Here is a 72,089-nt window from a genome sequence, read left to right on the forward strand (position 1 = left end):
GCTGAGAACGGCATTATCGGCACTGGCCATGTTGGTGGAGTACTCGAAACAGTGCAACAAGGAACACAGGTCTCGCATGGAGGTCCAGTCAATGGTGGTGAAGTGGTGCTGTTCTGCCGAGCGACTCACCCGTGCGCGCGGCAGCTGAAACTCCACTATGGCCTGCTGCTGCTCGCACAGTCTCTCCAGCATGTCCAAGGAGCTCCAACTTGTGGGCACGTCACATATGAGGCGGTGAGTGGGAAGGCCGAAGTTACGCTTCAGCGCTGACAGGCGAGCAGCAGCAGGGTGAGAACGCCGAAAGAGCGCACAGACGGCCCGCACTTTATGCAGCAGTTCTGACATATCGGGGTAAGTTTTAAGGAATCTCTGCACCACCAAATTCAGCACATGCACCAGGCAAGGGATGTGCGTTAAACCGGCTAGTCCAAGAGCTGCTACAAGATTTCGCACATTATCGCACACCACCAGGCCGGGCTTCAGGCTGAATGGCGCAAACCACTCATCGGTCTGTTGTTCAAGGCCCGTCCACAGCTCCTGCGGGGTGTGGGGTTTGTCCCCCAAACAGATACGTTTTAAAACTGCCTGCAGTCGTTTACCCCTGGCTGTGCTGAAGTTGGTGGTGAAGATGTTACGCTGACCGGATGAGGAGCTGGTAGAGGATGAGGAAGCAGAGTAGGAGGAGGAAGCAACAGAAGGCAAACTAAAGCGCCCTGCAATCCTCGGTGGTGGAAGGACATGCGCCAAACTGCTATCCGCCTCAGGCCCAGCCGCCACTGCATTTACCCAGTGTGCTGTTATGGAGATATAATGGCCCTGACCGTGCTTACAAAATGGCTGTATTTCAAATGCCTGATTCAAACCCCTGTATGTAGAGGAGGTATCTCACAGGGCCTGAACTACTGTAGGCCTGAAGTAAATATATCTTTGCACAAAATGGCTGTATTTCAAATCCCACCCTCTGTTTTCTATCACTGAGCCAGTTACTTACCCACTTACAGACGTTTTCTCCCAGTCCGAGCATTCTCATTTTATATACTAACCTTTTTATGTGGTACAGTGTCAAATGCTTTGGAGAAGTCCAGATACACGACATCCATTGATTCACGACTGTCAAGTCTAGAACTTACCTCCTCATAGAAACTGATTAAATTAGTTTGACATGACCGATCCCTCATAAAGCCATGCTGATATGATGTTATTTGCTTGTTTTTATTGAGATTCTCCAAAATAGCATCTCTTAGAAAACAGTTTACCCACAACAGATGGTAAACTTACCGGCCTATAGTTTCCAATCTCTGTTTTTGGACCCTTTTTGAATATTGGCACCACATTTGCTATGCGCCAATCCAGTGAAACATTCCCTGTCAGTATAGAGTCTGCAAATATCAGAAATAAGGGTCTGGCTATGATATTACTTAATTCCCTTAGGATACGGGGTATATGCCATCTGGTCCTGGCGATTTGTCTGTTTTAATATTTTTAAGTCGCTGATGTACTTCTTCCTGGGTCAGACAGGACACTTTTAATGGAGAATTTATTTCAACATTTAGCATGTCATCTGACATTTTATTTTCCTCTCTGCGACTTCCTCCTCATTGCTCTGTAGATGGCCGACACCTTCAGATTTATACTTTTTACCATTTATATAATTTAAAAACATTTTAAGGTTAGTTTTGCTCTCTTTGGCAATTAATCTCTTAGTCTCTAGTTTGGCGGCTTTTATTAGTTTTTTACATATTCTATTTTTTTTTCAGTGCTTCCTCACTACCCTCCTGTTTCAGTGATTTTAACGCTTTCTTTTTGTCATTTATTGCTTTCTTTACAGTTCTATTTATCCACATTGGCTTATTTTTGTTCCCTAACCATTTATTTCTATAAGGTATGTACCTCTTACAATTAGATTTCAGGATGCTTTTAAAAATATCCCATTTTGTGGCGGTATCTTTATTTTTGAGGACTTTGTCCCAGTTAGTTAGGCCTATGGCCTCTCTTAGTTGGCTAAATTTAGCTTTTTTGAAGTTTGGTATTTTTGTTCCTCCCTGTAGAAACGCTCGTTTGAAGGATAATTGGAAGGGTTTTACTTTATGGTCATTATTTCCTAGGTGTCCCCCAACCTCTTGTTCTGTCAGGTCTATTCGTTAATACTAAGTCCAGTATGGCCGTCCCTCTAGTCGGGTCCTGAACCAGTTGGGAGAGGTAATTGTCTTTGGTTATTGCCAAGAACCTGTTTCCTGTATGAGATGTACAGGTTTTAGTTTCCCAGTCTATATCTGGGTAGTTGACGTCCCCCATAATAACCACCTCATTATGATTTGCCGCCTCGTCTATCTCATTTAGTAGTAGATTTTCTGTGGACTCTGGTATATTAGGTGGTTTATAGTAAACTCCTATTAGTAATTTATTATTATTTTTGCCTCCATGTATCTCTACCCACAGTGACTCCACATGTTCATGTCCCTCACTTATATCTTCACGGAGTGTGGGCTTTAGACCGGACTTTACATAAAGGCAGACCCTCCCCCTCTCCGGTTTTGACGATCCTTTCTAAACAGACTGTAAACTTGTACATTAACCGCTCAGTCATAGCTATCATCCAGCCATGTCTCAGTTATTCCCACTATGTCATACTCCTCCTCACACATCACTAATTCCAGTTCCCCAGTTTTATTAGTCAGGTTTCTGGCATTAGTATACATACAATTAAGAGGTTTATGTATATTTTTTACCCTACACCTTTCCTTCTGAACTGTTCTAGTCCCTCCTTCCATTCCTCCCCCAGTCTCACTACCTTGCCCCCGGTCTCTATCTGCACTATCTTTCCATGCTATAACGTAATTACCCTCCCCACAGTCCCTAGTTTAAACACTTCTCCAACCTTCTAGCCATCTTCTCCCCCAACACAGCTGCCCCTTCCCCATTGAGGTGCAGCCCGTCCCTAAGATAGAGCCTGTAGCCGATAGAAAAATCGGCCCAGTTCTCCAGGAACCCAAACCCCTCCTTCCTACACCAGTTCTTGAGCCACTTGTTAACCTCCCTTAATCTCCCGCTGCCTTTCTTGTGTGGCTCGTGGTACAGGCAGTATTTTGGAAAACACTACCTTTGTGGTCCTTGCCCTAAGCTTTTGACCTAAATCCCTAAAATAATTTTTAAGGACTCTCCACCTTCCTCTAACTTGATCATTGGTTCCGATATGGACCATGACCGCTGGATCTTCTCCAGCCCCTCCCAGTCATCTGACAACCCAAGCTACAGTTTAGTGAATCTAGGCTGGAATGGATTATTCCAGCTTAGCTCCCCCTCTGTGAGAGAGGTGGACAGTTCCCACATCCAGCAGCATGGGTGGAGAAGGAAGTTAGTGTGAGTGTAGCTCCCCACTGCTAGGGGTAGGGTGTGTGTGAGGCGAACCCCTGGATAGGGAAGACAGCAAGGACTGGTCTAAGCTGAGACTTGGCCATATACCCAGTCTGAGTACCTTCAGCTCAGCTGGATAAAGAAAGCAGAAAATTACAGACAACCTCCAGAGTTCCAGGAAGAAAGTGTCCCCTGAGAATTTATCTGAGAGATAAGTCCAGAGATCTAGGAGAAGCCATATCCTCCTCAGCTAGTCTGTCCCTGTGACGGACTGAACTGTCACTGGGGCTGCTGGAAAAGCCTGAGGGCCAGCCTCCTTCCTACAGACTATGGACCAAGAACTATGGAGACCCCCTCAGACCTTTTGGGGTTACAAGGAACTAGGAACCCTTATACATGTGTGGAGTTTATATGCCACATATTTCCTATTGACCACTAAAGGTGCAGGGTGTGAATCCAGCAACACAAAAAGGGTTAACTCTGCACTGAGACTCCCACTGATTGTGTTAGTGATGGGATTAAGATAGCTGACTCTAGGAGTAGCCGACTCCAGTGTAGATGAGTAGATCCCCCGATGATACAATCAGGAGATAATCCCAGCACATGTGTCTCCTCTCTCCCTATTCATTCATTAGGAAGGGGGTGAAGATGACCGTTTGCATGTTGTTCATGGTTGATTGATTTATGTTGCTAGATTTCTTGAACTGTATATATACTGAGTTGGTCTTCAATAAAGTGAGTTCCTGTTTTACCGTCAACATAGAGCCTCATCTCTTGTGTGGGGGTAACAGCTATATTTACTCTGGGGATTGCTATTAGTATTATACTCTCCTGGGATTGCAACACGGTTCTACCCACTGAAAGCTGGATCCTGGTCTTGGGCCCAGGGTGAGTAGAAGACGGCGAGATCCCAACCAAGCTGTGGCGGTTTGTGAGGTCTGCAGTGCTTACGGTGTCAAGTGGAGTGCTTGGAACCCTCGTGAAGCAAAAGGAGCATCCATCAACTGAGGTACCCAGTCGGGGTGCTAGGAGATCCGTTACAGTCCCCACACAGCAGAAGTTACAGATAAGTGCAGACGCTAACCCTGCCATAGTTACAGAGCTACCAAGCAGACAGTTTTATCCTGAAAGCTCTAAATTTAATGCAGAAGTACTCATTCCTGCCAATGATCGCCAGAACCTGCTGGGACCAAGAGACCAAAGCTGTATACTGCTTGGATGCAAGTTACTTCAAGTAAAGAAACATTTGAACTTCATCTAAAGCTCTGGACATCATTTGTTCTGCAAAGTTCCTCTATTACTCCTACTATCACTACACTCAAATTTATTGCAAGTGAGCCAGGAGCCCCGCCGTACCCAGGTAGGAGACACCATGACACAATTATCACCTCCCTGTAGAGACAGTAAAGGCCATTACACCGCTCTGGCAATCCTAATCTGGGACTTGCGTTATAACACCTTTGAAGGGCCCTGGGATAGTACCCTGCACATGCTGCAATTGGCGCCACGACAAATACCGTAACCTGGCCATTGCACTTCTCGCTGTTTACTGCAGGCCCAGTGTCGTCACGACTAGTATCACTGGCCTGGGCGCGGCTAAGCTCCATTCAAGTGAACAGTGCTTAGCCCCGCTCAGGCCAGTGATACTAGTCGCGACGTCACTGGGCCTGCGGTAAACAGCGAGAAGGCAGCTGCGCTACTGCCAGCGCCGCATCCTTCTCAAACAGCTGATCGGCAGGGGTCCTGGGTTTCGTACCCCCGGCGATCAGATGCTGAGGATCTATCCAGAGGATAGATCATCAGTTTAAAAAAACTGCAGAACCCCTTTAATACTGAGGCACAGTAACTGTATCGCTAACAGAACGGATTAACTATGAATGACTGCGCTGTGATGCACACGGTGATACATCATCCCTGCGCTCTCGCTACACTCTCCCTGCGCTCTACCTACACTCTCCCTGCACTCTTCCTGCGCTCTCCCTACACTCTCCCTGCTCTCTCCCTGCGCTCTCCCTACACTCTCCCTACACTCTCCCTGCACTCTTCCTGCGCTCTCCCTACACTCTCCCTGCTCTCTCCCTGCTCTCTCCCTACACTCTCACTGCACTCTCCCTACACTCTCCCTGCTCTCTCCCTGCGCTCTCCCTGCACTCTCTCTGCACTCTCCCTCTCCAATATTGTTCATTAAAACTGTATGCAACAATGCTTGCCACGGAGACCGCACGGGATGAGGGTTTTAGGCGTTGTGCTGCCCGGTTTTGAGACACAGCACAACGCTTCAGTTTTGTCCCCATTTATTGTCAATGAGGGCAAAACTGAACAAACCGGAACATAGTGTACCAGAATGCATTCCGTTCCAGTTTGTTGCGTTCGCATGCCAGACACAAAATGGCTGCAAGCAGCGTTTTTGTGTGCGGCAGAGAAATCTGAGCAAGCCGGATCCGGCACCAAAAATTATGTAAGTCAATGGTGCCGTATCTGTTTTTTTTACAGACACGAAAAAACTTAATCCGGCGCCTGACACCGGATCTGGTTTCTCAATTTCCAATATGATACGACCGGATCCATTCTGAACGGATGCATTTTGCTGTGGTCTTGAGATCCCCTGCCGGACGTCAAAAACTCAGATATGAAAGTAGCCTTATAGGGCTGTGACATCACAGGGGATGGCTGCACGGTATTATGGGTGATGTTCCTGGGATTGTCTCCCCTACAATGTCTTTCATTTTCTAACACATGCAGCCACCATTTTAGTTAAGCTGCTATGTTACCATGAAGGGGACTGGTCAGTCGGGAGCTCGCTCATCTGTTCACGGCTTTGGTGACTTTACCCTTTGTGTTATCTTTTGTACGTATACATTTTATCATCGCTTAGTAAACTTTTTATGCACCTAAAGCCTCATTCACACATCCGTGTCCGTACTCACATCCGTGAAGAGGTGGTCAGTGATGCCTCCGTGAAGATGTAGTAGCGGGTTCAATGACAGGGATTTGCGATAGCGCCGCCCCCCCCTCCGTCATTGTACCCCTCAGATGTCGCATTCATTCATGATCGCGGCATCTGAGTGTAATTTCACACAGTTTTTAACAATAAAAAATTAGATCAAGCTTACCGCCGCCATCTAGCTTGAAGATCTCGGCAGAAATCTGGCTGGCGTGATTAAGTAATCTCGCGCCGCTTGGGATTTCGTCCGAGATCTTCAAGTAAGATGGAGGCGGGCAAGCTGTCGCGAGCAAATGGAGCCGGTAAGTTAGATTTTTTTTGTTTTTTAGACAATTTCAGGTTAAATCGTTTCGCTGACACGAAGCATAAGGAAATTCACATTCTAGGTGAATCGAATTTATCCTGAAATTCGCATTGAATTCTACTTCGTGGGATTCGATTCGCTCATCTCTAGTCCGTGTGTCAGTTTGTTCATTGCTGTCCGTGTGTCATCCGTGTCTCACTGACATAGCACAGCTGAAAAATTATTTTCCAAACATCTCTTCCTAGTGACCCATGAAACACGGATGGCATCTGGGGCACATCCGTGGTTTTCACAGACCCAGACTAATGGGCGTGATGGATCCGTGACATAATACAGCAGGCGTCCGTGCTAAAAACACTGATGTGTGAATACAGACATTAAACTGAAGGGGGGACGTGCGCTGGAGAACAGGTACAGCACACGGACATGGAACACTGACATGTGACTGAGGCTTAAGTCACGTTAAAAGGGCTTTCCAAGACGTTAACACTGATGACTGGGGTCGGGCGAAACTTTGTTTAAATACTGTACAGAGACCCGTATGTATGGGCTGCACGGAGGGGAAAGTCGCTAAGTCCGACGTCTCGTGAGGCATTTTTTAGGTCCAGGCTCCACAGTGCAGCACAATATACTGCCCCAGCAGAACCAGATACCACAGTGCAGCACAATATACTGCCCCAGCACAACCAGATACCACAGTGCAGCACAATATACTGCCCCAGCAGAACCAAATACCACAGTGCAGCACAATATACTGCCCCAGCAGAACCAGATACCACAGTGCAGCACAATATACTGCCCCAGCAGAACCAGATACCACAGTGCAGCACAATATCCTGCCCCAACAGAACCAAATACCACAGTGCAGCACAATATACTGCCCCAGCAGAACCAAATACCACAGTGCAGCACAATATACTGCCCAGCACAACCAGATACCACAGTGCAGCACAATATACTGCCCCAGCAGAACCAAATACCACAGTGCAGCACAATATACTGCCCCAGCAGAACCAGATACCACAGTGCAGCACAATATACTGCCCAGTCAGAACCAAATACCACAGTGCAGCACAATATACTGCCCCAGCAGAACCAAATACCACAGTGCAGCACAATACTGCCCAGAAAGCAAATAGCCCACAGTGCAGCACAATCTACTGCCCCAGCATACCAAATACCCAGTGCAGCACAATATAGCTGCCCCAGCAGAACCAAATACCACAGTGCAGCACAATATACTGCCCCCGCAGAACCAAATACCACAGTGTAGCACAATATCCTGCCCCAGCAGAACCAGATACCACAGTGCAGCACAATATACTGCCCCAGCAGAACCAAATACCACAGTGCAGCACAATATACTGCCCCCGCAGAACCATATACCACAGTGCAGCACAATATACTGCCCCAGCAGAACCAGATACCACAGTGCAGCACAATATACTGCCCCAGCAGAACCAAATACCACAGTGCAGCACAATATACTGCCCCAGCAGAACCAAATACCACAGTGCAGCACAATATACTGCCCCAGCAGAACCAGATACCACAGTGCAGCACAATATACTGCCCCAGCAGAACCAGATACCACAGTGCAGCACAATATACTGCCCCGCAGAACCAAATACCACAGTGCAGGACAATATACAGCCCCAGCAGAACCAGATACCACAGTGCAGCACAATATACTGCCCCAGCAGAACCAGATACCACAGTGCAGCACAATATACTGCTACAGCAGAACCACATACCACAGTGCAGCACAATATACTGCCCCAGCAGAACCATATACCACAGTGCAGCACAATATACTGTCCCAGCAGAACCAAATACCACAGTGCAGCACAATATACTGCCCCAGCAGAGCCAAATACCACAGTGCAGCACAATATACTGCCCCCACAGAACCAAATACCACAGTGCAGCACAATATACTGCCCCAGCAGAACCAAATACCACAGTGCAGCACAATATACTGCCCCCGCAGAACCAAATACTACAGTGCAGCACAATATACTGCCCCAGCAGAACCAAATACCACAGTGCATCACAATATACTGCCCCAGCAGAACCAGATACCACAGTGCAGCACAATATACTGCCCCAGCAGAACCAAATACTACAGTGCAGCACAATATACTGCCCCAGCAGAACCAAATACCACAGTGCAGCACATTATACTGCCCCAGCAGAACCAGATACCACAGTGCAGCACAATATACTGCCCCAGCAGAACCGAATACCACAGTGCATCACAATATACTGCCCCAGCAGAACCAGATACCACAGTGCAGCACAATATACTGCCCCAGCAGAACCAGATACCACAGTGCAGCACAATATACTGCCCCAGCAGAACCATATACCACAGTGCAGCACAATATACTGCCCCAGCAGAACCAGATACCACAGTGCAGCACAAATACTGCCCCAGCAGAACCAGATACCACAGTGCAGCACAATATACTGCCCCAGCAGAACCAGGTACCACAGTGCAGCACAGTATACTGCCCCAGCAGAACCAAATACCACAGTGCAGCACAATATACTGCCCCAGCAGAACCAAATACCACAGTGCAGCACAATATACTGCCCCAGCAGAACCATATACCACAGTGCAGCACAATATACTCCCCCAGCAGAACCAGATACCACAGTGCAGCACAATATACTGCCCCAGCAGAACCATATACCACAGTGCAGCACAATATACTGCCCCAGCAGAACCAGATACCACAGTGCAGCACAATATACTGTCCCAGCAGAACCAAATACCACAGTGCAGCACAATATACTGCCCCAGCAGAACCAAATACCACAGTGCAGCACAATATACTGCCCCAGCAGAACCAAATACCACAGTGCAGCACAATATACTGCCCCAGCAGAACCACATACCACAGTGCAGCACAATATACTGCCCCAGCAGAACCATATACCACAGTGCAGCACAATATACTGCCCCAGCAGAACCAGATACCACAGTGCAGCACAATATACTGTCCCAGCAGAACCAAATACCACAGTGCAGCACAATATACTGCCCCAGCAGAACCAAATACCACAGTGCAGCACAATATACTGCCCCAGCAGAACCAAATACCACAGTGCAGCACAATATACTGCCCCAGCAGAACCAAATACCACAGTGCAGTTGGGGGTTTGGGGGGCCCCTTGGGCATCAGCCCACTGAGAGATTTTCCTGTAGGATCTATGGCCAGCCTGCCCCTGGATACATAACTGAGAAGAAATAGAGAATGGGGGTCATTTACTAGGACCAGCATTTTACGCCGGTCTTAGATGCCCCTCCTGCGCTGCTGTAAGACTTGTCTAATTTATGGAGAGTCGTGCACATGGCGAGAAAAACCGCTCCACTCCCCCAGGGTGCTGACACACGTTCACGCTTTTTGAGGCAGTTTTTTAATCCAAAACCAGGAGTTGAATGAAAAAAGTGGAGAAGTAGTATTTTTTCCTAAAGTTAGTAAAGTTGCTGGGATCCAGGTTCCCGTCCTGGTCTCTACGACTCTCAAATGTACATGGCGCAAAACCGCCAGTGCGAGAAAATAATGCAAAAACAGCATTGCAACGCCAGGGCAACTCATGACTTTTTAAAAGCCCAGTGTATTGCCTTATTCACACAGTCAGCGGGGCACATGTACTATCCTGTCTGCGCCTGTTTCCAGGAGGAAAAAAGCGGTTTCCGACAGTCTTATTTTTTAAGTCTCATTTACCAACTGATTCTGCGCCTGTTTAGGAGGCGCTTGCGCCTTGTTCATCTAGACGGGGAAAAAAGTCCTGCATGCAGTACTTTTGTTTCCGTCTAAAAAAACAGATCTCAAACCAGATTAAGGCTACATGCACACGACCGTATGCGTTTTGCAGTCTGCAATTTGCGGATCCGCAAACAAAAACGGATGACATCCATGTGCCATCCTTTCTTTTTTTACGGATCTATTGTAACAATGCCTAAAACGGACAAGAATAGGACATGTTCTATTTTTTTTGCGGGGCTACGGAACGGACATACTGATGTGGACAGCACACTGTGTGCTGTCTACATTTTTTGCGGACCCATTTAAATGAATGGGTCTGCATCCTATCCGCCAAAAAAACGGAACGGACGCGTAAACAAACAACGTTCCTGTGCATGTAGCCTAAAACTGATGCAACAGGATCTTTTTTTTTTTTTTTTTTTTTTACTGGATCCTGTTTTTTTCTCTCTCTTGTCTTCTGACGGATCAGAAGGACAGAAAGCTAAACAGTGATGTGAACCCTAAGGATTCATGCAAACAAACGTATTTTCTTTCCGCCTCCGTTCTATTTTTTTGCGGACCGTGTGCGGAACCATTCACTTAAATGGGTCCGCAAAAATTATGGAAGGTAATTTGTGTGCATTCTGTTTCCGTATTTATGTTCCGCTAAATTTGTGCATCTCCTATTATTGTCCGCAAATCACAGTCCAAGGTCCTATTCAAGTCAATGGGTCCGTAAAAATAACGGAACGCATATTGAACACATCTGCATGTCATCCGTATGTCATCCTTATTTTCTGAATCCATACTGTAGAAATGCTATGAAGACTGCTCATGAAGATTGCTCATGTGTTTGGTGATTAAGTTACTGTTTCCGTTTCCGATCCGCAAAAAACGGATTGCATACTTAAACCATACAGATATGTTTTGTGGAATGGAAGAAGACTTAAACCAGAGAGAGAAAAAAACAACTCAGATACCGAACAACGGATCCATGAAAAACGGACCACAAAACAACAACGTCCGTGTGCATGAGCCCTAAGGAATTAATACACTCAAGAAATGAACACAAATCCCTTATGAACTCCACCACTGGACTCTGCATTGCCATATCCTCATCAGGTATGGATGGTGTCCAGCTGAGTATAATGAAGGGTCAGGTGAAGTGATGACCATGTGATGGGTGAGGTATAAAGCTCTCCTACCGCCACCCCTTCCTGGTGTGACTTCTTCTGTAGTCAAGATGTTGTTTGGGATTAGGTGGAGTTGGTTGCTTGTGGTTCTCATCTATGGGTCAGGCTTTAGCAGTTCCTTGGTTAGACATCGGCGCCAGCCAGACACTCGGTGGAGGAATTATCAGCCTGGATGGGGATCTTCTAGAACTGTATCTGCAGTAGGTTCTCCTAGGGGAGATATTTTGTCTCCAGTTTCTGGAATTGGGTCTCTGAGAAGTTCTGGTCCTGTGTCTGGATGGGGCCGCATGTATCCTGGAGTAGGTTATCAGTCCCGACAGCTTACACAGCCCCCACCAATTATGCTGAACCCATCGTCCCCTGTCAGAGTGCAGTGTGCTGAGGACAGTATGGTGGTGACTGTAGAGAGAGACTTCTATGGTAATGGTAGGCTGGTGAATCCTTCAGACCTGGTCCTGGGGACCTGCACAGCTAGCTCTCAGGCTTCAGTTACTACTGTAGTCTTTCAAATTGCTCTTCAAGAATGTGGAAGCAACCTAGAGGTAAGTTGGTGGAGGACTAAAGGTCACTAATAGTAAACAGACAAATATGCACTGGGCAACAATTACTGTTTATCATGAAAACCCTTTTTAGGTCCTTTTCACTATATTGAAATGGTTGTGGATAGAGATGTGCAAATTTCATATTTTGAAATTTGTTTATGCTTTTACTGGTAAAAGGTGAATTGTGTTATGGATTCTTCTACCACGGACCCTAATGCAATTTTATTATGATGGAATACCTCTAAAGGCATTCAGTCACAGAATTGCGTTATAGTCCGTGGTAACGGAATCCATAACACAATTCACCTTTTACCAGTAAATAAAGCATGAACAAACTTCATACCCTAAAATTCGCACATCTCTTGTTGTGGACATAGATCTGGTTTATTTGAGGTACATTAACCCTTTCTACAGCTTGTGTCCAGGAATGTTGGCTAGTTTTAGCTGGTATACTATGGTGTTGTGATCTTCTGACGCAATAATGGACTTTCATAACACAATCTAACCAGTTGTCCGTGTCTGGCCTTGCAGTGTACTTGACCCTCTGCTTTGTCAACTTTCTTCTTGTATATCGTATAGGGTGGCCATTTCTTACAAAATTTTCCCACTGATTTGGTTGACTTTTTTTATTTATTTTTTTTATTTTGTTTGTGCTTTTGAGTGGAGACTAACCCTATTGTGGCTTTTTTATCTCCAAGATGACTTCAGATATACTTATCTACAAGATCAACTTGTCTTACAACCCCACCACCTCCCCCAATGTGCCCATCATCAGGTCCAATCCTGCAGTGGTTCCCATCTGGTGTTACTACCCACGGTAAGTCTGTACCAATAGTGGGCTCTATAGCTGAGTCTTCCAGTGGTGAAATGTCTTCCAGGACTCCCAAGTTAAGCTAGATGGTAGTTGTTGAATGTGGTCACATTGAGACCCAACCAGCCATAAGACAGTCCTGTCCTGATGGATCTGACTGGGACAGTCACAGCTTGATTCCACTTACATTATGAAGCAATGTTCTGTAGTATCAGTACTGTGATCTTTGGCCATGTAATGAGTATAGCAGCCGTACTGTCCATGTAGCCCCATCCTAATTATTGCATTAATAATCCTGCTCCTCTTCAAGGTTCATGCTGACTCTGAAAGGGATCTTGACAAACATTCCCCTCTTGCTCTGTTAATACTAGTGACAGGCTTTAAACTGTCTCCTCTCCTGGCATGTCTGTTTCACCATCTACTTACTCTCCATGTAGCTATTTTGGAGAACCTTTAACTGTTCCTGTTTTCTAATGGAAGTTAACAGTATGCCATAATGGTCTGAGTGTTCAGTTTTGGGGTGTCTGACACTAATTCTATAGGTGCTGCCAGTCACTATGCAGGGACACCCAGATTGGCTTTTATTGCAAACTGCTAGCAATTCAATAGTGGTTGGAATAATGGAGGGGAGGATTGTAACCCCCAAGATACTCCAGAAATGTTATGACCTGGGAATTGATTACTAAAACAAATGTCTGGGGAGGAGACGGGCCCTCTTTGAATAGGACCTGGCAGGAGGACTCAAGACCAAAAAAATAGATCAGCAACCATCAAACTCTTTGGTGTAAGTAGAGCAGGACTGGTTGGGGTGTTGTAACTTCAGTTAAAAGCGCTGGAACACCTTACATGGCTGGAACACCCCTAAGACCTCAATGCTATAAGTGTCAGCTTTGCTAATTTACCATATGGTTAACAAGATACTTACAAGTTTTAGTCAACCTCTCAAAGGGCTTGTCCACCATTACAACCATGGCTGCTTACTTCCCAAAATCACCCCTGCTGTCCATTGGCTCAGCTCTAGTGAATAGGGCTAAGCTGCGATGCCACCTGTGGACACATGGGATTATTATGAAAAGCTGCCATTTACTTGCAATCATGTACAGTTAATCTTTCATTTCTCTACTCTTCCAGATTTGGCAATGTAAGCAGCAATGCCATCAAGCCAACATGGGCTCCCTTCAGCACCACAGTGAGCTCAGAAGAAAGGTTGTCTTTCTCCTTGACTCTCATGACTGGTAAGACTCCTTCCAGTAGAGGGGGTGTATAGTCTCTTGTCTTGTACTAATAGCCTTATTTTGTCTGTAGAGGACTGGAGTGCTCCTCGTCAATCACTGGTCTACCAGCTTGGTGAGATCTTCTACATAGAGGCCTTTGTGGACATAAAGAACCACGTCCCGATGATGCTGTTTGTTGATAGCTGTGTTGCCACCCTTACTCCAGATGAGACCTCTAATCCTCACTATGACATTATTGCTTATAATGGGTGAGTTTATTTATATATATATTTTTTTTTTGTTAGTTCAAGGGCCTCATTACTGAAATAAATATCTCCTACAGGTGCTTGATTGATGGTATGCTAGAAGAATCCTCTTCAGCCTTTGGTTCTCCAAGACCTGAAGCAAATAAGCTTCAATTCACAGTTGATGCGTTCAGGTTCATTAACAGTGACCTTTCTATGGTAAGGACTAGAGATAGTAGTATGACCCTGAATGCCAAGCAATTAACTTTTTGTACCTGTCTTTAACATACTTGTTTTCACCCCACTAATTGGGGTTGAAAGCATACAACTGGCCACTGTTCTAACCTACACTTTCAACATTAGTCTGTTGCCAAAATTGGATGTTGCACACTGCTTACATGGCCCTGTAGCACAAGTGCCAGTGGTACCTTTGTTCTTTTGTGGTGACTTTCACCAGCTGAAATGATGATCAACCCATATGCGAATGAGGGCTCGTAGGTGCCCAGGCCGCTCTGCCTTTCACATTGCTTGTCCCGCCCTGTAAGTACTTTCACACTAGCGTTATTCTTTTCCGGCATTAAGTTCCGTTCTAGGGCTCAATACCAGAAAAGAACAGTTTTATGCTAATGCATTCTGAATGGAGAGCAATCCGTTCAGGGTGTCTCCAGTTCAGTCTTTTTGACTTATTAGGACTGAGATAATACTGCAGCATGCTGTGGTTTTTATCTCCATCCCAAATTCCAGAACACTTGCTGGAATGCCAGATCTGGTATTTCTTCCCATTGACATGCATTGATGCCAGATCCAGCCCTGAGTGTTCCGGCCAAACGGATCCGTCTTGTGGTCTGCACATGCTTAGACCACAAAACATGTGAGAAAATAATGCTTGACACCGGAGAGATGGATCCAGCATTTCAATGCATTTGGACTGATCAGGATCCTGTTCCGGCGATGGCACTGCCTGCCAGAACCTCCGGCCTGGGCATGCTTGCTGGTTTCACACTGCGCATGCGCACTTGATTTATCGATGCTGCTCTCCACAATGGGCATCAGTAACAAAACAGACTTACAGGGCAGGACAAGCAAGAGGTTGGAGTAGTAATATGGAAAAGGCAGTGGCCTGGGCACCTACATCACGAGCACAGCCCCTGGACACTTGCCAGCCCTCATCTGCATATGGATTAAATGTTTTTCGGCTGACAGTCTAACAAAGGAACCATCTGTACTTGTGCAAGAGTGCAAAGTAAGCAATGTGTAACGTCAAATTTAGGAAACAGACTCCCTTTAATGGAGGTAAATGTACTGGAATGTATATTCTCCTTTGATAACCTGATTAGAATGGTATTCTGCTTGACACTAATGTACATTAACTGTTTCAAATAAGAAACTCAAACTATTGAAACAGAATAACCCATATGGGAATCCTAATCCTTTCTAGTATTGGCCCTGAGGGTAAATTCTCCAGCTGTCCAAGATTATGCATGTAAGTTATTTTGCATGATATAAACTGTAATTGTGTTGTCTTAGATCTACATAACCTGCCACCTGAGAGCTGCTGACATCAACCAGACCCCTGGTCCAATGAACAAGGCCTGCTCCTACAACAAGGCTACCAGCAGGTAAAACCTTTCACATCTGAGTGTCTTCAGTTAGATGACTACACAACCCTGGATGGGGTCTTTGATATCAATGGATGTTCTCTCAATGGTTGACACTTTTCTTGCTCGTACAGTTGGTCACCTGTGGAAGGCCCCAGTGTGAACTGCCAGTGCTGCAACACTGGGAACTGTGCTACAGTTGGCAGCCGGAGAACAGCATGGGGCCCACAACCTGCCAGGTCAAGAGGAGTTGGGAAGAGAGATGTTGGTGAGTTCTTCATTCTAACGTCTCTTAAAGCTTCCATAAACGTGAAGGTATTTGAAAATGGGTGTTGCTAATTCTTCCACTAGGTTCTAATCTAGAGAAATACACTCTGGCCAGACTGGGCCCTCTACTAGTGACTGGATCTAAGCCTAACCAGGTCTCCAAAGAAGGAATTTCCCAAGCTTCCAGAATGGGTGTAGAAGAACCTCTGCAGTTGTGGGTGCTGGTGGCCATGGGCTCAATCACTTCAGTAGTTGTTGCTGTGACTCTTATTGTGGCTGCAAAATGTCTTCTGAAAAAACTGTCTCACAAATAGTCCAGAAATAAAAATGAGTAAAATGTTACTTACGTCTTTTTGTCTCAATCGATGTTACCATTGGTTGTATGAGATTGGCTTCATGTGACCCATAACTTCATGCATGGTCCAGCGAAACAGACCATCTCCTGGTGCTATATACATGAGTACTATAGGGCTATATGGAGGATTTTCTGTGGTTCACATGGAAGTACAGTACAGACCAAAAGTTTGGACACCTTCTCATTCAAAGAGTTTTCTTCATTTTCATGACTATGAAAATTGTAGATTCACACTGAAGGCATCAAAACTATGAATTAACACATGTGGAATTATATACATAACAAAGTGTGAAACAACTGGAAATATGTCATATTCTAGGTTCTTCATAGTAGCCACCTTTTGCTTTGATTACTGCTTTGCACACTCTTGGCATTCTCTTGATGAGCTTCAAGAGGTAGTCACCTGAAATGGTTTTCACTTCACAGGTGTGCCCTGTCAGGTTTAATGAGTGGGATTTCTTGCCTTATAAATGGGGTTGGGACCATCAGATGCGTTGTGGAGAAGTCAGGTGGATACACAGCTGATAGTCCTACTGAATAGACTGTTTGTTAGTTTTTTTTTTTTTTTTCTTGCCATACTACAAATTCTAAGTAAAGAAAAACAAGTGGTCATCATTACTTTAAGAAATGAAGGTCAGTCTGAAAACTTTGAAAGTGTCCCCAAGTGCAGTCACAAAAACCATCAAGAGCTACAGAGAAACTGGCTCACATGCAGACCGCCCCAGGAAAGGAAGACCAAGAGTCACCTCTGCTGCAGAGGATAAGTTCATCCGAGTCACCAGGCTCAGAAATTGCAGGTTAACAGCAGCTCAGATTAGAGACCTGGTCAATGCCACACACAGTTCTAGCAGCAGACACATCTCTAGAACATCTGTTAAGAGGAGACTGTGTGAATCAGGCCTTCCTGGTAGAATATCTGCTAGGAAACCACTGCTAAGGACAGGCAACACCTCCAGGCTGTGTAAGGGCTATTTGACCATGAAGGAGAGTGATGGGGTGCTGCGCCAGATGACCTGGCCTCCAGTCACCGGACTTGAACCCAATCGAGATGGTTTGGGGTGAGCTGGACCGCAGAGTGAAGGCCAAAGGGCCAACAAGTGCTAAGCATCTCTGGGAACTCCTTCAAGACTGTTGGAAGACCATTTCAGGTGACTACCTCTTGAAGCTCATCAAGAGAATGCCAAGAGTGTGGAAAGCAGTAATCAAAGCAAAAGGTGGCTACTTTGAAGAACCTAGAATAGGACATATTTTCAGTTGTTTCACACTTTTTTATGTATATAATTCCACACGTGTTAATTCATAGTTTTGATGCCTTCAGTGTGAATCTACAATTTTCATAGTCATGAAAATAAAGAAAACTCTTTGAGAAGGTGTGTCCAAACTTTTGGTCTGTACTGTGTTATGGGCACATCTGTATAGAGCTGAGGGGTGGTTCATGGCTCACACTCTTCAGGAGCAGAATAAGAATTGGAAGCTGCTCTCTGGAGGCTAAAATTGCTTTAGATTAAGGCTACTTTCACACCTGCGTTAGGTGCGGATCCGTCTGGTGTCTGCACAGACGGATCCGCACCTATAATGCAAACACTTAGATACGTTCAGAACGGATCCGTTTGCATTACCATGAACCAAAAAAAAAAGTTGTTTTTTTGATCATGCAAACGTGCGATCCGTTTTGACTTTACATTGAAAGTCAATGGGGGACAGATCCGTTTGAAAATTTAGCCATATTGTGTCAACTTCAAACGGATCCGTCCCCATTGACTTACATTGTAAGTCTGGACGGATCCGTTTGCCTCCGCACGGCCAGGCGGACACCCGAACGCTGCAAGCAGCGTTCAGGTGTCCGCCTGCTGAGCGGAGGACAAACTGTGCCAAACTGATGCATTCTGAGCGGATCCGCATCCACTCAGAATGCATTAGGGCTGGATGGATGCGTTCGGGGCCGCTTGTGAGAGCCTTCAAACGGAACTCACAAGCGGAGCCCCGAACGCTAGTGTGAAAGTAGCCTTAGACTGGTAATATTGATCAGGTCATAAAAGCAGGTCTGCATGATGCATAGATATGAATGGGTTTGCTAATCACTATACAGATGCATATAAAAAAATAGTTGTGCTTGCTGCCTATGCCTTATGTATGGACCTACTAATAACCCAGAGGATCTATAATCTGGGAATTTATGACACAATGACACACAGCCTTAAAGGACTATTTTGTAAAGATCCAAATGGAGAAACTGGAGTTATTTGATGGTTCTCTGGTTGGGACGTACAGATTTTCCAATGGCATAGCAATAGTATGTGCCCTTAAATGTCTGATGGGTGTGGGGTTTTACCTTCAAAGAAGAGCCTGGCTTTAAGTGCATACTTTTCCATCGATTGCTATGGGAATTCTGACAAGACTGGTAGCTCAGCAGTTTTTTTGGAAATGCCATATCAGTCAATGAAGAGGGTGGCATGCTCTGTTCTTGGCTGGACTGTGTTCTTAATGTCCAGTGGTGGACTAGGAACCCCTTGACAGTTGCACAGTGCAAATCTTTCAGTAGGACATGGGGCTTATAGCTTAATATCTGCTAGTCACTATCTTAGGCTTCAGGCCACTAGATCTGAATCCTAGGAGTTGGTAGAATAGGACATGTGGTCAGCATGACCTGATGTGGCAGTGCACTAACTTTATCTGCAGGCTGACCATTGCAGTTGGCAACATGAATGGGGAGTGAGGCAAGCAATTTCTACTTTGGCACTTGGTAGGGGCAGTATAAATAAATGCAGCACTCCTGGGGCCAGCCATACTGGAGGGGCATTATAAATATAGTGGGCACTGTTGAGGTCCCAGCAGTGCCCACTTAGTAGTGTCTTGCAGCAGTTTTAACTTTATAGTGCCCCCTCTTTTATATAGAGGAGCACTTCCTGCAGCATACTAAATTGGGGGGAATTGGGGGTAGCAGCAGGATAACACCATTGGGAACCAGAAGGAAGAAGATGGTCTGGTCTGAGTGGAGAACATGAGTAAAGAGAACATCTACATCACTGGATGTAAGAGGTATGATGTATATAATGTCCAACTCTAATATGCTCTTAGCAATAGGGTTGAGGAAGGCGTTGGACTGGGAAATTGGCTCAAAGCCCGTGTTTTGATTCTAAACAGGTCTAGAGTAGGGATGAGCGAACTCGAACTGTATAGTTCGGGTTCGTACCGAATTTTGGGGTGTCCGTGACACGGACCCGAACCCGGACATTTTCGTAAAAGTTCGGGTTCGGTGTTCGTCGCTTTCTTCGCGCTTTTGTGACGCTTTCTTGGCGCTTTTTGAAAGGCTGCAAAGCAGCCAATCAACAAGCGTCATACTACTTGCCCCAAGAGGCCATCACAGCCATGCCTACTATTGGCATGGCTGTGATTGGCCAGAGCACCATGTGACCCAGCCTCTATTTAAGCTGGAGTCACATAGCGCCGCCCGTCACTCTGCTCTGATTAGCGTAGGGAGAGGTTGCGGCTGCGACAGTAGGGCGAGATTAGGCAGATTAACTCCTCCAAAGGACTTGATTAACTGATCGATCTGCAGCTGTGGATCATTGAGCTGCTGATCCTCAATTGCTCACTGTTTTTAGGCTGCCCAGACCGTTTGTCAGTCACATTTTTCTGGGGTGATCGGCGGCCATTTTGTGTCTTGTGGTGCGCCAGCACAAGCTGCGACCAAGTGCATTTAACCCTCAATGGTGTGGTTGTTTTTTGGCTAAAGCCTACATCAGGGTGAAGCTGTCACACCAAGTGCATTTAACCAGCAATAGTCTGTTTATTTTTTGGCCATATCCCAGTCTAATTCTGTCACTAAATCCATACCGGTCACCCAGCGCCTAAATACTAGGCCTCAAATTTATATCCCGCTAAATCTGTCCTTAGTGCTGTAGCTGGGCGAGTTATTTAGTGTCCGTTCAAGCACATTTCTTGTTCTGGGTTGAAATACAATTCCCAATTTAGCAATTTCATAATTTAGTGGTTTCTGCTATATCAGAGCTATTTGAAATCTATCCCTAAAAGGGTATATAATATTCAAGGTGCACATAGGGTCATTCAGAATAACTTCACACACACCCGCTACTGTGTATTTCCAAGTCTAATTCTGTCACTAAACCCATACCTGTCACCCAGCGCCTAAATACTAGGCCTCAAATTTATATCCCGCTGAATTTGAATACAATACATTGGGCCAAATAATATATTTGTTGTTGTGGTGAACCATAACAATGAGAAAAACATCTAGTAAGGGACGCGGACGTGGACATGGTCGTGGTGGTGTTAGTGGACCCTCTGGTGCTGGGAGAGGACGTGGCCGTTCTGCCACATCCACACGTCCTAGTGTACCAACTACCTCAGGTCCCAGTAGCCGCCAGAATTTACAGCGATATATGGTGGGGCCCAATGCCGTTCTAAGGATGGTAAGGCCTGAGCAGGTACAGGCATTAGTCAATTGGGTGGCCGACAGTGGATCCAGCACGTTCACATTATCTCCCACCCAGTCTTCTGCAGAAAGCGCGCAGATGGCGCCTGAAAACCAACCCCATCAGTCTGTCACATCACCCCCATGCATACCAGGGAAACTGTCTCAGCCTCAAGTTATGCAGCAGTCTCTTATGCTGTTTGAAGACTCCGCTGGCAGGGTTTCCCAAGGGCATCCACCTAGCCCTTCCCCAGCGGTGAAAGACATAGAATGCACTGACGCACAACCACTTATGTTTCCTGATGATGAGGACATGGGAATACCACCTCAGCATGTCTCTGATGATGACGAAACACAGGTGCCAACTGCTGCGTCTTTCTGCAGTGTGCAGACTGAACAGGAGGTCAGGGATCAAGACTGGGTGGAAGACGATGCAGGGGACGATGAGGTCCTAGACCCCACATGGAATGAAGGTCGTGCCACTGACTTTCACAGTTCGGAGGAAGAGGCAGTGGTAAGACCGAGCCAACAGCGTAGCAAAAGAGGGAGCAGTGGGCAAAAGCAGAACACCCGCCGCCAAGAGACTCCGCCTGCTACTGACCGCCGCCATCTGGGACCGAGCACCCCAAAGGCAGCTTCAAGGAGTTCCCTGGCATGGCACTTCTTCAAACAATGTGCTGACGACAAGACCTGAGTGGTTTGCACGCTGTGCCATCAGAGCCTGAAGCGAGGCATTAACGTTCTGAACCTGAGCACAACCTGCATGACCAGGCACCTGCATGCAAAGCATGAACTGCAGTGGAGTAAACACCTTAAAACCAAGGAAGTCACTCAGGCTCCCCCTGCTACCTCTTCTGCTGCTGCCGCCTCGGCCTATTCTGCTGCTGCCGCCTCGGCCTCTTCCTCCGCCTCTGGAGGAACGTTGGCACCTGCCGCCCAGCAAACAGGGGATGTACCACCAACACCACCACCACCTCCGTCACCAAGCGTCTCAACCATGTCACACGCCAGCGTTCAGCTCTCCATCTCACAAACATTTGATAGAAAGCGTAAATTCCCACCTAGCCACCCTCGATCCCTGGCCCTGAATGCCAGCATTTCTAAACTACTGGCCTATGAAATGCTGTCATTTAGGCTGGTGGACACAGACAGCTTCAAACAGCTCATGTCGCTTGCTGTCCCACAGTATGTTGTTCCCAGCCGGCACTACTTCTCCAAGAGAGCCGTGCCTTCCCTGCACAACCAAGTATCCGATAAAATCAAGTGTGCACTGCGCAACGCCATCTGTGGCAAGGTCCACCTAACCACAGATACGTGGACCAGTAAGCACGGCCAGGGACGCTATATCTCCCTAACTGCACACTGGGTAAATGTAGTGGCAGCTGGGCCCCAGGCGGAGAGCTGTTTGGCGCACGTCCTTCCGCCGCCAAGGATCGCAGGGCAACATTCTTTGCCTCCTGTTGCCACCTCCTCCTTCTCGGCTTCCTCCTCCTCTTCTTCCACCTGCTCATCCAGTCAGCCACACACCTTCACCACCAACTTCAGCACAGCCCGGGGTAAACGTCAGCAGGCCATTCTGAAACTCATATGTTTGGGGGACAGGCCCCACACCGCACAGGAGTTGTGGCGGGGTATAGAACAACAGACCGACGAGTGGTTGCTGCCGGTGAGCCTCAAGCCCGGCCTGGTGGTGTGTGATAATGGGCGAAATCTCGTTGCAGCTCTGGGACTAGCCAATTTGACGCACATCCCTTGCTTGGCGCATGTGCTGAATTTGGTGGTGCAGAAGTTCATTCACAACTACCCCGACATGTCAGAGCTGCTGCATGAAGTGCGGGCCGTCTGTTCGCGCTTCCGGCGTTCACATCCTGCCGCTGCTCGCCTGTCTGCGCTACAGCGTAACTTCGGCCTTCCCGCTCACCGCCTCATATGCGACGTGCCCACCAGGTGGAACTCCACCTTGCACATGCTGGACAGACTGTGCGAGCAGCAGCAGGCCATAGTGGAGTTTCAGCTGCAGCACGCACGGGTCAGTCGCACTACAGAACAGCACCACTTCACCACCAATGACTGGGCCTCCATGCGAGACCTGTGTGCCCTGTTGCGCTGTTTCGAGTACTCCACCAACATGGCCAGTGGCGATGACACCGTTATCAGCGTTACAATACCACTTCTATGTCTCCTTGAGAAAACACTTAGGGCGATGATGGAAGAGGAGGTGGCCCAGGAGGAGGAGGAGGAAGAGGGGTCATTTTTAGCACTTTCAGGCCAGTCTCTTCGAAGTGACTCAGAGGGAGGTTTTTGGCAACAGCAGAGGCCAGGTACAAATGTGGCCAGCCAGGGCCCACTACTGGAGGACGAGGAGGACGAGGATGAGGAGGAGGTGGAGGAGGATGAGGATGAAGCATGGTCACAGCGGGGTGGCACCCAACGCAGCTCGGGTCCATCACTGGTGCGTGGCTGGGGGGAAAGGCAGGACGATGACGATACGCCTCCCACAGAGGACAGCTTGTCCTTAACCCTGGGCAGCCTGGCACACATGAGCGACTACATGCTGCAGTGCCTGCGCAACGACAGCAGAGTTGCCCACATTTTAACCTGTGCGGACTACTGGGTTGCCACCCTGCTGGATCCACGCTACAAAGACAATGTGCCCACCTTACTTCCTGCACTGGAGCGTGATAGGAAGATGCGCGAGTACAAGCGCACGTTGGTAGACGCGCTACTGAGAGCATTCCCAAATGTCACAGGGGAACAAGTGGAAGCCCAAGGCCAAGGCAGAGGAGGAGCAAGAGGTCGCCAAGGCAGCTGTGTCACGGCCAGCTCCTCTGAGGGCAGGGTTAGCATGGCAGAGATGTGGAAAACTTTTGTCAACACGCCACAGCTAACTGCACCACCACCTGATACGCAACGTGTTAGCAGGAGGCAACATTTCACTAACATGGTGGAACAGTACGTGTGCACACCCCTCCACGTACTGACTGATGGTTCGGCCCCATTCAACTTCTGGGTCTCTAAATTGTCCACGTGGCCAGAGCTAGCCTTTTATGCCTTGGAGGTGCTGGCCTGCCGGGCAGCCAGCGTTTTGTCTGAACGTGTATTCAGCACGGCAGGGGGCGTCATTACAGACAAACGCAGCCGCCTGTCTACAGCCAATGTGGACAAGCTGACGTTCATAAAAATGAACCAGGCATGGATCCCACAGGACCTGTCCGTCCCTTGTCCAGATTAGACATTAACTACCTCCCCATAACCATATATTATTGGACTCCAGGGCACTTCCTCATTCAATCCTATTTTTATTTTCATTTTACCATTATATTGCGAGGCTACCCAAAGTTGAATGAACCTCTCCTCTGCCTGTGTGCTAGGCCTAAATATATGCCAATGGACTGTTGCAGTGGTGGCTGACATGAAGCCTGATTCTCTGCTATGACATGCAGACTAATTCTCTGCTGACATGAAGCCAGATTGTCTGTTACGGGACCTCTCTCCTCTGCCTGGGTGCTGGGCCTAAATTTATGACAATGGACTGTTGCAGTGGTGGCTGACGTGAAGCCTGATTCTCTGCTATGACATGCAGACTGATTCTCTGCTGACATGAAGCCAGATTCTCTGTTACGGGACCTCTCTCCTCTGCCTGTGTGTGTGCTGGGCCTAAATATATGCCAATGGACTGTTGCAGTGGTGGCTGACGTGAAGCCTCATTCTCTGCTATGACATGCAGACTAATTCTCTGCTGACATGAAGACAGATTCTCTGTTACGGGACCTCCCTCCTCTGCCTGGGTGCTGGGCCTAAATATATGCCAATGGACTGTTGCAGTGGTGGCTGACGTGAAGCCTCATTCTCTGCTATGACATGCAGACTGATTCTCTGCTGACATGAAGACAGATTCTCTGTTACGGGACCTCTCTCCTCTGCCTGTGTGTGTGCTGGGCCTAAATATATGCCAATGGACTGTTGCAGTGGTGGGTGACGTGAAGCCTCATTCTCTGCTATGACATGCAGACTGATTCTCTGCTGACATGAAGACAGATTCTCTGTTACGGGACCTCTCTCCTCTGCCTGTGTGTGTGCTGGGCCTAAATATATGCCAATGGACTCTTACAGTGGTGGCTGACGTGAAGCCTCATTCTCTGCTATGACATGCAGACTGATTCTCTGCTGACATGAAGCCAGATTCTCTGTTACGGGACCTCTCTCCTCTGCCTGTGTGTGTGCTGGGCCTAAATATATGCCAATGGACTGTTGCAGTGGTGGCTGACGTGAAGCCTCATTCTCTGCTATGACATGCAGACTAATTCTCTGCTGACATGAAGACAGATTCTCTGTTACGGGACCTCCCTCCTCTGCCTGGGTGCTGGGCCTAAATATATGCCAATGGACTGTTGCAGTGGTGGGTGACGTGAAGCCTCATTCTCTGCTATGACATGCAGACTGATTCTCTGCTGACATGAAGACAGATTCTCTGTTACGGGACCTCTCTCCTCTGCCTGTGTGTGTGCTGGGCCTAAATATATGCCAATGGACTCTTACAGTGGTGGCTGACGTGAAGCCTGATTCTCTGCTATGATATGAAGACTGATTCTCTGCTGACATGAAGCCAGATTGTCTGTTACGGGACCTCCCTCCTCTGCCTGGGTGCTGGGCCTAAATATATGCCAATGGACTGTTGCAGTGGTGGCTGACGTGAAGCCTCATTCTCTGCTATGACATGCAGACTGATTCTCTGCTGACATGAAGCCAGATTGTCTGTTACGGGACCTCTCTCCTCTGCCTGGGTGCTGGGTAGTGTTGAGCGCGAATATTCGAAAAGCAAATTTTTTTCGCGAATATCGCAACTTCGCGATTTCGCGAATATTTCGAATATAGTGCTATATATTCGTAAAAACGAATATTCGTTTTTTGTTTTTCCCCCCCCCCCCCCACAAAATTACAGTACACATATAATTGATTGTTTCCCAAAGGTCCAACAGCTCAGATCTTACTCACATTGCCTAGAAAGTGATTGAGGCGCGAATCTTCGTAAGGCGATTTTATTAGCGCACATGCGAATATCGGCACGTCCCAGAACAGAGGCAAAGGGCTTTGCATTCATACATTAGTGAATTGAGTTGCGAATCTTCGTAAGGCGATTTTATTAGCGCACATGCGAATATCTACACTTGTCCCAGAACAGAGGCAAAGGGCTTTGCATTCATACATTAGTGATTGAATTGAGCTGCGAATCTTCGTAAGGCGATTTTATTAACGCAAATGCAAATATCTACACTTGCCCCCAGAACAGAGAGGCAAAGGCCTGTGCATTCATATAGTATAGCACCATATTCGCGAATACGTAGAACTTCGTAAAATTCGATTTACGAATATTCGTATTTTTTATTTTACTTTCCACCTTACAGATTACATTGATCTGTACTCTGTCAACTACTGTCATCACCCCCCACTGTATCTCGATTGATTCCCAAAAGTCTCACATTCCCTAGAAAGTGATTGAGGTGCGAATCTTCGTAAGGCGATTTTATTAGCGCACATGCGAATATCTACACTTGTCCCAGAACAGAGGCAAAGGGCATTGCATTCATACATTAGTGATTGAATTGAGTTGCGAATCTTCGTAAGGCGATTTCATTAGCGCACATGTGAATTTTGCATAGCATATGTATTATGCGATGCGAAAATTCGAATTATCGCATATGCGAAATAATAACGAATTTGAATAATCGCGAATATTTTACGAATATTCTTTCGAATATTCACAAAATTTCGCGAATTCGAATATGGGACATGCCGCTCAACACTAGTGCTGGGCCTAAATTTATGACAATGGACTGTTGCAGTGGTGGGTGACATGAAGCCTGATTCTCTGCTATGACATGCAGACTGATTCTCTGCTGACATGAAGACAGATTGTCTGTTACGGGACCTCTCTCCTCTGCCTGGGTGCTGGGCCTAAATATATGCCAATGGACTGTTGCAGTGGTGGCTGACGTGAAGCCTCATTCTCTGCTATGACATGCAGACTAATTCTCTGCTGACATGAAGCCAGATCGTCTGTTACGGGACCTCCCTCCTCTGCCTGGGTGCTGGGCCTAAATATATGCCAATGGACTGTTGCAGTGGTGGCTGACGTGAAGCCTCATTCTCTGCTATGACATGCAGACTAATTCTCTGCTGACATGAAGCCAGATTCTCTGTTACGGGACCTCTCTCCTCTGTCTGGGTGCTGGGCCTAAATATATGCCAATGGACTGTTGCAGTGGTGGCTGACGTGAAGCCTCATTCTCTGCTATGACATGCAGACTAATTCTCTGCTGACATGAAGACAGATTCTCTGTTACGGGACCTCTCTCCTCTGCCTGTGTGCCGGGGCCTAAATATCTGAGAATGGACTGTTCCAGTGGTGGGTGACGGGAAGCCAGATTCTCTGCTATGGAACCTCTCTCCAATTGATTTTGGTTAATTTTTATTTATTTAATTTTTATTTTAATTCATTTCCCTATCCACATTTGTTTGCAGGGGATTTACCTACATGTTGCTGCCTTTTGCAGCCCTCTAGCTCTTTCCTGGGCTGTTTTACAGCCTTTTTAGTGCCGAAAAGTTCGGGTCCCCATTGACTTCAATGGGGTTCGGGTTCGGGACGAAGTTCGGATCGGGTTCGGATCCCGAACCCGAACATTTCCGGGATGTTCGGCCGAACTTCTCGAACCCGAACATCCAGGTGTTCGCTCAACTCTAGTCTAGAGTAATGAAGTAGCAATCAGGAAAAGCTCAAAACTCCAGAAGATAGCTTAAATTTTTAGTGAAAACGCCTAAAGTAGCATGACATCTGGGACAGTTCCCCCATTCCCCCCCCCCCCTTTTTGGGAAAATGGCAATACAGTGGTTCCTCAAGTTACTATATTTATTGGTTCTAGGATGACCATTGTATGTTGAGTAATTAGTTCCAAAATGAAGACATTGAGCTGTTAGCATGAGACCTCACTATCTACCACGTGAGTTCACACAGGTTGTGTTAGTAATCTACGTGCCCCCCTCTGCCAATGCTTTAGTTGCCTGTGACATTATTCACACTGTGACCAGCAGTCTCCAGACAAAACACCCCCAGGGACTTTAATCACGTGTCCCTGTCTTCCACTCTTCCCACCTTTTACCCAGTATGTTAACTGCCACACCAAAGACAATAGAGCGATGGACCTACTGTATGCTAATACTAAATAGGCATACAGCTCCTCTCATCTCCCATAGGGGGCTCAGACCACAATCTGGTTTATCTTCAGCCTGTGTACAAACCCCTTGTATACAGAGAACCAGCTGTGAGGCGCACAGTGAGAGGATGGTCTGAGGGACTGTTTCAGCTGCTCTGGGTGGGATGAGCTCTGTGCTTCTCATGGGGAGGACAACATTACTGACTGCATCACAGACTACATCAACTTCTGTGTGGAGAACACAGTGCCAGTCATGAAGGTACAGTGTTTTTCTAATAATAAGCCTTGGATTAACCCAGAAATAAAGGCTCTCAAGGAAAAGAAAAGAGCCTTTAAATTTGGAAACAAGGAGGAGCATAAAACTGCAGAAGGAGCTGAGAAGGAAGATCAGAGAGGGGAAAACCATCTACAGGAAGGAGATGGAGGACCAGCTGCAGCAGAATAACACATGCGAAGTCTGGATAAGCCTGAAAACAATCGCCGGTCACAAACCGGGTCAAATCCAGACTTGCAGGTGACTTGGGGTGGGTTAATGAGTTGAAAAAGTTCAATAGGTTTGACCCGATACCCATTCCCCCATGCTGCTACAAACACCCCCTCACCACCACTGCCTGTTCACCTCTTAGCAACCTACCACAACTCTCCCCCCTCTACACAAGAGGACTCCATCGTTCACCCCCCTTCCCACATGCCCACCTTGTCCTTCACCACACTCCAGGTGAGGAAGGAACTACAAAAAAAAAATCAAGGTGCATAAAGCTGCAGGACCAGACGGCATCAGTGCAGCGTGCCGGACCGCAGGGGAAAACACGTGAGGCTCGCGGTTAGCCAATGGGTGCAATAGTCGTTTGTACTCACGGTTAGCAGATGCCTCCCTGAGTCAGTGCAGTGGATGGAAAGACCGCATGAGATCTTCTGGGGCACTCTCTGTTGCAGGGAACACCAGCCAGATGTTGGTTGAGGTGCCCTTGATGGTGGTGGTGTTTAGGGTGCTTGTGGCTGGGTCCCTGTGTCTGTGACGCCAGCACCGTAAGGTGCAAATATTGAGAGTAGTGGTAGTAAGAAGATTTAGAATAAAAAGACTAGAATTTTAAATAAACTCCTGGTAGTTTACTGAAGCTGATCCACAGGTTATCAATGTATGAAAAGTCATTTACATCAGAGCAGCTTTTACAACCATTCACAGAAGTTGCATGGGGAATAGTCCTTTATGACAATCACTTTCTCTCTCAATGCTCCAAATTGGAGGTTAATGCTGTTTTATTGTACTGTATAATCCTATACTTCAGTTTCCTTTTATAGGAATACTATACTCAGACAAATGATCCTTTTGTCTTTAGGTATGGTGGGTAGCTGATAGCTTGAGATATCTCCACCTAATGCAAAGGAGGCTGGAGTCACATACACGACAGGTACCTTTCTTTGTCAATATCTTCATTACCTCTCTGAGTTGTCTGTCGAGCTGGCGGCGGCGGCAGGGCACAGGGAGATGAGAGCTTCCATTGTGGAAGCGTTCATCTCCAGTCATCTGTATCGCCGTCCTCAGGACAGAGATAAAGATGCCTGTGCTGCGGAAGGGGAGGGAGAGGCGTGTCCCTTTCCCTTCCTCTGATAGGCTGCAGGCACTAGGCCGGCGCAGGCGGCGCGATGATGTCATCGCGCCGCCTGAGCCATACAGCGTGGGGCTGCTATTACTGGGGGCTGTTATTACTGGCACAGGGGGGCTGTTATTACTGGCACAGAGTGGCTGTTATTACTGGGGGCTGTTATTACTGGCAAAGGGGGGCTGTTATTACTGGGGGCTGTTATTACTGGCAAAGGGGGGCTGTTATTACTGGGGGCTGTTATTACTGGCACAGGGGGGCTGTTATTACTGGCACAGGGGGGGCTGTTATTACTGGGGGCTGTTATTACTGAGGGCTGCTATTACTGGCACAGGGGGGCTATTATTACTGGCACAGAGGGGGCTGTTAATACTGGCACATGATTGGGGGCACTATAGGGGCATCTACTGAGGCCACAAAGAAGGAGTATTTTATATGGGCTCTCTGTACAGTACAATTTTATACTGGTACACATTATGGTGGGTACTATGGGGAAGGGGGGAGAGGAGTACTATGGGGTCATCTACGGGGGGCACTAAGAAGGGGTATTTTATACTTTCAAATTATGGGGGTGTGGCGAAACCAACCTCGCCACTGGGTTTTGGAGGGGGCTGTTTAAAAGCCTCTGCCTCAGGATTATGGCCCATAGTAACTTTAAAGGAGAAAACAGACCGGCCGCACAGCTTAAATCTGTCTGTAGAATTGTATTTTATGTTATTATGCGTTCGGTTAAATTGTATGTTATGTGAGGGCACCCAGATAGCTAATAGTATTGTATTCGTGTGGTCTGAGTGCCATTCACCTAATGATATGCACTCAGACTTGAGCTATCTGGGGATATGTTAAATGTCTGTGTTTGCTGTGGGGGTGTGCCATTGTGTGTTTGGGTGGTGATTCCTGTCCTGTTGTCTCCAGATGTGTATTGGCGATCTCCCCTTTGTCCTTGGATTGTCTTCGGTCGTCTCCGGGACAGAGGGGAGGAAACCATGATGCATTGTGGGGATATGTTGTATCTGCAACAAACTGTAATAAAAACCAGGCTGGGTGTGCCAGCACTTCAGAGCACTGCTTGACCCTCAACACGGAGCCTTGTCTCGTTATTGGGGGGATTCCATGTATGCTGTTAGAGACTGATTGCCAGGAGTGTAAGCCGACTGATACGCTTTTCCTGTTCGCCTGCTGACAGCTATCCGCGAGGTTCCAGTTTGGAGTGCTATTTTGTATCCAGTTCGGGAGGTTGGTGTTCTGCCGTAGCTGTGCCTGTCTCTCGGAAAGGGGCATATCGCCTGAACGGATCTTAACCCCTTGTCTGCTGAAACGGTGCCGTTACAGGGGGACACTGAGGGCATCTACTGGAGCATTTTATACTGGTACATTATGGGGGGCACTAGGAGGAAGGAGGGTGTGGAGCACTATGGGGGCATTTACTAGGGGCACTATATAAGGGTATTTTATACTGGCACATTATGGGGGCACTATGGGGACATTAGCTAAACTGGGGGCATTACAAGGGGGTATTTTTTGCACTGTCACATTATAAGGAGAATTATTTCTACTGGGGGGGACATTATGGTGGGCTTTATTACTCCCCCCCCCCCATGGTATGACCCCCTAGTAGCAGCACCAGCCTCTCTCTGCTCTGCTATTCCTCTGCCCCTTCTCCAAATCCTTATTATGAAATCTTTCTCATTAGGATAAAACACATCAGCTCCGCCGAGCCCCCGGCCAAAGTGTTGAAGTGGTGTCCGAGATCGCCAAGGGCCAAGCCAAGTAACTGTAAGTTTTCATGTGAAATATGTTTGTTATACACATATAGCCTACACTGTGCCACACAATGTACAGTATACCGCTACACTGTGCCCCACAATATACAGTATACCGCTACACTGTGTAGTCTGTTCTATAAGCACCATTGTTTTGTGGCAGCGGACAGAAAATAATTTGAAAGTGCCCCTCCCGAGACCAGGCTCTGGATCCGCCACTGCCTCCAAGATGCAAGCTGAGGTGCAGGTTGTCCTCAGGCATCACACATCGACCTTCTTCTTTCTGCACTCACTACACACTTGGTGTAGGGTGGAGTTAGTCCTGTAGGCTTGTTAGAACCTCCTACTCCTATGCAACTTTATGAGAATATGTTTAAAAGGACAGTTTGCATGAAACACAATCACAACATTAAGCAGTGTGTTTCAGGACACTGCATCAGCTCCAGGCTCCTGAAGTGCTGCTCAGAACAACTGTGTGGCATCATCATGGGTCACATGTTTAACATGAGCCTGAGGCTGGAGAAGGTTCCACAGCTGTGGAAGACTTGTTTGGTACCAGTGCCAAAGACCCCACACCCAAAAGACCTCAGCAGCTACAGGCTGGTAGCACTGACCTCACACTTGATGAAGACCCTCGAGAGGCTAGTTCTCAACCATCTTCGCCCCCTGGTGAGGTTTGCCTACCAGACTGGCATCAAGGTGGATGATGCCATCATCTACCTCCTACACCGAGCTTTAACTCACCTGGAGAGGCCTGGAAGCACTGTGAGGATTATGTTTTTTGATTTCTCTACTGCATTTAACACCATCCAACCTGGACTTCTGAGGGATAAGCTGTAGATGGCAGGAGTGGACCATCACATGTCACATTGGATACTTGACTACCTCACAGAATGCCCACAGTTTGTTAAATCTCAGGGTTGTGTCTCTGACAAACTGATCTGCAGTACGGGGGCACCACAGGGAACTGTGCTGGCACCGTTCCTCTTTACCCTCTACACTGCAGACTTCTCCATCAACTCCCCAGGCTGCCACCTACAGAAGTTCTCTGATGACTCTGCCATAGTCAGCCTTATCACAGGTGAGGATGACTTAGAGTACAGATAGGGGACACAGGATTTTGTCGATAGGTGTCAGCGGAACCAGCTCCAGATCAACGTGGGCAAAACCAAGGAGCTAGTGGTGGATTTCTGCAGACACAGGCCCTCTGCTTTGGTTCCGGTGAACATACAGGGAATGGACATTGATCTGGTGGACTCTAATAACTACCTGGGTGTTCACTTGAACAGCAAACTGGACTGGAGCCATAACACTGATGCTCTTTTCTGTTGAGGAGACTGAGGTCCTTTTGGAGTGCAGGGGATGCTCCTAAAGACCTTCTTTGACTCAGTGATGGCATCAGCCATATTCTATGGTGTGGTTTGTTGGGGGAGCAGCTTATCTGTGGCTGAGATATAGAGATTAGATAAGCTCATTAAAAAGGCCAGCTCTGTCCTAGGTTGTCCCCTTGATCCAGTGCAGGAGGTAAGTGACAGAAGAACTCTAGCAAAATTAACATCACTGTTAGACAATGTCTCCCACCCCATGCACAAAGCTGTTGTGGAGCTGGAGAGCTCCTTCAGTGACAGACTGCTGCATCCTAGGTGCACGAAGGAATGTTATCGGAGGTCCTTACTCCCAGTAGAAGTTAGGATTTATAACCACCACTGTTCCCAGAAACCCAGTAGTGAATTTTTTAGGTAAATTCTGGTATTTTACTCTTTAATTTCTAATTACTCTTATTTTTGCTCCTGTTGTGAATGTGATTGCTGCTGTTATGCCAAAATTTCCCCACTGAGGGACAATAAAGGGATTTTCTTCTTCTTCTTCTTCTTCTTCTTCTTAAAATGTCATCCAAGATAAGAGAAAATTAAGATTTAAGAAAAATAAGCAGATAACGAAAATAGATGAAACAAGTCCTTACATATAGCAGTCAGGAATAGCTGATAACCAGCAACTAATACAGATATTTTACCAGATAAATGGCCTTGATTGGTGGGATCTGTAATATCCCAGAGGGGCATTACTTCTCCTTAAACACCCCCACTATCTTCTAAGGTCCATCCAATGTCATCTTGCATATTTGTCCTGCATAAAATGTGTATATCTATTCCCTTGCAAATGTTGTGTTTACATGTAATGTACCTGGTTTACCAGCAGATGGCGGCAGAGCTAGTTTCCCTGGAGAGGAACCTTCTAATTCCATTCCAGCCTTCTCTAGAGAGGGAGGAGTTTAGTTAGAGTCAGTGAGTCTAGCTTACCCCCTGTAAGGGGAAGCAGCAGGCCCTCGTCCCTCCTGGACAAGCCCTGCCTGTGAGTTCTAAATGGTTGCACGTTCCCTCCTGGGATTGCATTGCCTAAAGCCAAGCTAAGTAAGCTTGAAGCCAGGAAGAAGTTTTCCTAGGATTACAGTGAGAGTCAGACTACAAAAATCTAAGTTCCTTCAGAAGAGGAAATGTTCCTATTTAACCTAGCCGACGTAGCAGGGCTGAGAGTGTTTGCCTGCCAAAACCTGCTGATGACCAAGATAAAGTTTGGAAGATTGTTCCTTGATACAAGTTTTTGCAAAGTAAAGCTGTGTTCAATGGTAATAAAAGTCTGGACTTAATTATTTATGCATCCATGTTAATCACCCCTTTTATCACTGCTGTGGACAACCACGTCTGGGATCCAAGTATATCCAGGTAGGAGCACTGTGACATGTGCATCTAACACCTTCAGGGATATTGCAGGCAACCCTTAAACCGCTCTGGCAATCCTACACCTGGATACCAACACCACTATACTTAAAGGGGACTCCATGTCCTCGCTGTTTAAATTCAACTGGCGTCACAACAACTTTCTCTATCAGAGGGACATATATCGTAAAAACCTCTGAAAGGGTAAGAGATACCCCCAGACGCTGCCCTAGTCCACAGCAGGTCTGAGGCAATGTATGTTGAGTCCAGTTTCAACTTACGATGGGTCAGAAAAGACCACTGTATGTTGAAAATATTGTATCCTGAGGCCATTGTATCTTGAGGGATTACTGTATACAGTTGCAAGAAAAAGTATGTGAACCCTTTGGAATGATATGGATTTCTGCACAAATTGGTCATAAAATGTGATCTGATCTTCATCTAAGTCACAACAATAGACAATCACAGTCTGCTTAAACTAATAACACACAAAGAATTAAATGTCACCATGTTTTTATTGAACACCCCATGTAAACATTCACAGTGCAGGTGGAAAAAGTATGTGAACCCTTGGATTTAATAACTGGTTGAACCTCCTTTAGCAGCAATAACTTCAACCAAACATTTCCTGTAGTTGCAGATCAGACGTGCACAACGATCAGGAGTAATTCTTGACCATTCCTCTTTACCAAACTGTTTCAGTTCAGCAAAATTCTTGGGATGTCTGGTGTGAATCGCTTTCTTGAGGTCATGCCACAGCATCTCAATCAGTTTGAGGTCAGAACTCTGACTGGGCCTCTCCAGAAGGCGTATTTTCTACTGTTTAAAGGATAACTGTCACACTTAGACCCTAATTTCAATTTTCATATACACTCACCTAAAGAATTATTAGGAATACCTGTTCTTTTTCTCCTTAATGCGATTATCTAGTCAACCAATCACATGGCAGTTGCTTCAATGCATGTTGGGTTGTGGTCCTGGTCAAGACAATCTCCTGAACTCCAAACTGAATGTCAGAATGGGAAAGAAAGTTGATTTAAGCAATTTTGAGCGTGGCATGGTTGTTGGTGCCAGACGGGCCGGTCTGAGTATTTCACAATCTGCTCAGTTACTGGGATTTTCACGCACAACCATTTTTAGGGTTTACAAAGAATGGTGTGAAAAGGGAAAAACATCCAGTATGCGGCAGTCCTGTGGGCGAAAATGCCTTGTTGATGCTAGAGGTCAGAGGAGAATGGGCCGACTGATTCAAGCTGATAGAAGAGCAACGTTGACTGAAATAACCACTCGTTACAACTGAGGTATGCAGCAAAGCATTTGTGAAGCCACAACCTTGAGGCGGATGGGCTACAACAGCAGAAGACCCCACCGGGTACCACTCATCTCCACTACAAATAGGAAAAAGAGGCTACAATTTGCACGAGCTCACCAAAATTGGACTGTTGAAGACTGGAAAAATGTTGCCTGGTCTGATGAGTCTCGATTTCTGTTGAGACATTCAAATGGTAGAGTCCGAATTTGGCGTAAACAGAATGAGAACATGTATCCATCATGCCTTGTTACCACTGTGCAGGCTGGTGGTGGTGGTGTAATGGTGTGGGGGATGTTTTCTGGGCACACTTTAGGCCCCTTAGTGCCAATTGGCCATCGTTTAAATGCCACGGGCTACCTGAGCATTGTTTCTGACCATGTCCATCCCTTCATGACCACCATGTACCCATCCTCTGATGGCTACTTCCAGCAGGATAATGCACCATGTCACAAAGCTCGAATCATTTCTAATTGGTTTCTTGACCATGACAATGAGTTCACTGTACTAAAATGGCCCCCACAGTCACCAGATCTCAACCCAATAGAGCATCTTTGGGATGTGGTGGAACGGGAGCTTCGTGCCCTGGATGTGCATCCCTCAAATCTCCATCAACTGCAAGATGCTATCCTATCAATATGGGCCAACATTTCTAAAGAATGCTATCAGCACCTTGTTGAATCAATGCCACGTAGAATTAAGGCAGTTCTGAAGGCAAAAGGGGGTCCAACACCGTATTAGTATGGTGGTCCTAATAATTCTTTAGGTGAGTGTATATAGTTACTAATAGCATGATATTCCAGAATCAGTTACTATTAGACTGACTTACCCCATATTTAATAAGATTCAGCCCTTAGCAACCAGTCTGCATAAAACTGCAATCTCACTATTCAGTTAAGATGGCCGCCACTGCCCTCACCCTGAGGCTAATCCCGCCTGCCCTCACTAGCCAGTAACAATAGCCCCCCAAAAGTGTCAGTAACCAGAGCCCTCCACCCTAAAGGGTTAATCTCCTGCAGCACAAAGGGGTCCTCTTACCACATGTTGCTTTCATTTATACACTGAGCAGACGGCAGATCTTCCTTCCCTGGTCTACGCTGCTCCAGCTCTGCATTGTCCCAGTCTGCTGAGTGAGGGAGCGTCTGCCAAGTGCAGGGACAGGGAGAAGTGCACACAGCCCAGGCACTGTTATCAGCTGCTGGGGAGGACCTGGCTTTAATCATTTACCTACAGTCCCTGGCTGTCTGTAATCTGACCTTGCAGTCCTCCTTCAACACAGAGGACAGACCCTGCATAGCAACCTGATTTTAAGCAGAGGTAAAAGTAGGCAGTAGAGGGAACAAAACTGTGGAATTAAGGGGTAATTGAATACACAGTGAAAAGTTGAAATAGGGCCACCAAGGAGATATTAATCACTACAATCCAATACTCCCCAAAAAAAAAAAAAAGATGACAGTTATACTTTTAATCCATTCTGTTGTTGATTTACTTCTATGCTTTTGGTCATTGTCCTGTTGCAACACCCATCTTCTGTTGAGCTTCAGCTGGTGGACAGATGACTAGGGATGAGCGAACCCGAACTGTATAGTTCGGGTTCGTACCGAATTTTGGGGTGTCCGTGACACGGACCCAAACCCGGACATTTTCGTAAAAGTCCGGGTTCGGGTTCGGTGTTCGTCGCTTTCTTGGCGCTTTTTGAAAGGCTGCAAAGCAGCCAATCAACAAGCGTCATACTACTTGCCCCAAGAGGCCGTCACAGCCATGCCTACTATTGGCATGGCTGTGATTGGCCAGAGCACCATGTGACCCAGCCTCTATTTAAGCTGGAGTCACATAGCGCCGCCCGTCACTCTGCTCTGATTAGCGTAGGGAGAGGTTGCAGCTGCGACAGTAGGGCGAGATTAGGCAGATTAACTCCTCCAAAAGACTCCATCCATTGATCGATCTGCAGCTGTGGATGATTGAACTGCTGCTATTGAATTGCTCACTGTTTTTAGGCTGGCCAGAGCGTTTTTCAGTCACTTTTTTCTGGGGTGATCGGCGGCCATTTTGTGTCTTGTGTTGCGCCAGCACAAGCTGCCACCAAGTGCATTTAACCTCAATGGTGTGGTTGTTTTTTGGCTAAAGCCTACATCAGGGTGAAGCTGTCACACCAAGTGCATTTAACCAGCAATAGTGTGGTTATTTTTTGGCCATATACTACATCAGGGGCAAGCTGCGCCTGTCACCAAGTGCATTTAACCCTCAGTAGTGTGGTTGGTCAAGCTGTCACACCAAGTGCATTTAACCCTCAATAGTGTGGTTATTTTTTGGCCATATCCCAGTCTAATTCTGTCAGTAAACGTATATCTGTCACCCAGCGCCTAAATACTAGGCCTCAAGTTTATATCCAGCTAAATCTGTCGTTACTGGTGTGGCTGGTCAAGTTATTTAGTGTCCGTCAAAGCATAGTTTTTTGATCTGGGTTGAAATACAATTCCCAATTTAGCAATTTCATAATTTAGTGGTTTCTGCTATATCAGAGCTATTTGAAATCTATCCCTAAAAGGGTATATAATATTCAAGGTGCACATAGGGTCATTCAGAATAACTTCACACACACGCTACTGTGCATTTCCAAGTCTAATTCTGTCAGTAAATCCATACCGGTCACCCAGCGCCTAAATACTAGGCCTCAAATTTATATCCAGCTAAATCTGTCGTTACTGCTGTACTGTTGTGGCTGGGCAAGTTATTTAGTGTCCGTCAAAGCACATTTTTTGTTCCGGGTTGAAATACAATTCCCAATTTAGCAATTTCCTAATTTAGTGGTTTCTGCTGTATCAGGCCTACTTTAAATACATCCCTAAAAGGGTATATCAGAATCAAGGTGCTGATAGGGTCATTCTGAATAACTTCACACACACCCGCTACTGTGCATATCCCGGTCTAATTCTGTCCGTAAAACGTATACCTGTCACCCAGCGCCTAAATACTAGGCCTCAAATTCATAGTCAGCTAAATCTGTGGTTACTGCTGTGCCTGTATTAGTGTAATACGGTACCTAAATAGATAGCCAGATAGTGTTAGGTGTCTGTAAAAAAAAAGGCCTGAATTTGAATTCAATACATTGGGCCAAATAATATTTTTGTTGTTGTGGTGAACGATAACAATGAGGAAAACATCTAGTAAGGGACGCGGACGTGGACATGGTCGTGGTGGTGTTAGTGGACCCTCTGGTGCTGGGAGAGGACGTGGCCGTTTTGCCACATCCACACGTCCTAGTGTACCAACTACCTCAGGTCCCAGTAGCCGCCAGAATTTACAGTGATATTTGGTGGGGCCCAATGCCGTTCTAAGGATGGTAAGGCCTGAGCAGGTACAGGCATTAGTCAATTGGGTGGCCGACAGTGGATCCAGCACGTTCACATTATCTCCCACCCAGTCTTCTGCAGAAAGCGCACAGATGGCACCTGAAAACCAACCCCATCAGTCTGTCACATCACCCCCATGCATATCAGGGAAACTGTCTGAGCCTCAAGTTATGCAGCAGTCTCTTATGCTGTTTGAAGACTCCGCTGGCAGGGTTTCCCAAGGGCATCCACCTAGCCCTTCCCCAGCGGTGGAAGACATAGAATGCACTGACGCACAACCACTTATGTTTCCTGATGATGAGGACATGGGAATACCACCTCAGCATGTCTCTGATGATGACGAAACACAGGTGCCAACTGCTGCGTCTTTCTGCATTGTGCAGACTGAACAGGAGGTCAGGGATCAAGACAGGGTAAAAAGACGATGCAGGGGACGATGAGGTCCTAGACCCCACATGGAATGAAGGTCGTGCCACTGACTTTCACAGTTCGGAGGAAGAGGCAGTGGTGAGACCGAGCCAACAGCGTAGCAAAAGAGGGAGCAGTGGGCAAAAGCAGAACACCTGCCGCCAAGAGACTCCGCCTGCTACTGACCGCCGCCATCTGGGACCGAGCACCCCAAAGGCAGCTTCAAGGAGTTCCCTGGCATGGCACTTCTTCAAACAATGTGCTGACGACAAGACCCGAGTGGTTTGCACGCTGTGCCATCAGAGCCTGAAGCGAGGCATTAACGTTCTGAACCTTAGCACAACCTGCATGACCAGGCACCTGCATGCAAAGCATGAACTGCAGTGGAGTAAACACCTTAAAAACAAGGAAGTCACTCAGGCTCCCCCTGCTACCTCTTCTGCTGCTGCCGCCTCTTCTGCTGCTGCCGCCTCGGCCTCTTCTGCTGCTGCTGCCGCCTCGGCCTCTTCCTCCGCCTCTGGAGGAACGTTGGCACCTGCCGCCCAGCAAACAGGGGATGTACCACCAACACCACCACCACCTCCGTCACCAAGCATCTCAACCATGTCACACGGCAGCGTTCAGCTCTCCATCTCACAAACATTTGAGAGAAAGCGTAAATTCCCACCTAGCCACCCTCGATCCCTGGCCCTGAATGCCAGCATTTCTAAACTACTGGCCTATGAAATGCTGTCATTTAGGCTGGTGGACACAGACAGCTTCAAACAGCTCATGTCGCTTGCTGTCCCACAGTATGTTGTTCCCAGCCGGCACTACTTCTCCAAGAGAGCCGTGCCTTCCCTGCACAACCAAGTATCCGATAAAATCAAGTGTGCACTACGCAACGCCATCTGTGGCAAGGTCCACCTAACCACAGATACGTGGACCAGTAAGCACGGCCAGGGACGCTATATCTCCCTAACTGCACACTGGGTAAATGTAGTGGCAGCTGGGCCCCAGGCGGAGAGCTGTTTGGCACACGTCCTTCCGCCGCCAAGGATCGCAGGGCAACATTCTTTGCCTCCTGTTGCCACCTCCTCCTTCTCGGCTTCCTCCTCCTCTTCTTCCACCTGCTCATCCAGTCAGCCACACACCTTCACCACCAACTTCAGCACAGCCCGGGGTAAACGTCAGCAGGCCATTCTGAAACTCATATGTTTGGGGGACAGGCCCCACACCGCACAGGAGTTGTGGCGTGGTATAGAACAACAGACCGACGAGTGGTTGCTGCCGGTGAGCCTCAAGCCCGGCCTGGTGGTGTGTGATAATGGGCGAAATCTCGTTGCAGCTCTGGGACTAGCCAGTTTGACGCACATCCCTTGCTTGGCGCATGTGCTGAATTTGGTGGTGCAGAAGTTCATTCACAACTACCCCGACATGTCAGAGCTGCTGCATAAAGTGCGGGCCGTCTGTTCGCGCTTCCGGCGTTCACATCCTGCCGCTGCTCGCCTGTCTGCGCTACAGCGTAACTTCGGCCTTCCCGCTCACCGCCTCATATGCGACGTGCCTACCAGGTGGAACTCCACCTTGCACATGCTGGACAGACTGTGCGAGCAGCAGCAGGCCATAGTGGAGTTTCAGCTGCAGCACGCACGGATCAGTCGCACTGCGGAACAGCACCACTTCACCACCAATGACTGGGCCTCCATGCGAGACCTGTGTGCGCTGTTGCGCTGTTTCGAGTACTCCACCAACATGGCCAGTGGCGATGACGCCGTTATCAGCGTTACAATACCACTTCTATGTCTCCTTGAGAAAACACTTAGGGCGATGATGCAAGAGGAGGTGGCCCAGGAGGAGGAGGAGGAGGAGGAGGAAGAGGGGTCATTTTTAGCACTTTCAGGCCAGTCTCTTCGAAGTGACTCAGAGGGAGGTTTTTGGCAACAGCAGAGGCCAGGTACAAATGTGGCCAGACAGGGCCCACTACTGGAGGACGAGGAGGACGAGGATGAGGAGGAGGTGGAGGAGGATGAGGATGAAGCATGGTCACAGCGGGGTGGCACCCAACGCAGCTCGGGCCCATCACTGGTGCGTGGCTGGGGGGAAAGGCAGGACGATGACGATACGCCTCCCACAGAGGACAGCTTGTCCTTACCCCTGGGCAGCCTGGCACACATGAGCGACTACATGCTGCAGTGCCTGCGCAACGACAGCAGAGTTGCCCACATTTTAACCTGTGCGGACTACTGGGTTGCCACCCTGCTGGACCCACGCTACAAAGACAATGTGCCCACCTTACTTCCTTCACTGGAGCGTGATAGGAAGATGCGCGAGTACAAGCGCACGTTGGTAGACGCGCTACTGAGAGCATTCCCAAATGTCACAGGGGAACAAGTGGAAGCCCAAGGGCAAGGCAGAGGAGGAGCAAGAGGTCGCCAAGGCAGCTATGTCACGGCCAGCTCCTCTGAGGGCAGGGTTAGCATGGCAGAGATGAGGAAAACTTTTGTCAACACGCCACAGCTAACTGCAACACCACCTGATACGCAACGTGTTAGCAGGAGGCAACATTTCACTAACATGGTGGAACAGTACGTGTGCACACCCCTCCACGTACTGACTGATGGTTCGGCCCCATTCAACTTCTGGGTCTCTAAATTGTCCACGTGGCCAGAGCTAGCCTTTTATGCCTTGGAGGTGCTGGCCTGCCCGGCGGCCAGCGTTTTGTCTGAACGTGTATTCAGCACGGCAGGGGGCGTCATTACAGACAAACGCAGCCGCCTGTCTATGTAAAAATGAACCAGGCATGGATCCCACAGGACCTGTCCGTCCCTTGTGCAGATTAGACATTAACTACCTCCCCTTAAACATATAATATTGTACTCCAGGGCACTTCCTCATTCAATCCTCTTTTTATTTTCATTTTACCATTATATTGCGAGTCTACCCAAAGTTGAATGAACATCTCCTCTGTCTGGGTGCCGGGGCCTAAATATATGACAATGGACTGTTCCAATGTTGGCTGACGTGAAGCCTGATTCTCTGCTATGACATGCAGACTGATTCTCTGCTGACATGAAGCCAGATTCTCTGTTACGGGACCTCTCTCCTCTGGCTGGGTGCCTGGGCCTAAATATATGACAATGGACTGTTGCAGTGGTGGCTGACGTGAAGCCTGATTCTCTGCTATGACATGCAGACTGATTCTCTGCTGACATGAAGCCAGATTCTCTGTTACGGGACCTCTCTCCTCTGCCTGGGTGCTGGGCCTAAATATATGCCAATGGACTGTTGCAGTGGTGGCTGACGTGAAGCCTGATTCTCTGCTATGACATGCAGACTGATTCTCTGCTGACATGAAGCCAGATTCTCTGTTACGGGACCTCTCTCCTCTGGCTGGGTACCTGGGCCTAAATATATGCCAATGGACTGTTGCAGTGGTGGCTGAAGTGAAGCCTCATTCTCTTCTATGACATGCAGACTGATTCTATGCTGACATGAAGCCAGATTCTCTGTTACAGGACCTCTCTCCTCTGGCTGGGTACCTGGGCCTAAATATATGCCAATGGACTGTTGCAGTGGTGGCTGACGTGAAGCCTAATTCTCTGCTATGACATGCAGACTGATTCTCTGCTGACATGAAGCCAGATTCTCTGTTACGGGACCTCTCTCCTCTGGCTGGGTGCTGGGCCTAAATATATGCCAATAGACTGTTGCAGTGGTGGCTGACGTGAAGCCTGATTCTCTGCTATGACATGCAGACTAATTCTCTGCTGACATGAAGCCAGATTCTCTGTTACGGGACCTCTCTTCTCTGGCTGGGTACCTGGGCCTAAATATATGCCAATGGACTGTTGCAGTGGTGGCTGACGTGAAGCCTGATTCTCTGCTATGACATGCAGACTAATTCTCTGCTGACATGAAGCCAGATTCTCTGTTACGGGACCTCTCTTCTCTGGCTGGGTACCTGGGCCTAAATATATGCCAATGGACTGTTGCAGTGGTGGCTGACGTGAAGCCTGATTCTCTGCTATGACATGCAGACTGATTCTCTGCTGACATGAAGCCAGATTCTCTGTTTCGGGACCTCTCTCCTCTGGCTGGTTGCCTGGGCCTAAATATATGACAATGGACTGTTGCAGTGGTTGCTGACGTGAAGCCTGATTCTCTGCTATGACATGCAGACTGATTCTCTGCTGACATGAAGTCAGATTCTCTGTTACGGGACCTCTCTCCTCTGGCTGGGTACCTGGTCCTAAATATATGCCAATGGACTGTTGCAGTGGTGGGTGACGTGAAGCCTGATTCTCTGCTATGACATGCAGACTGATTCTCTGCTGACATGAAGTCAGATTCTCTGTTACGGGACCTCTCTCCTCTGGCTGGGTGCCTGGGCCTAAATATATGCCAATGGACTGTTGCAGTGGTGGCTGACGTGAAGCCTAATTCTCTGCTATGACATGCAGAATGATTCTCTGCTGACATGAAGCCAGATTCTCTGTTACGGGACCTCTCTCCTCTGGCTGGGTGCCTGGGCCTAAATATATGACAATGGACTGTTGCAGTGGTGGCTGACGTGAAGCCTGATTCTCTGCTATGACATGCAGACTGACTCTCTGCTGACATGAAGCCAGATTCTCTGTTACGGGACCTCTCTCCTCTGGCTGGGTGCCTGGGCCTAAATATATGACAATGGACTGTTACAGTGGTGGCTGACGTGAAGCCTGATTCTCTGCTATGACATGCAGACTGATTCTCTGCTGACTTGAAGCCAGATGCTCTGTTACGGGACCTCTCTCCTCTGGCTGGGTGCTGAGCCTAAATATATGACAATGGACTGTTGCAGTGGTGGCTGACCTGAAGCCTGATTCTCTGCTATGACATGCAGACTAATTCTCTGCTGACATGAAGCCAGATTCTCTGTTACGGGACCTCTCTTCTCTGGCTGGGTACCTGGGCCTAAATATATGCCAATGGACTGTTGCAGTGGTGGCTGACGTGAAGCCTGATTCTCTGCTATGACATGCAGACTGATTCTCTGCTGACATGAAGCCAGATTCTCTGTTTCGGGACCTCTCTCCTCTGGCTGGTTGCCTGGGCCTAAATATATGACAATGGACTGTTGCAGTGGTTGCTGACGTGAAGCCTGATTCTCTGCTATGACATGCAGACTGATTCTCTGCTGACATGAAGTCAGATTCTCTGTTACGGGACCTCTCTCCTCTGGCTGGGTACCTGGTCCTAAATATATGCCAATGGACTGTTGCAGTGGTGGGTGACGTGAAGCCTGATTCTCTGCTATGACATGCAGACTGATTCTCTGCTGACATGAAGTCAGATTCTCTGTTACGGGACCTCTCTCCTCTGGCTGGGTGCCTGGGCCTAAATATATGCCAATGGACTGTTGCAGTGGTGGCTGACGTGAAGCCTAATTCTCTGCTATGACATGCAGAATGATTCTCTGCTGACATGAAGCCAGATTCTCTGTTACGGGACCTCTCTCCTCTGGCTGGGTGCCTGGGCCTAAATATATGACAATGGACTGTTGCAGTGGTGGCTGACGTGAAGCCTGATTCTCTGCTATGACATGCAGACTGACTCTCTGCTGACATGAAGCCAGATTCTCTGTTACGGGACCTCTCTCCTCTGGCTGGGTGCCTGGGCCTAAATATATGACAATGGACTGTTACAGTGGTGGCTGACGTGAAGCCTGATTCTCTGCTATGACATGCAGACTGATTCTCTGCTGACTTGAAGCCAGATGCTCTGTTACGGGACCTCTCTCCTCTGGCTGGGTGCTGAGCCTAAATATATGACAATGGACTGTTGCAGTGGTGGCTGACGTGAAGCCTAATCTCTTCTATGACATGCAGACTGATTCTCTGCTGACATGAAGCCAGATCCTCTGTTACAGGACCTCTCTCCTCTGGCTGGGTACCTGGGCCTAAATATATGCCAATGGACTGTTGCAGTGGTGGCTGACGTGAAGCCTGATTCTCTGTTATGACATGCAGACTGATTCTCTGCTGACATGAAGCCAGATTCTCTGTTACGGGACCTCTCTACTCTTGCTGAGTGCCTGGGCCTAAATATATGACAATGGACTGTTACAGTGGTGGCTGACGTGAAGCCTGATTCTCTGCTATGACATGCAGACTGATTCTCTGCTGACATGAAGCCAGATTCTCTGTTACGAGACCTCTCTCCTCTGGCTAGGTGCCTGGGCCTAAATATATGAAAATGGACTGTTACAGTGGTGGCTGACGTGACGCCTGATTCTCTGCCATGACATGAAGCCTGATTCTCTGCTGACATGAAGCCAGATTCTCTGTTACAGGACCTCTCTCCTCTGGCTGGGTACCTGGGCCTAAATATATGCCAATGGACTGTTGCAGTGGTGGCTGACGTGAAGCCTAATTCTCTGCTATGACATGCAGACTGATTCTCTGCTGACATGAAGCCAGATTCTCTGTTACGGGACCTCTCTCCTCTGCCTGGGTGCTGGGCCTAAATATATGACAATGGACTGTTTCAGTGGTGGCTGACGTGACGCCTGATTCTCTGCTATGACATGCAGACTGATTCTCTGCTGACATGAAGCCAGATTCTCTGTTACGGGACCTCTCTCCTCTGGCTGGTTGCCTGGGCCTAAATATATGACAATGGACTGTTGCAGTGGTTGCTGACGTGAAGCCTGATTCTCTGCTATGACATGCAGACTGATTCTCTGCTGACATGAAGCCAGATTCTCTGTTACGGGACCTCTCTCCTCTGGCTGGGTACCTGGGCCTAAATATAGGCCAATGGACTATTGCAGTGGTGGCTGATGTGAAGCCTGATTCTCTGCTATGACATGGAGACTGATTCTCTGCTGACATGAAGCCAGATTCTCTGTTACGGGACCTCTCTCCTCTGCCTGGGTGCTGGGCTTAAATATATGACAATGGACTGTTGCAGTGGTGGCTGACGTGAAGCCTGATTCTCTTCTATGACATGCAGACTGATTCTCTGCTGACATGAAGCCAGATCCTCTGTTACAGGACCTCTCTCCTCTGGCTGGGTACCTGGGCCTAAATATATGCCAATGGACTGTTGCAGTGGTGGCTGACGTGAAGCCTGATTCTCTGCTATGACATGCAGACTGATTCTCTGCTGACATGAAGCCAGATTCTCTGTTTCGGGACCTCTCTACTCTGGCTGAGTGCCTGGGCCTAAATATATGACAATGGACTGTTACAGTGGTGGCTGACGTGAAGCCTGATTCTCTGCTATGACATGCAGACTGATTCTCTGCTGACATGAAGCCAGATTCTCTGTTACGAGACCTCTCTCCTCTGGCTAGGTGCCTGGGCCTAAATATATTAAAATGGACTGTTACAGTGGTGGCTGACGTGACGCCTGATTCTCTGCTATGACATGAAGCCTGATTCTCTGTTACGGGACCTCTCTTCTCTGGCTGGGTACCTGGGCCTAAATATATGCCAATGGACTGTTGCAGTGGTGGCTGACGTGAAGCCTGATTCTCTTCTATGACATGCAGACTGATTCTATGCTGACATGAAGCCAGATTCTCTGTTACAGGACCTCTCTCCTCTGGCTGGGTGCCTGGGCCTAAATATATGCCAATGGACTGTTGCAGTGGTGGCTGACGTGACGCCTGATTCTCTGCTATGACATGCAGAATGATTCTCTGCTGACATGAAGCCAGATTCTCTGTTACGGGACCTCTCTCCTCTGGCTGGGTGCCTGGGCCTAAATATATGACAATGGACTGTTACAGTGGTGGCTGACATGAAGCCTGATTCTCTGCTATGACATGCAGACTGATTCTCTGCTGACATGAAGCCAGATTCTCTGTTACATGACCTCTCTCCTCTGCTTGGGTGCTGGGCCTAAATATATGACAATGGACTGTTACAGTGGTGGCTGACGTGAAGCCTGATTCTCTGCTATGACATGCAGACTGATTCTCTGCTGACATGAAGCCAGATTCTCTGTTACGGGACCTCTCTCCTCTGGCTGGGTGCCTGGGCCTAAATATATGACAATGGACTGTTACAGTGGTGGCTGACGTGAAGCCTAATTCTCTGCTATGACATGCAGACTGATTCTCTGCTGACATGAAGCCAGATTCTCTGTTACGGGACCTCTCTCCTCTGCCTGGGTGCTGGGCCTAAATATATGACAATGGACTGTTTCAGTGGTGGCTGACGTGACGCCTGATTCTCTGCTATGACATGCAGACTGATTCTCTGCTGACATGAAGCCAGATTCTCTGTTACGGGACCTCTCTTCTCTGGCTGGGTACCTGGGCCTAAATATATGCCAATGGACTGTTGCAGTGGTGGCTGACGTGAAGCCTGGTTCTCTGCTATGACATGCAGACTGATTCTCTGCTGACATGAAGCCAGATTCTCTGTTACGGGACCTCTCTCCTCTGGCTGGTTGCCTGGGCCTAAATATAAGACAATGGACTGTTGCAGTGGTTGCTGACGTGAAGCCTGATTCTCTGCTATGACATGCAGACTGATTCTCTGCTGACATGAAGGCATATTCTCTGTTACGGGACCTCTCTCCTCTTGCTGGGTACCTGGGCCTAAATATATGCCAAAGGACTGTTGCAGTGGTGGCTGACGTGAAGCCAGATTCTCTGCTATGACATGCAGACTGATTCTCTGCTGACATGAAGCCAGATTCTTTGTTACGGGACCTCTCTCCTCTGCCTGGGTGCTGGGCCTAAATATATGCCAATGGACTGTTGCAGTGGTGGCTGACGTGAAGCCTGATTCTCTGCTATGACATGCAGACTGATTCTCTGCTGACATGAAGCCAGATTCTCTGTTACGGGACCTCTCTTCTCTGGCTGGGTACCTGGGCCTAAATATATGCCAATGGACTGTGTGACGGTAGTAGAAAATATCCCCGTCAAGCATTCCCTTCTTCCCATAAGAAAATCACCCAATATTCCACGAGTAGGAATATCCCTGGAATCGCCGAGTAATCCACACATGAGTCAAAACTTATTGCTGGAAACACGAGACTGACTTTACTGGCGCACAGAACTCACAATTTATGCAGCATAAAACTCCTCCTCTGGGCCAGACTAGATAATTGAGTTTTAACAATACTCACCGCTCAATTGTCTGCTGGCCAGAACATTTACAACTTTTAACACTTTTCAGAAAAGTACTTTCCATCCCACATACAAACATAATTTCAACCTCCCTGTTCGGTACCTGAATACATTCATTCTTGACATTGGGAACCGAACAATATAGACCTTAAAATAGCAGGGAGAGAATTAAACTGAAGCATATAGGCAATTGCATCAAAGTCCTTCACAGACTGTTCCAGTGGTGGGTGACGTGAAGCCAGATTCTCTGCTATGGGACCTCTCTCCAATTGATATTGGTTAATTTTTATTTACTTTATTTTTATTTTTATTCATTTCCCTATCCACTTTTGTTTGCAAGGGATTTACCTACATGTTGCTGCCTTTTGCAGCCTTCTAGTTCTTTCCTGGGCTGTTTTACAGCCTTTTTAGTGCCGAAAAGTTCGGGTCCCCATTGACTTCAATGGGGTTCGGGTTCGGGACGAAGTACGGATCGGGTTCGGATCCTGAACCCGAACATTTCCGGGAAGTTCGGCCGAACTTCTCGAACATCCAGGTATCCGCTCAACTCTATTGGCTACCTGTTCCTCCTCTATTGCTGCCTCCACCTACAACACCACATTCACCGCCTCCTTAACCTCCGACTCCATATCCACCTCCTTCTCAGAGTTGCAGGTTAATAATTTGTAATTTTTAGTTATTTTATTTCATTTTAAGTTATTTCCCTTTCCACATTTGTTTGCAGAGCAGTTGCCATGCTCTTAAAGGGCTTCTGTCACCCCATTAAAGTCATTTTTCATTTTTGGGTGACTTAAAATCTATATACCCTTATAGTGCGATTATTCAATATATAGTGCTCTTACCCTTTTTCGTTCAGTAGTTTCTTAAAAAAAAAACACACTTTCATAATATGTAAATTACCTCTCTACCAGCAATTTGTGCGGTTACTTGCTGTTAGCCACCGCATTCTCCTTTCAAATAAACGCCCCCTCCTCCTGTTGATTGACATGGCCAGCGAGTGCTCTCGTCCTCTCGCTAGCCCTGTCTGCCTTCTAAATCTCGCGCCTGCGCCGCACCGGTCTTCAGTCGACGCAGGCGCACTGAGGAGGATGCTCGCTCGGCCGCTCCTTCCTCAGTGCGCCTGCGCCAATGACGTCACATCTACACCCAGCGCATCGCACTGAGGAAGGAGCAGCTGAGCGAGCATCCTCCTCAGTGCGCCTGCGCCGACTGAAGACCGGTGCGGCGCAGGCGCGAGATTTAGAAGGCAGACAGGGCTAGCCAGAGGATGAGAGCGCTCGCTGGCCCTGTCAATCAACAGGAGGAGGGGGCGTTTATTTGAAAGGAGGATGCGGCTGCTACCTGCAAGTAACCGCCCTACTTGCTGGTAGAGAGGTAATTTACATATTATAAAAGTGCAGTTTTTTTAAAAGGAACTACTAAACGAAAAAGGGTAAGAGCACTATATATTGATAAATCGCAGTATAAGGTTTTTAAGTCGCCCAAAAATGAAAAATGACTTTAGGGGGGTGACAGAAGCCCTTAAGCACATTTTACTGCCTTCTACATCTGCAGTAAGCCGGATTGGACAAATGCACACTGGCGCAATAATATGCACTGACTGGGTCAGGTGTAAATGATAGTTAAGAGTTTTTGTTCGTGACGCCAATTGCAGCGTGCGCAGGGTACAGTCACAGGGCCCTTTAAGGTGTTGCAACTCACGTACCAGGTGAGGAATGCCAGACTGGGGTAATGTCTCTGTGTAGTAGCAGTATCAGTGTCAACGGTGTCTCCTACCTGGGTACGGCTAGACTCCTGGATCCTGGCTCACTTGCAATAAATGAGTGTTGCTAGTAGGAGTAATTGAGGAACTTGCTAGTAATGAATGAGATCCAGACTTAAAATATAATTCAACTTATCTTTACTGGAGGCAGCATTAATCCATATGAGATACAGCAATAGTCTTTTAGGTCTCTGCAGGTATTTGGCAATGTATGGCAGGGATCAATATCTCTTCTGCTCCTATCATGTGCCTGGCGCTCTCTTGCAGGATTAGTCGTCTGCTTATGGCTCTGTAATATGTGGCAGGAATCTGTCTTCTGCTGTGTATGGGACTGACTAGCTGAGGAGGAATTTGGCTTCTCCTGGTCTCTAGATATGTACTCACAGTTATGCTCACAGGGAATGGCACTTTCTGGAGGGCTGGAGGTGCTGCTTGCTTGTCAACCAGCTGAGGCTGAAGGGCTCAGACTGGGGATGCTCTCTGGTCTCAACCGAGAAAAGGGCCTGGCTTGGGATCCCTATTTCTGGGAGCTCCTACCAGCACAGCCTTCCCCTAGCCGGGGTGGCTGGCACACTAACTGTAACTTCCTTCTCCTCCCCACGAGGAAGGATGTCGGAACATTCCACACCTCCTCAGAGAGTGGGGGAGCTAAACTGGAATGAACTATTCCAGTTTAGAAACACTAAACTGACACTAAGGTCCTGGTCACACATTGCTGCCACCTGCTGGTGTACATAGAAATTACAGCAATTACATGTAACAGGCTTAGAAAATGCACATTATTGAAGATGTGATATTAAATTGTACAAATCCCCTTAATGGTCCATTCACACGTCCTGTTTTTTTTTCATCCTGAAAAACGGTCAGTTTTTTGCGGATCCGTTGTTCCGCAATTGTGTCAGTTTTTCAGAAATTTTACATCCGAATCCGTTCTTCCGCAAAAAACGGACCGTGTGTCTCCGAATATCATCCGTTTTTTGCGGATCCGCAAAAAAAACGGATGCATGAATGAATTTAAATAATTTCTTGTTGCTTGGGTATAGAATAAAAATCAAGTCATGTGATAGCCCAGGCGCCATTTTGTTTAGTTTGACGTGTCGTACAGAGCTCTGAGGGAAACCTTAGCTTGATATAGTCAGTGTTGTGTATTTCTATAGATATGCCGAAAGATATAAATTCGGTTCTCTTGTACTGGCTCATTTCTCGCCGATATGGACCGCAAGCAGCGATGCTGGAGGATGTACCGGAGAGAAGCAGGCAACAATGGGTTCATCCGATTGTCGCACAACGCCAAAGGAAGGGACAATTCCATACGTTATATAACGACCTGCGACAGGACCCATTGAAATTCCATAGTTACTGCCGCATGTCCATGGAGACATTCGATCGTCTGCTGGTGTGTCTACATCCATACCTTACCTTCATGGACACGAGCATGAGGCGCAGCATCTCAGCAGAGCAAAGGTTAATCGTCACTTTGAGGTAATAAAAACTCTAGTAATAGTCATATTACAATTAGTTTTGATAAATTAATAATTATTTTTAAATATATTAATACTTTTTAAAAATTTTCTCCACAGATTCCTGCCAACTGGAAATTCTTTCGCTTCGCTGCACTTCGAGTTTCTGCTAGGAATCTCAACAATCTCTGGGATAGTCTGCCATACTTGTCAAGTAATATGGCAGCGTCTCAGAGAAGCGGTGATGCCCACCCCCAAAGCGCAAGATTGGCTTCGTGTCGCCGAGGGTTTTTACCAATCATCGCAGTTTCCAAACTGCATAGGGGCTCTGGACGGCAAACATATACGTGTCAAGAAGCCGCCTCACTCAGGGTCCCGGTACTTCAATTACAAGCAGTATTTTTCGGTAGTGCTGATGGTCCTTGCTGACAGTAACTACAGGTTTGTAATTGTGGATATCGGGGCCTATGGGAGCACTTCAGACGCCCGCATCTTTAGTGCTTTCAGAATTTTTGAACGGCTTCAAACAAACCAGCTTGCCCTGCCAGAGCCAAGTAGACTACCCGGATCTGCTGGTCCACGGGCTCCATTTGTGATCGTGGCAGACGAAGGATTTGCATTGGCACCACACCTGATGCGGCCCTTCCCTAGACGCGATCTGGATGACCGGAAGAGCATCTTCAACTATCGACTGACTCGCGCCCGTCGGTATGTGGAGTGCCGCTTTTGGAATACTGTCCACTAAGTGGAGAGTATTCATGTCATCCGTACAGATGAATCTGGACAATGCCACCCTGGTGATACAGGCTTGTGTATTACTTCACAATTTCACCAGGATACATGATCCCTCCACTGATGCAGAAATAGGTTTAAATATGACATCTTCTGTCATTTTAGACCAGAGTCGGCCTGGACGACCTGGGACAGCTGGATTAGCTATTCAGGAACTCTATGCCAACTATTTCTGCAGCCCAGAGGGGGCATTACTGTGGCAGTTGGAAGCCATCCGTGGTAGTCGTTGATTTCAGCTTGATTCTGGTTATTAAATTTAAATAAATTTGAAAATTTTTAGTTAGTTAGCTCCACAGTTGTTAGTTTAGATTAGGGACTCGCAAGATAATGAGGACCCTTGACGTGGGCTTGCGGGCTGAGGCATTTTTTTATTTCCAAATTCTTACATTTTTAATTAAACTTGTAAATCTAGGAATTTGGTTTAAATACCTTCTAATACCTCTTTCAAAAATTAATTATCTATTGTAAATGTGTGAAAAAAAGTTTATGTATTTGTATCTGCTTTTTAAGAAATTTATACGTTTTTAAATAAAAAAAAATCCTTATCAAAAATATAATGTTTGTGAACAAGTAAAAAAAAAAATATTTAAAACCGTTTAATTTTGATAATTTTTTTTATTACCAGATTACACTTTTTTAATCTAGTATCCATATGTTGTAATTTTGAACACTACAAACTCTGTAGATACAAAATTATATGTAAAATTTTACATTAATAATTTTTTAACAAAAATAAAATGTATATCACATTTTTTGATTAAAGATCAAACAGATACCTAGTGAAAGGACCAGGGTTGGATGGTGGCCGACTGGCCTCAAAAACATTTTGAGATGATTCATACTCCCCTCTGTAATAGGGATCTCTTGAGTAACCTTGGGTTCTACCCAAGAACCTTGGAGGAGGTGGTGGAGGAGGAGGTGAAGTAGTTTCTTGGCTAACTACAACTCCTGAAATTAAATTCATCACGTGCAATTTCAATTTGATGAACTAAATTCACAGGTTCTCTAGGCCCAGCAAAAAGATCTAGGATCATCGCCATAGCCGCTATACAACGCGCTTGTCGTTCATCTGGTACACGCTTCATATAGGGGGCTAAACTCCTCAAAAAACATTCTTCCTTACTCTCACCACGATTCTGATTTAGATACTCGAGCACACGACAATCAATGATGGCTCGAGTATCCAAACCAGAATCATGTTGAGCGCCCCTCCGGCGTCTACCAGATGAACGACGTGGCAATTCACCCTCTTGTTGCTCAGTGGTCACTGGCCTTGTTGCTTGCTCGGGCTGGGTTATATTTGAAGCCACTACTAACTCTGAGTCCACAGTTGCTTGTGAAACTTGAGCTTCATGTTCAGATTCTTCAAATGTAGTCGCACAATCGCGTTCAGATTGGGATTCAGCTGAATCTGGAATATTTTCAGCTGGTGGTTCGTCCTCCAGATTGCCCACTGTTCTATAATAAAAAAATAAAAAAAAATGTTTTAAAAAATGTTTTTTTTAGATACTTTATACATACATATATACATACATATATACATACAGACGTGGACAAAATTGTTGGTACCCTTTGGTCAATGAAAGAAAAAGTCACAATGGTCACAGAAATAACTTTAATCTGACAAAAGTAATAATAAATTAAAATTCTATAAATGTTAACCAATGAAAGTCAGACATTGTTTTTCAACCATGCTTCAACAGAATTATGTAAAAAAATAAACTCATGAAACAGGCATGGACAAAAATGATGGTACCCCTAGAAAACACAGAACATAATGTGACCAAAGGGACATGTTAATTCAAGGTGTGTCCACTAATTAGCATCACAGGTGTCTACAACCTTGTAATCAGCCATTGGGCCTATATATATGGCTCCAGGTAATCACTGTGTTGTTTGGTGATATGGTGTGTACCACACTCGACATGGACCAGAGGAAGCAAAGGAAAGAGCTGTCTCAAGAGATCAGAAAGAAAATTATAGACAAGCATGTTAAAGGTAAAGGCTATAAGACCATCTCCAAGCAACTAGATGTTCCTGTGAGTACAGTTGCACATATTATTCATAAGTTTAAGATCCATGGGACTGTAGCCAACCTCCCTGGACGTGGCCGCAGGAGGAAAATTGATGACAAATCTAAGAGACGGATAATCCGAATGGTAACAAAAGAGCCTAGAAAGACTTCTAAAGAGATTCAAGGTGAACTTCATGCTCAAGGAACATCAGTGTCAGATCGCACCATCCGTCGTTGTTTGAGCCAAAGTGGACTACATGGGAGACGACCAAGGAGGACACCATTGTTGAAAACGAATCATAAAAAAGCAAGACTGGAATATGCCAAACTACATGTTGACAAGCCACAAAGCTTCTGGGAGAATGTCCTGTGGACAGATGAGACAAAAATCGAAGTTTTTGCCAAGGCACATCAGCTGTATGTTCACAGACGAAAAAATGAAGCATATCAAGAAAAGAACACTGTCCCTACTGTGAAACATGGAGGAGGCTCTGTTATGTTCTGGGGCTGCTTTGCTGCGTCTGGCACAGGGTGTCTTGAATCTGTGCAGGGTACAATGAAATCTCAAGACTATCAAGGAATTCTAGAGAGAAATGTACTAGCCAGTGTCAGAAAGCTTGGTCTCAGTCGCAGGTCATGGGTCTTGCAACAGGACAATGACCCAAAACACACCGCTAAAAACACCCAAGAATGGCTAAGAGGAAAAAATTGGACTATTCTAAAGTGGCCTTCTATGAGCCCTGACCTCAATCCTATTGAGCATCTTTGGAAGGAGCTGAAACATGCAGTCTGGAAAAGGCACCCTTCAAACCGGACACAACTGGAGCAGTTTGCTCATGAGGAGTGGGCCAAAATACCTGCTGAGAGGTGCAGATGTCTCATTGACAGTTACAGGAAGCGTTTGATTGCAGTGATTGCCTCAAAAGGTTGCGCAACAAAATATTAAGTTAGGGGTACCATCATTTTTGTCCATGCCTGTTTCATGAGTTTATTTTTTTACATAATTCTGTTGAAGCATGGTTGAAAAACAATGTCTGACTTTCATTGGTTAACATTTATAGAATTTTAATTTATTATTACTTTTGTCAGATTAAAGTTATTTCTGTGACCATTGTGACTTTTTCTTTCATTGACCAAAGGGTACCAACAATTTTGTCCACGTCTGTATATATATATATATATATGAATTTCTGTCTGTCTGGCTTTATAAGTCTGTCCTGTAGTTCTTTATGTGCTACGAAATGACTTGAACAATCTTCAAATAAATTGACACACAGCTACATTAGGTGTATGGCAAGTTTTTAGACCAAATCTCATCTCTCTCGGACTTTCAGTTCCTGAAATATTGTAAAAAAAAAAGAGCCACCACTACACAAGACAAGCCTTAAGGCTGGGTTCAGACCTGAGCGTTTTACAGCGCGTACGATCGCGCTGTAAAACGGCCGACACCAAAAGAAGTACAGGAGCTTCTTTGGGGCGTCTTGTCGCGCGTTCCCGTACACTGACTTCAGCGGGAACGCGTGACAATGGGCGTTCGCTTGTCTGTGTATGCGCGATTGAAAACGCAAGTACAATCGCGCATACAGAGCGCTCCATCCCGAACGCTCAGGTCTGAACCCAGCGTCAAGTTATTCTCTTTGGCCCCTTTTAACACGGACGAGTAATCTGCACGGATGCGATGCGTGAGTTGAACGCATTGCACCCGCACAGAATACCGACCAATTATTTTCTATGGGGCTGTTCACATGAGCTGTGATTTTCACCCATCACTTGTGCGTTGTGTGAAAATCACAGCATGTTCTATATTCTGCGTATTTCACGTAATGCAGACCCCATATAAATGAATGGGGTTGTGTAAAAATCACAAGCATCTGCAAGCAAGTGTGGATACGGTGCGATTTTCATGCTGGGTTGCTAGGAGACGATCGGGTTACAGACCCTATTATTATCCCTTAAAACATGGTTTTAAATATATATATATATATATATATATATATATACACACACACACAAACACATATATACACACATATACACACACACACGTTATAAGTGCAAATATTAAGGTCGATCTTCTCTGAAGAAGTTTGGGTAATAAACATGAGCGTTTTTTCGCACACGAGTGCAAAACGCATTAACAATGTTTTGCACTCGCGCAGAAAAATCAAGTGCAGGCCGGAATCAGGGCTGCAAGGCTGGATGGAGGCCTGGCATGACTGGGGCTTGGAGGGAGAGGATTCGGGGTTACAAAGGGTTAAGGAGGAAGGATAGTGACGTAAGGGATGGAGGTGTGGCTAAGGGGTTAAAAGGGTTAGCAGGGGCGGTAAAAGGGGCCATTTTGTGAGGACAGCAGTGTGGCAGCAGCCCACTCCCACCCACCCAATTTTTGCTGTTATTTTTGGCTGCTATTTGCCTGGGGTTAGGTTGGAGTCCTCGAGTGTCGCTTAGTGTTGGGGTTAGGCCGGGGGGTTGCGAGTGGATTACAGATGGTCCAGCAGTGATTGGAGGGTAAGCTTTGTCATAGCGGCCTGGGGCGGTGGGGGGTCCTTGGAGTTGGTGGTTATGGTGGCTCTGGCGTGGTGGGGAGGGAGCCAAAGGAGGCTCTGGACTCCCCAGGTACTGGTTTAAGGTGTGATATGGCGGGTTGGTTGCCCTTGGTTACCGGTTCCTGCCTCTGAGCTGGCGTTCATCGGCTAGAGGTCATTTAACTGAGGGCGAGGCCAGTTATCCGTCATTTATGGGGCTTCAAGGACCCTCCCCGTGTTGGCATTCATGGGTTCTTGGTAAGATTTTAGGGCGGGGCCTTCAGGTGGGAAGGCCAAGGGTTAAGTTATGTATTTATGATATTTATTTGTATTTATGTTATTAATAAAAGGCTGCTGTGGCCATATAATCCACTTGCTGAGTCTGTCATTATTGGGAGGGGGAGTGGAGTTTAAGAGGTAAGCGACTCGACAATACGCCGGTCATGCGTGTTACTGCAACGCACAGCACATTTTCCAACAACTTCCATCTGAAAGAGGTCTTTATATATCTTGATGAAGATGCATGCGTCTGCACATAATGCCAGTTCTAACAGAGGGAATTAAAGGGAACCTGTCACCAGGATTTTGGCCATAGAGCTGGGGACATGGGCTGCTAGATGGCCGCTAGCACATCCGCAATACCCAGTCCCCATAGCTCTGTGTGCTTTTCTTGTGTTAATGAACCGTTTCGGTCGATATGCAAATGAACCTGATATGAGTCCTGTAGCCGGAGATGAGTCCAGCATAAAGGAGCCCAGCACCGCCCCGCGTCCTCCGAATCTCCTCCTTGCTGGCGTCACAGAGCTGGAGCGCCGAAATCTTGCGATGTGCGAGCTAGCGCATGCGTAGTTCGTTCCCTGTGCTGATGCCAGTACAGGGAATGAACATGATGCCGACAGTGTGCATGCGGTGCTGGGCTCCTTTCCGCTGGACTCATCTCCGGATACAGGACACATATCAGGTTCTTTTGCATATCGATCAAAACGGTTTTTGACCACAATATAAAGGCACAGAGAGCTATGGGGACTGGGTATTGCGGATGTGCTAGTGGCCATCTAGCAGCCCATGTCCCCAGCTCTATGGCCAAAATCCTGGTGACAGGTTCCCTTTAAACTTCATCATGATAGGGCTGTACAGGCCATTAGATTTTTTTTTTTTACAATTACTTACGGTCTTAATTCCATAACAGGCCTTAAGAATTGTAGATTTTTTGTATAGAGATATGGTTTTTTGGATAAAGAACCATAACCACTCTTTCTTTTCAGGTTTAATTCACGCCGAAATTGATCTCTGCAAGAATTCCATCGATTCTTGATCTTGGAAACAAAAAACATAAATAAAATAAACTCTTAAAATCATGCATATGCAGCTGCACACAGTAGTTTCTATGCCACATTTAGAAAAAAGTTTAAATGTTTGCTGCAAGGGGTTAAAAGTTTGTTAAGGCCAGAAAAATTGATACATGGGCAGATAGACCTGGTTGTTGCTAGGCAACAGTTTGCAAAGCACTGACTTCATGGGATGGAAGAGACTCTGGCTCCTACCCTCTACCCTTTTACCCCCCATCCTGATCAATAAAACACAACAACCGTACTTGGTGTAAAGGCCGTAGCGGCAATTTATTAAATAACCATAAATAAATAAAATACCATACTTTTAACATATATTATAACCAAGACACCGAGGGATCCTAGAAGGCAATCAGAGCATCCGGTCCAGGTTTTTAAATCACTTTTTTACCCTCGGCCTCACTCTCCGACCCAAGGGCCCCAAATGCACGATTTATATCCCTGCAAGGCTATTAACCCCATCAGGGTCCCCAGTTTTCCATTTACCACCAAAACCTCATAGATGCACGCCGTAAAGATAAAGCCATGCACCTATACCAAAATATTGCCTCCCAGAATCCCCTTCTTTACTGCCACCAGACAACATAGGTGTCACCTCACCTATGCTCGTCCCTCCACACCTTCAAAGCAGTGTCCAAACCATCGCGCAGGCCTAGCATCCACATGTCAATTCCAATGTCATTTAGATGGACTCCATCAGACCTCAAAAACAAAGGGGATGCCTCCTCCAAGTCTTTATGCCGAACCACAAAACCCCCATGCCGCTTCACAAATCGGCCCACCTCCCTATTGACCTTGGCCCTAGCCCTGTTCAACTTCTCCACCGAGCGTGCCATCCGCCAAGCTCTCCTTGCCACTATATCCGACCACACCACCAACAAGGACGGGTAATCAGCCCACAACCGCAGCAAATCCAATTTAATGTCCCTAATGACGTCTCTGGAACGACGAACACCCAAATCATTCCCTGCAGCATGAATGACCACTATATCCAGAGGGCGATCAAGAGAAACATAAAAGCTGAATTCTGGCAAACACCCGTCCCCACAACAAACCTCGCAATCCAATCCAGCGGACCTGAAGCTCATGGGACTCAAAACCCAACTGCCTGCCATTCCTCCGCACATCAGCTCTCTGGGCTCCCCAATAAACATGCAGGCACGCAGTGGGCCCTACAAAACAGAACAAAACAACCAATGAACAAAAACAACAGTTAAAGTGCAACCCCACATACCTGAACCCCCACCGAGCCTAGCTAAACGGCTATCCAACAGCTCACCTTTTCACAGTAAATGAGGCCTAACATAGGAACGGAAACACGCGGATTCCCACCTGCCAATACGCCGAATCACATCGTCCCCCAAGCCCCACCGAGCAGCCTCAGTAGCAGCTCCAATCCGAAAGGAGTGCGATGCAAACTCCGTGGCTTGGAAACCCGCCGCCCCCAAACACTTCCTAAAAACTGCCACAAACTGATAACGGGACAAGGCCGACCCGTCCATGTGCACAAACAAAGCTCCTTCAACATCAGGCCAAACACCTGATGGGGCAAACCACAGAACCCCACAAAGGGCGGAGCACAAAACGCCTCCCCCGCCCCTCCGGATCAGTTTTCGATCTACGCACCAAACAATCCAATCCTTCCGGGCAGCGCACCACATCCCCACGCCACAAACCTCCATCTCCACCTCTATTTCTCGCCACCAACTCAGACACTCGGAAAGCCCCGAAAAATGCCAGTGAAAAAACCGCACGAAACAGACACACCTCATACCCTGACACACAAGTAACCCCCACCTGGCTCCACAACAAATTCAATATCTCAAAAGAAACCGGGCGGGGCGTATCCCTTGTGAACACATGTCTCCGATAACCCTTCAATGCCTGGCGCACCATAAAACATTTAGACACATCCGCCATGCCCCTCATGCGCAACCAGAAGGATATCGCCGACACCCGTTTCGAAACCACTGAATAAGACGAACCCGCACTAAACGCCAATCCTACCATATAAATCAGAAGCACCCGGAACTCCTCAAAAGTACTACAGCCCCCAACCTGTTCAATCAACCGCTCCCACTGGGACCAAACCGAAGCATAAGCCGACCACGTACCTGTACTCAGATCATTGAGGCAACGCAACCGAGACCCCAAGGCCACGCTCCAGAGCCACTGAGAACAAGGACGGCCGTGCTCCTCCGCCATCGGCTCCAGTCGACGAAAACGATCCCACTGAAAACGAGAGAGAGCATCAGCCACCGAATTCTCCACACCCGGAACATGAACTGCCACAAAACACGCATTCAACTCCAAACCCCTCAACACCAAATGCTGCAACAAACGAATCACCGGCGGCGAACTAGCAGATTGGGCATTAATAGCCTGCACCACGCCCATGTTGTCACAACAAAAACGAATCCTCTTGTTCCGAAAACAATCACCCCACAATTCCACCGCCAGCACGATGGGAAACCATTCCAACAAGGCCAGATTAGTCAGAAAACCAGCCCTACACCAGTCATCCGGCCACGGCCCCGCACTCCATTGACCTCGCCAAAACGCCCCATAACCGCACGCCCCTGACGCGTCCGTAAAGAGCTCCATATCGACATTAGAAACCGTCTCGTCCATCCACATAGATCGCCCATTAAACAGACAAAAACTTTTCCCAAACCTCCAGATCTGCCCTAACCTCCGCCGACAACCGCACAAAATGACTCAGAGCAACCACCCCGGCAGTCGCCATTGCCAATCGACGGCAAAAAACCCGGCCCATAGGCAGGATACGACAAGCAAAGTTCAGCTTACCCAGGACCGACTGGACCCTGCGCAACTGCACCTTCCTAAGTCCCCGCAACCCGGACACTTCCGTAACCAATCTATACAATACAGTTGCTATGCATGATTTTAATGAACATATATAAAAATCTATACTTTTCTTTAGCTATGCATGATTTAAATGCTTTTGCAAATGCTTTAAAGCCAGGCAGCCTCAACAAAAGTGGTTAGCTAACTTTGCAATCAATATGCATAAGAATATGTGATTTTTAACTTTCACATCTAGTGCATTATGTATATAGGTGCATTCATCCGAAAAAGTATGTTAAATTTATTTTTCAAAAGAAAAAAAATTATGCAAAAGCATTAATCTTGCCTTAATATACCTATAAAGTAAGATTTCGGCCATGAGCAACATGCTTTTTTCCTGCTGTGATTTTTCTCTACTGTAAGGAATATTCTTTACGTTCCCCCTTGTGTGTACCCCTGGTACAAGACTTCAGTTCTAGACTTATCTAGCGCTAGAGAGAGTAACTATGACAAGACACTTCTGTGCAGTTCAAAGTCACTCTGCATCTTTATTGATCTCATGAGACATATACAGGTCCTTCTCAAAAAATTAGCATATTGTGATAAAGTTCATTATTTTCTGTAATGTACTGATAAACATTAGACTTTCATATATTTTAGATTCATTACACACAACTGAAGTAGTTCAAGCCTTTTATTGTTTTAATATTGATGATTTTGGCATACAGCTCATGAAAACCCAAAATTCTTATCTCAAAAAATTAGCATATCATGAAAAGGTTCTCTAAACGAGCTATTAACCTAATCATCTGAATCAACTAATTAACTCTAAACACCTGCAAAAGATTCCTGAGGCTTTTAAAAACTCCCAGCCTGGTTCATTACTCAAAACCGCAATCATGGGTAAGACTGCCGACCTGACTGCTGTCCAGAAGGCCATCATTGACACCCTCAAGCAAGAGGGTAAGACACAGAAAGAAATTTCTGAAGGAATAGGCTGTTCCCAGAGTGCTGTATCAAGGCACCTCAGTGGGAAGTCTGTGGGAAGGAAAAAGTGTGGCAGAAAACGCTGCACAACGAGAAGAGGTGACCGGACCCTGAGGAAGATTGTGGAGAAGGACCGATTCCAGACCTTGGGGGACCTGCGGAAGCAGTGGACTGAGTCTGGAGTAGAAACATCCAGAGCCACCGTGTACAGGCGTGTGCAGGAAATGGGCTACAGGTGCCGCATTCCCCAGAAACAGCGACAGAAGCTCCTGACCTGGGCTACAGAGAAGCAGCACTGGACTGTTGCTCAGTGGTCCAAAGTACTTTTTTCGGATGAAAGCAAATTTTGCATGTCATTCGGAAATCAAGGTGCCAGAGTCTGGAGGAAGACTGGGGAGAAGGAAATGCCAAAATGCCTGAAGTCCAGTGTCAAGTACCCACAGTCAGTGATGGTCTGGGGTGCCATGTCAGCTGCTGGTGTTGGTCCACTGTGTTTTATCAAGGGCAGGGTCAATGCAGCTAGCTATCAGGAGATTTTGGAGCACTTCATGCTTCCATCTGCTGAAAAGCTTTATGGAGATGAAGATTTCATTTTTCAGCACGACCTGGCACCTGCTCACAGTGCCAAAACCACTGGTAAATGGTTTACTGACCATGGTATTACTGTGCTCAATTGGCCTGCCAACTCTCCTGACCTGAACCCCATAGAGAATCTGTGGGATATTGGGAAGAGAAAGTTGAGAGACGCAAGACCCAACACTCTGGATGAGCTTAAGGCCGCTATCGAAGCATCCTGGGCCTCCATAACACCTCGCAGTGCCACAGGCTGATTGCCTCCATGCCACGCCGCATTGAAGCAGTCATTTCTGCAAAAGGATTCCCGACCAAGTATTGAGTGCATAACTGAACATAATTATTTGAAGGTTGAATTTTTTGTATTAAAAACACTTTTCTTTTATTGGTCGGATGAAATATGCTAATTTTTTGAGATAGGAAATTTGGGTTTTCATGAGCTGTATGCCAAAATCATCAATATTAAAACAATAAAAGGCTTGAACTACTTCAGTTGTGTGTAATGAATCTAAAATATATGAAAGTCTAATGTTTATCAGTACATTACAGAAAATAATGAACTTTATCACAATATGCTAATTTTTTTAGAAGGACCTGTATAGTCCAAAATGACATTTATTGGACAGTCAGACATGGGTTCAAAGGGTGGTAAAGTAAGGCCTGTAAGAACGATGTTCAGATCCCAGGAAGGGACGCGGGCGGTGATCGTTGGGCGGAGCCTCGTCGCTGCCTTAATGAATCTTTTGATCCAACGATGGCCGGCTATATCTTGGTCAAAAAAACAACCCAGGGCTGAGATCTGGACCTTCAAGGTAGAGGATCTAAGTCCCAGGTCTAGACCTTGCTGTAAGAAATCCAGTATTCTTTGGATGTTGGGTTTATGCAAATGTGCGATTCGTCCCCACTCCAGGAACAAAAGCGTTTCCAGATCTTAAGGTAGATAGCTGACGTTACCTTCTTTCTGGAGGCTTTCAGAGTAGCAATAACTTCGTCTGATAGGCCCTGAAGTTTCAGGGTTTGGGACTCAGGATCCAAGCTGCCAATTTTAGAAACTGCGGGTTTGGGTGTAGAACTGGACCCTGCTGGAGTAGATCTCCCCCGCACAGGAAGGGGCCATGGATCCTGAAGAGAAAGCTTCTGGAGAGATGGGAACCAACTTCTCTTTGGCCACAGGGGAGCGACCACAATCACCGTGGCCTTGTCCTGGAGAATTTTTTGTACCACCTTCGGACTTAGAGGAAGTGGAGGGAAGGCATAGCACAGCTTCCAATGCCAACGGATGGCGAAGGCGTCTAAGGCATGAGGTCTGTCTCTGGGGTTTAGGGAACAGAATGTTTCCACTTTTGAGTTTGCCCTGGTGGCAAATAGATCCACGTCGGGCATTCCCCATTTTCTTACTACTAGCCCGAAAATTTCTGGACTTAGAGACCATTCTGTATGATCGATCCTGTGGCGGCTGAGAAAATCCGCTTCCTGATTTAGTATTCCCTTCAGGTGAACTGCCGATATAGAGGCCACCTTCTGTTCTGCCCAAGCAAAAATCTTTGTTGTCAGCGCCTGTAGGGTTACGGATCGAGTTCCTCCCTGATGGGAGAGGTAGGCAATGGCTGTAGTGTTGTCCGATAGCACTTTTATGTGATGATGACACAACACTTCCTCTGCTGCCTTCAATGCTTCCCAGACTGCTCTCAGTTCCCTGAAATTTGATGACTGGGATCTGATCGAATCTGGCCAAGTGCCCTGGAATATACGATCCCCCACCTTTGCGCCCCAGCCGGACAGACTTGCGTCTGTTATTACCTGAATCTGGGGAGTCTTCTGCCAGGGATTTCCCCGGGATAAGTTCTCGTGGTTTTTCCACCAATTTAGGGACTGCAGAATCCGAGTTGGTGGACTTACTCGACGATCTAGAGAGGATTGGCACCTGTTCCAGACACTCAGGATCCAGGACTGAAGGGGTCTGAAGTGTATTTGACACCAGGGGACTGCCGGAATACAAGATGTTAGCAGGCCCAGCATACTCATCGCCTCTCTGATAGAGCAAGATCTTCTTTCCTGAAAGGACCTGATCTTTTGTTGGAGAACTGATATTTTATCTCGAGGTAGGAATACCGCTTGCTTTCGGGAGTCTAGGATCATACCTAAGAATCGAATTTCCCTTGAGGGGGTGAGGACGGACTTTTCCTTGTTTACGATCCACCCCAGGTCGTCTAGGATGGAGAGAAAGAACCTCAGATTCGAATTGATTTGGCTGAGACTTTCGCTGATCAGAAGGAAATCGTCCAAATAGGGGATTATCATGAGTCCCTTTCTTCGGGCGAAGGCGACCATCTCTACCACTACTTTGGTAAATATTCTCGGGGCAGATGAAATCCCGAAGGGAAGGGCTCTGAACTGGTAGTGATGGACGTTCCCTGATATATCCTGGATTGCAAACCGGAGAAAACTCTGAGTTGGTGTGAATGGGAATATGGTAATAAGCGTCTCGCAGGTCTACTGTGCACATGAAGACGTCTTTGCTTAGCAGAGGGATTGTAGATGTTAGGGTCTCCATCCTGAATTTCTGATAACGAATGAATCTGTTTAGTGGTTTCAGGTTTATGATCGTCCGAAAGGTACCTTCTTTTTTCCTGATTAGAAATAGAGTTGAATAGAAACCCTTGCCTCTTTCTAGAGGCGGGACCGGTGAGATTACGTTCATTTGATGAAGTTTCTGGACTCCTTGCCAAAGGTTCGTTTGGAACCGTGTCAGTGAAAATTTGTTTGGGGGTCTTGAAGACCACTCTATTTGATAGCCTGCACCGACTACCTTGGAAATCCAGGGGTTCTGGGAGATAGATTCCCATGACCCCAGGAATTTTGAGAGTCTTCCCCCCACTCCGGCGTCATTGCTTGTCTGAAGATTTTTGATGGGAGAAGGATTGGCCTCTTCCTTCTTTTGGATAGCTCCAACGCCCTGATTTCCCTTTCCCCCTGTAGCTTTTTTCCTGACCCGAGGAGGGGCGAAAAGGATACCGGCGTTTGGAGGGGCGATCTTCCGGAAACCCCTTCTTCTTGTCCGCGGCCTTCTCTAGAATTTTATCTAGCACCGGACCAAACACATTCTCCAGAAAAGGGGATGGAACAAAGCTTCAACTTAGACGTCTTGTCCCCCGACCAGCACTTCATCCAGAGGGCTCTTCTGGCTGCATTGGAGAGTGCCGCATCTCTGGCGGAGAATCGGACTGATTCGGCAGAGGCATCCGCCAGGAAAGCCGTGGCCGATTTTAAAAGAGGGAGAGAATTAAGAATCTGCTCCCTAGACGCTTTATCTTTAATATGAGTTTCTAATTCTCCCAACCAAAGAAACATTGATCTGGCGACTGAAGTAGCCGCAATATTGGTTTTAACATTAAACATGGACGCCTCCCAGGATTTCCTGAGAAGACTGTCCGCCTTACGATCCATCGAATCTTTAAGTTGGGAGGCATCCTCAAATGGAAGGGACGTTTTCTTGTTCACTTTGGCAACCTGTACATCGATCTTGGGAATTTCATTGAAAATTTTAGACTCCTCTGGATCAAATAGCAATCTATTTTTGAACGCTGCCGGGACTCCCAGCCGTCTTTCTGGGTCTGCCCACTCATCAAGGATCATATCCCTAATACTTTCATTGATGGGAAACACACGGGTCTTCTTAACTCTTAGGCCCCCAAACATTTCTTCTTGTACCGAATGGGTACGTTGCACCTCCTCCACACCCATGGTCGACCTTACTGCCTTCAAAAGGTCGGACATTCCTTCCGTAGAAAAGTAATATCTACGTCCGTCGTCCACTGAGTCTGAGTCCGAGACTCTCTCCCCCTCCTCCCATGACCTGACGGAGTGAGCACTTTCATCCGCAATGACTTCTAGTTCAGGAGGGGATGGAGATCTAGCCCGCTTCCTCTTTGGTTGCGGCAAATCGGGGGGGGATTAGTGGACAGGTGGGCCAGGGATGAACGGATCTCTTCCTGAATCATAGTTTTTAATTCCTCTTTTAGAGAGGGTGCCTCATCCCGTACAATATTTGAAATACAAAGTTTGCACAATTTTTTGGGGTAGCCGTCAGGGAGTCTACTATTGCAGGAGACACATTTGAGTGATTTCCCAATCTTTTTCGGGGCTTCTTTAGCCTAAAAGAGAGGAGACGGCAAAGTATAAGGGTATGGCCTAAAGAGGGGGGGGCGGATGCAAAAGCAAGCTCCTTGCCGCAGCCGCTCGGAGCATGGAAACAAGTGCCCGCTCTCTCTCTCTCCCCCTTCACCTTATTATCGTAGGAGAGGGGGATCAACAGACTCCCTGACCCGCTCATATAATACCCCCGAAGGGGACTCACGGTTAGAAGCGCTGCCGGCGGCTCAGCTCTGGGGGACCGCTCCGATACCGACATGGTCGTCCTCTTCTGCAGGCAAGGGTTCCGCACCAGTGGGGACCGATCCTGGGAGCGTTTGCCCGAGTTCAGGCCTCGGTTTTTAAATCAGGCCCCACGCTGCCGCCGCTAACGTCACTTCCGGGTCGCCGGCCGTGACGTCATAAACATGCGCCGGCGCGCACCCAGCTGCCGCCTTAATAGGCCAGGAGGGAGTCTGCGCCAGGGAACAGGCCCTGGAAAACCGGGACGAGATAGAGCCCTGAACCCCTGCCCAGCGTTAGTACTGGACCGCGGGAGGGCAGGGGGACGCCATGCAGGATGCAGGCGATTTTCTAAGGTATCAACAGAAAAATTCAATTTCCTTAGCTTCATCTCCCTGCATACAGGGAGACCTTTCTCTGCTCTGTCCTCTGTAGGGACAGGAAACACTGGTGTTGTTGGTGGGAGGAGGGTATTTAACCTTTCTCTGTTCCTGCCCCTACAGAGGTCAGGGGTCAATCTCCTTGTATGCCGTCGTGATGATGCTATGGAAAAGCACTTCCCTTTCGTCCTAACCAGCAGCACAAGTGGGGTATTCGCCCCTGTGAAGCTGGTCAGGACAGGCGGAATTTTTGCTGAATAAAATTCTGCATCTCTAGTAATTAATTAATTAATTAACTCCCCCCTCCTTATATAGGCCGCCCTCACACAGGGCTAGTTGCTTTTATTTTGTCCTGTGTGTTGGTCTGACAGGCTAGACTCTATTCTGAGTCTCTCCCTCAGTAGTTGGGGGAGAAATTTGCTGAATTTCTGCTTTTATTTTGTCTTAATGTTACAATTTTCTTTTACAGGTCTCCTGCCTGGCTGGGAGCGTAAGTATGGAGACGGTCTGGCTGCAGGTAGCCGGTAAGTTCAGACAGGGTGTACTCAGTAAGCGGAGCTGTGAGCTCCCTCCCCCCTGTCTCCTCTCCGCTCCGCTCCTGCGCTCCCCTCCTACCTCCTCTGTAATCTGCGGCCGGCCCTGAGATCGGTTCTCAGCTCCGGTGTATCGGACGCGAGACCGGAAGTGCGTCATTGTCACTTCCGGTCCGCAAAAAAAAAAAAAAAAAAAAAAAAAAAATCGCCGCCACGATAAAAATTTGCGCGAATTAGCGCAAATTAGCGCAAATTAGCGCGAATTAGCGCAAATTAGCTGATGGTGCTTGTGGAGGAGGGGGGAGGAGCGAATTCGATTAAGTTGTTAATAAAACTTCGTTTTTTATAAATGGGTCCCTCAGTGGGGAGCCTGGAGATTTTTGGGGCAGGAGCTGTTGCTCCTCCTCCCCCTGGCCCTCCCCTTCCTGCTATATAAGGCCAGGCTGCTGGCAGGGTCAGTGTTGCACTCAGTTCCTGTGTGCAGCTGACCTTGACGTTTGCTGATCCAGTGCTAAGGCCGTGAGAGTACCTACTCTGATCAGAAGGTTCTAGGTTGTTCAGAATTCTTAGAGTCATGACGTCACCATCTCAAGGTAAGATTGACGTCTGCGCTTGACCCCCTGGGCGCGTTGAAACCAGCTTTAATAGTGCCTACTTCTTTTCTAGGAAAAGTCACCCACAAGCAGAAGCACCTGGCTTGTTCCAGTTGTGGCACCCCGTTACCCGACAGCTACGAGTTTCATCGTTGTCCAGGCTGCCGCCCTAGGCCAGCCAATCCTGAGCCGACGGTGGTTGAAATGTTTTCCTGGATGAAGGAGTTCTTGGACACCTCCGTCGCGGAGATCAAGGGGGCGGTCTCCAACAAGAGACCCAGGCAGGCCTCGCCTGGGCCTGTTCCTATGTCAGAAGACGTGATCTCGCTTGGCGAGAATTCTTCCTCTGAGGAAGAGGAGTCGGTCTTTTCTTTTCCGGCGGAGAAGACACAAAGATTACTGCGCTCCATCAGGTCAAGGGACCAGGATGTTGAGCATGGGGAAGCTCCACACTCCACCGCTAGGGGGCCAAGGGCCTTCAAAGTGGACGAGTCGCTTAAAAAACTAATGGCGACCGAATGGAAACATCCAGAAAAGGGACCGGTCTTAACCAAGAGGTTTAAGCTGATGTTCCCCCTACAGGACGGGGACTCCCTGGATTGGGTCCCTCCGCCTAAGGTGGATATGGCGATAGCCAAGCTTTCTAAAAGAACTTTGGTACCTTCCGATGACGGGAGTAACCTGAAGGATCCCCTGGATAGACGCGCAGAATGTTCGCTTAGGCGCAACTATGCTGTTCATTCGCGCCCGTACGCTGAAGATCCAGGCAGACATAGACTCGGGAATCGCCAGAGATGACATCCTGGATCAATTCAAGACCCTTCTATTAGGCATTGATTTTTTAGCGGATGCGTCTCAGCAGCAGCTAAGGCTTGCTGCCAAGTCAATGGCTTTGTCTGCTGCCAGCAGACGGCCCTTATGGCTGAAGCCCTGGGTAGCGGACAACATGTCAAAATTTAATTTGTGCTCCCTCCCTTACGAGCCTGGCAGGTTGTTCGGCTCCGAGCTAGACCGCCTCATGGAGAGTCTAGCAGACAAGAAGGGAAAGTCACTCCCTCAGCAATCCTTTCGAGGACGTGGGAGAGGCAGAGGGGGGAGATTCCAAGGAAGAGAGAGGAACCAGAGACGTTCCGAAATTAACAGGAGAGGTAGAGGTCGCGGTCGCGGGAACCGCAGGGCTGAGCAATGACTCTCGGCAGCCCGTCACCTCCCCGTCCCCACCCCCCTCACTCCCACACGAATCTCCCTGCCTGAATCCTCCAGTAGGAGGTCGTTTATTTTTGTTCAGAAATTTTTGGGAGAAAATAATTCCAGATCCTTGGGTGCTGCAGGTCATCAGCACCGGTTACAGGATTGATTTCAGTTCCCAACCTCAAGAGAGGTTCGTCCTCACAGGACGTCTAACACCCAGCAGACAACTGATCCTGGAAGACTCTGTACTCCAGTACATTGTCAAAGGGGCCTTAGAGGAGGTTCCTCCTCAAGAGCTCGGTCAGGGAGTGTATTCTCCCATCTTTCTCGTTCCAAAGCCGTCAGGAGACTGGCGCATGATTATCTGCGTTACCTAAATCGGTTTATCAGAAAGAAGCGTTTCCGGATGGAAACCATTCGCTCAGTCCTCAACATCCTGAACCCGGCAGACGTGATGGTGACGATAGATCTGAAGGATGCTTACCTTCATGTTCCTATCTGTCCGGCCCACAGGAAATTTCTCAGAGTTGCTGTCTGCATAAAGGAGGTAGTGAAGCACTACCAGTTTGCTGTGTTGCCCTTTGGCATCTCCTCTGCTCCACACACCTTCACAAAGGTTGTGGCTCCTGTGGTCGCCCACTTAAGGCTCCTCGGCTTAGAGGTCGTCCCTTATTTAGACGACTGGCTTTTAAAAGCCGCGTCCGCAGGCATCTTACAAGCCCAGCTTCAACAAGCTCTCCACACTCTGCAGAACCTAGGGTGGCTCGTGAATTGGGACAAATCAGAGCTGGTCCCCTCTACTACAAGGCGGTCTCTGGGGTTTGTGATAGATTCACAACTAATGACCCTATATCTATCTCCTCAGAGGAGAGACAAAGTAATAAGGGCTGCAGAGTTTCTCCTACCCCCCAGGCGGGTGTCTATTCGGGTTCTAATGAGGATGATAGGCCACATGTCAGCGTCTGCAGAGGCAGTACCTTGGGCCTTGTGGCATCTTCGGCCACTACAAGAGGAAGTCTTAGCGGTTTGGAATCGCAAACCCAGAGACCTAGATCAGAACCACTCCCTGTCTGCAGAAGTCCGTTCCTCCCTCAGGTGGTGGAAGAACCTAGTGGATGGAATGCCTCTAACCCAACCTACTTGGGTGATCCTGACCACGGACGCCTCCCTTCTGGGCTGGGGAGCCCATCTGGGACGCAATACAGTTCAGAATACCTGGAAGCCTCAGGAGAGACTCCTGTCGTCCAATCTGAGGGAGCTAAGGGCGGTGAGGTTAGCCCTCAATCACTTCTCACCTCTCATTCAGGGTCAAGCCGTGAGAGTACGGACCGACAACACGACTGTGGTGGCTTATTTAAACAGACAGGGAGGTACGAGATCCCGGACCCTCCTGAGGGAGGTGGGATTGATTTTATCTTGGGCAGAGAGCAATCTATCTCATCTAGTGGCAGTTCACATCAGAGGGGATCTCAATATAGTAGCAGATCGCCTAAGTCGGGGCCTTCCGGTACCAGGAGAATGGTCCCTGAACGACAACATCTTCTCCAGGATAGTCCAACGCTGGGGGACTCCAGAGATCGATTTGATGGCAACCCGTCTGAACGCCAAAGTAAGCAAATTCTGCTCCTTGTACAAGGAGGACAATCCGGTAGCGATAGATGCTCTGTCCATAACATGGAGGTTCAGGCTGGCCTATGTATTCCCTCCAATTTCCATGATACCAAGGGTATTGATGAAGATCAAGCAAGACCAGACCTCAGTGATAGCCATCATCCCATTCTGGCCGAAGAGGTCTTGGTTCACCCAGCTCATGCAGATGAGTCAGGGCAATTATTGGAGACTTCCCCTAATACAGGACCTTGTGTATCAGGACACAGGTCCCTGTCTAGATCTGAGGAGGCTCAGTCTGACAGCCTGGAGACTGACCGGTCCCTTCTAGAAGCTAGAGGGCTTTCGGTGGAGGTCCTGAGAACAATCTCTCACTCCAGAGCGGATTCTACGAATCAGAAATATTCCCGCATATTCAAGATATTTATGCGATGGTGCACGGATAGAGAGGTAGTTTCCTCAGATCCTCCTCTCTCTGAGATTCTTCAATTCCTGCAAGATGGTCTAGACAAGGGTCTAAGCCCATCTACATTGAGAGCTCACGTCGCTGCCTTGTCAGCATGCCTTGGTAAGCCAATTTCTCAGGACCCCCTAATTAAGAGGTTCCTTAAGGGTGCTCAGAGGCTTAGGCCCAGCATCCAGAGACCAA

At 47.4% G+C, this 72,089-nt stretch overlaps 1 protein-coding gene across 1 annotated transcript; it reads left to right on the forward strand.

Annotated features, from left to right (window-relative positions):
• Positions 1–11,600: 11,600 nt before the first annotated feature.
• On the forward strand, positions 11,601–16,541 carry LOC122923095 (zona pellucida sperm-binding protein 3-like). The gene is made up of 8 exons (XM_044273823.1): positions 11,601–12,092; positions 12,791–12,909; positions 14,035–14,138; positions 14,209–14,386; positions 14,461–14,581; positions 15,890–15,981; positions 16,095–16,228; positions 16,312–16,541. The coding sequence occupies exons 1-8, from the start codon at positions 11,601–11,603 to the stop codon at positions 16,539–16,541; spliced, it is 1,470 nt and encodes a 489-aa protein (XP_044129758.1).
• The last annotated feature ends 55,548 nt before the right edge of the window (positions 16,542–72,089 follow it).

Source organism: Bufo gargarizans, unplaced genomic scaffold, assembly GCF_014858855.1.
Source record: "Bufo gargarizans isolate SCDJY-AF-19 unplaced genomic scaffold, ASM1485885v1 original_scaffold_1168_pilon, whole genome shotgun sequence".
Classification (NCBI taxonomy): domain Eukaryota; kingdom Metazoa; phylum Chordata; class Amphibia; order Anura; family Bufonidae; genus Bufo; species Bufo gargarizans.

What these genes read in the sequence shown, in the direction of transcription:
- LOC122923095 (XM_044273823.1), top strand. Translation starts at nt 11,601, where the DNA reads ATGTTGTTTGGGATTAGGTGGAGTTGGTTGCTTGTGGTTCTCATCTAT. An exon ending in GACATTATTGCTTATAATGG is followed by an intron (nt 14,387 to 14,460) that starts GTGAGTTTATTT and finishes TATCTCCTACAG; the next exon opens with GTGCTTGATTGATGGTATGC. An exon ending in TACAACAAGGCTACCAGCAG is followed by an intron (nt 15,982 to 16,094) that starts GTAAAACCTTTC and finishes TTGCTCGTACAG; the next exon opens with TTGGTCACCTGTGGAAGGCC.